Below are 70,844 nucleotides of genomic sequence, written 5' to 3' on the forward strand. Positions count from 1 at the left end.
GACACTGCAATCCCTGCGTTGCCCAACTCCCCTGCCTCCTGACACCTGTGCCCTGCTCCCTACCTGTCCAGTTTCCATGGAAAACCTGAATGGTTATCTCCTTGGGAGGATCTGTAATGGAAACATGACTGGAATGGCTAAATTTGGACCTTCTCTTTAGTTATTGGCTAGAAAGTAAGCATCCCCTCTGTACCATCTCTCCTCCTCTGGGTCCCAGCTCCTGCCCCCACAACTTACAGGTGACCCTGAGTTGGACAGTCTCCTCTGAGCTCACATACGGTTCCTTAAAGGTTACTTGACAAGTGAGGTTGGTGCCATGGTCCTGGGGTCTGGGAGTGAAGGTCAACTCTGAGGAGGCATGGGTCCTGGTGCCAGGACTCAAGGAGGAGAGGGCAGACCCTGTCCAGAGAAAGGTGGGGGAATTCTCTCCCTCACAGGCCCCTGGCATCTTGCAGGTCAGGGTCACTGGGTGCCCAGAGTCCAGGGTCTCTGGAATTTGGATTTCTGGCTTCTGTGTCATTTCTGGGGGAAGAGAGAAGTCGCGAATCACGCCCCAAGGTATCCATCTGATATAATCAATGGATTCTTTCCCTGTGTTCACCTCCCTCTCCTCAACTCTATCCCTCCTCCTCTGGGCACCCCCCAGGTTGGCCCCAGGCCTTGGCTCACTTACCCAACACCTTGACAGACACTTTATTTCCAAAGTCATGTATTAATTTCCCTTTCTTCACCTTGAGGGAGTATTTTCCTTTGTCTGTCTTCTGAGCATTCATGATGAACAGAGAGCAGTTATAGTTCTGCGGGTTCCCGATAATGCTGAAGCGGCCTTGAAATTTTGCAGGTATGGTCACATTGGGCTTATTGGTAGCCACGGTCTTGTTTTTTCCATCCAAGTGCCAAAAGAGAAAGATCTGACCTTGGGAGGCATTCTTTCTTCCGTAGGAGAAGGTACAGGGAATTTGGACACACAGGTTCTCTTGAACTGTCACATTTTCCAGAACCTTCAGACTGAATTCTGCCTTTTCTTGGGGAGATTCAATGGGGAGGGAGACCCTCAGGATTTCCTCAACCCCGAGATTCCTTCCATTATTCAGTCCTCAACCACCTTCCCCACCCCCCAATTTCAGCATTTCTCACTACTTACCCCCATAGACGATGGGCAGCAGGAGTCGGAATACCAGCATCCCCAAAGAGGCAAAATTAGAAGAGGGATCCAGGCTCCATCCTGGGGGCTCCTTCAGCCCCAGCATCTGTAATAATATCTGTCTGCCTGATCTGGAGAGGGTCAAAGAAGCTGCTTGTATGAAAACTAACCAGAAACATAAGAGATCTGAAAGTCCAAAAGGGAAGTTCTCAGTGACTGCAACACCAAGTTCAGTTGTGATGACTCAGTCCCAGGAGGAAAAATTCCCCCAAGGCAGCCACAATGGGGAAGCTCACAATGTTTTATTTCTAGGATGATGAACAAGCCAGAAGAAGTAGGAGGAAATTGCTGATCTAGGCAACCCTGGCCTCGATTGGTGAGGAAATTCCATCCCGCTCCCATTGCTAAGAGCTCCAAGTGTTCATCGTTCATCGACATGAACAAAATCCAAGTGTGTCTGAGGAGGAAGGGATCTCAGAGACCTCCAGACATTCTTTTTTTCTTTTTTTTTAGAAGAGGAAAGGGGTTCAGACAGAGGAAGGGACTCACTCAAAGTCACACAGAGCATCCGATGGCAGATCCTGACTTAAACAAAGGCCATCTGCCCAAAGGTCTGGAATTTTCCACGGTTCAGCACCAGCACCTCCTAGGAGAACCCCATGCCTTCCCAGAGCTTCTGATCTGATGGAATTGACTTGAAAAGGTTCTACAGAAAGTTTAAGAGACTAAGAGAGAAAGAATCTGAGAGCTAGAAGGGACCTCAGGGCCCAACTTGGTCCTCATCCATCCAGAATCCTTGACATCCCAATAGATCCAGCCAGTGGTCTCCAGACTTTGTCGGAAGCTCTCCAGTGAGAGTTTCCAATGAGGTCCATTACATTTGGCAACAACTACAGTTGTTAACTAGTTTTTCCATCCACTTGTATCTCCTTCCACAGGGTCATACCTTTTTTTTAAGTTATTTTTTAAAAGTTTATTTATTTAATTAATTAATTTAGAATATTTTCCCATGGTTACATGCATCGTGTTCTTTCCCTCCCCTCCTCCCACTCCCCTCCAGTAGCCAATGAGCAATTCCCCTGGGTTTTACATGTGTCACTGATGAAGACTTAGTTCCATATTATTAATATTTGCATTAGGGTGATTTTTTAGAGTCTATATCCCCAATCATATCCCATGTGATCAAGCAGTTGCTTTTCTTCTGTCTTTCTTCTCCCACAGTTCTTCCTTTGGATGTGGATAACATTCTTTCTCATAAGTCTCTCAGAATTGTCCTGGATCATTGCACTGTTGCTAGTTGAGAAGTTCATCACATTGGATTGTACCACAATGTATCAGCCTCTGTGTACTATGTTCTCCTGGTTCTGCTCCTTTCACTCTTCATCAGTTCCTGGAGGTCCTTCCAGTTCACATGGAATTCCTCCAGCTCATTGTTTTTTTTAGCACAATAGTATTCCATCACCAACAGATACCACAATTTGTTCAGCCATTCCCCAATTGATGGGCATCCCCTCATTTTCCAATTTTTGGCCACCACAAAGAGTGCAGCTATGAATATTTTTGTACAAGTCTTTTTCCTTATTATCTCTTTGGGGTACAAGCCCAACACTGCTATAGCTGGATCAAAGGGCAGATAGTATTTTAAAGCCCTGTGGGAAAATTCCAAATTGCCTTCCAGAATGGTTGGATCAATTCACAACTCCACCAGCAATTCATTAATATCCCAATTTTGCCATATCTCCTCTAATATTTATCACTTTCCTTTGCTGTCATATTAGTCAATCTGCTAAGAGTGAGGTGGTACCTCAGAGTTGTTTTGATTTGCATTTCTCTGATTGTTGATGGTTTTGATTTCTTTATCGGAAAATTGCCTATTTATTCCCCTTGCTCTTAATGTTACCTTCCATCTTAGAATCAATACTGGATATTGGTTCGAAGGCAGAAGAGTGCTAAGGACTAGGCAATGGGGGTCAAGTGACTTGCCCAGGGTCACACAGCTAGGAAGTGTCTGCTTTCAGATTTGAACCCAGGACCTCCCATCTCTAGGCCTGGCTTTCAATCCACTGAGTTGCCCAGCTGCCCCCTTAATGTTAATTTTTGAAAAGCCCTCCCTTCTGTTTTAGAATAAATACTAAGTATTAGGTCCAAGATAGAAGAGTGGGTAGGGCTAGGCAATGAGGGTCAAGTGACTTGCCCAGGATCACACAGCTAGGAAGTGTCTGAAGCCAGATTTGAATCCAGGATCTTTCATCTCTGGGCCTGGTTCTCAACCCACTGAGCCACCTAACTGCCCCAAAAGTGAGTCTTAGGTATATTTTCCTGTCTTGACTATGATGAATTTTTTTTATAAACAGGAAATTTGTTGATTTTTAGTAATTTATGTTTTTTCAGTTAAATGTAAAAAATTTTAACATTCATTTTTTAAAAAATTTGAGCTCCAAATTCTCTCCCTTTCTACCATCACTCCCCACAGCTGAAACTATTCTCTCAAAAATTACCAATGATTTCTTCCTTATCAATCTGAATTGAATCCTTTCTCAGCCTTATTCTGGATTTCTCTGTAGCTTTTGACTCTATTGACCACCCCTCTCTCGTGGATCCTCTCTCAAAGTTTTTGTGATGTTACGGTCTCCTTGTTCACCTCCTACCTATCTGACTACTTCTTAGTTTCCCTTCTTGAGTCTTTATCCAGGTTGTTAGCAACCTGCTAACCATGGGTACCCCCAAGGCTTTGTCCTGGATCCTTTTCTTTTCACCCTGTGTTAACCCTGTTTGCCTCAGTTTCCTCATCTATAAAATGAGCTGCAAAAAGAAATAGCAAACTACTCCAGTGGCTTTGGTGATCTCACTAGCTTCCATGGATTCATTTTAGCATCTCTATGCAGATCATCCTCACATCTGCTTTTCTAGGCTTACTTTCTTTCCTTATTTCCAGTCTCATATCTCCAACTTCTTGCTGAATACCTCCAACTGGATGTCCTATAGACATCTTTTCCTCAACGTGGCCAGAAATGAATTCACTCTATTTTCCCTCCTCCCCAAAACTTCCCCTCTTACTAACTTCCCCATTATTATTGAAACTAGCCTACCTACCACTCAGTAGTGGTATCTTCAGCTCCTGACTGGCTTGCCTCAAACTCCCTCACCACTCCATCCAATCAACTGTTGGCAAGTCCTCCCCATCCTACCTTTGATGTATCTCTTTTCGAATTCTACCACCACTCTAGTATAGGCTCTCAGACCACTGCAATAGCTGCTGGGGGTCCAGGGAGGTCTCCCTGCCTCCAATCTCTCTCCACTCTGGTCTGTTCTCCACCCTGCTGTCACATTGGTCTTCCTTAAGTGCAGGTTTGACCATGTCACCCCACAGACACACACAATAAACTCCAGGGGCTCCTTATGACTTCCAGGTTCAAATATATGTCAAATGAGGGTCTTCTGCATAATGAAGATCTCACCATCAATTTGCTAACAGGGTATTTGTCATGTGAAAGACCCTAGGAAGATTAGGAGAACCAGAACCTGTGTAGAAATTCTTAACTTGTTCTAGTTGGCCCTACTACTACTACTACTACCACCTCCACCTCCACCATTAGGATCTATAGTTGCTTTAAGGTTCTTAAAGTGCTTTGCACATATTATGGTATTTGATTTTCACAACAATCCTAGGAGATAGGTGCTATTATTCTACCCATTTTACAGATGGGGAAACTGAGGCTTAGAGGTGCATTACCTTGCTGAAGATCACACAGTTAGTAAGTGTCTGAAGCAAATCTTTGTGATTCCAGGACCAGAGCTCTGTCTGGTGATCCACCTAGCTGGTGTGGAATCTTTTCGCTCTTATCCAAGTCATTTGTTCCCTTTCTCCCCACCCCACCCCACCCCACCCCCAAATCCTCAAAATAAACATTGGTCTTTGGTTTCTTTGATCATTTGTTTCTGTTTTTGGCTCAGGGAATAGAGTCAGTTCTCTCTTAAGATTTTCAGTTCCTTTTCAGAGCAGGCTGATTTATTTTTTTTTAACATAAATTTAATATTTATTTTAATATCACCCACCTCATAGGGTGTTGTGAGGGTCAAATAAGAAAATAACTGTCAAGTGTTCAGCAGAGTGCCGGGCATATAGTAAGTGCTATTTATAAATATTAGTTGTTGCTCTATAATATTTGTTTCATACAGTGGCTCCACACTGCTCTTCAGTCACCATGGCTCCCTAAGATCCATCCCAGCTCATCTTTTACTCCTCCTAGCTTGGGTTTTCATGATAGTCCCAGCGAATGGTGAGCAGGAAGCAGCTGGTGGTGGCTGCCCATCTCACCAGATGGAAAGATTGGCCTTAATGGCAGCTCAGAAGAAGAGGAACCTTGGAGACACTGGGAAATGTCCACCTGGGTACCAAACTTCCCTATTGTCTCTTTCATCTATTTCCCCAAGTCAAATTCAATGAAGCATCGGGAACATCGTGCCTTTTGATCTTACGCTTGTGTATATTGTAATGAGAAGAGAAATAAATAAGTGATATCTAGTAATATTTATGGGATTCAGGAAGAGAATACATGTTGAATTTTATTTTGGGGGAACCATAAATTCTCCTCTACTTCCAAATACAATTAAGAAAATAATTATCTTAATAGTCTTTTTGGCAACTTTCTATAACAGGTTTCTTTTAGTCATAAACAATTCTTACCCTGCATCTTAAAATCAATACTAAGCATTGGTTCCAAGACAGAAGAACAATAAGGACTAGGGAATTAAAGTTAAATGACTTACCCAGGGTCACACAGCTAGGAAGTGTCTGAGACCAGATTTGACCCCAGGATCTCCTGTCTCTAGGTCTGTCTTTCAATTCACAAAGTCTCCTAGCTGCCCCTATATTAGTCATTTTTAGAAATAATTTTGCTGGTCCAGAAAGTGTTGTGATTCCCAGTCTAAGCTTAGATAAGTACATTTAGTTAAGAACATTGTATGCAACATGTTCTAAATTTTCCACATGTAGATTAACTTTTCTGTTTTGGGATGATGCTTCAAAAGAAGTCTAGATTGTTATGGCTAACTCCTATGCTCACGTTCAAAAACCAAGTGTAATGTGATTTCTTATAGAAAAAGAAAAATCTGGCTTATGGAAGGAATACTTCTCATAGACAAGTCCAGGGTCAAGCCGAATCCCTTGGATCCTTCTATACTGCACATCTATTGTACATTATAGAGTTCACCGTATCTTCAACTGTACTGTGGACAGACGAAGACCCTGTTTTGGATATACAGTGTTTGGGGATCTCCCAATAATGACTGACAATTATTTATGTATTGATGTATTGTAGAGTCAACCCAATTACCTTCCATCCCAATGTTGAAGTTGTCAGATTTATGCTTGATATTAGACTAACAAACACCATGTGGATTTTCTTTACCCCAAAGAGTCAAGTGTGTTATGTTAGAATGACCAAAACTAAAAATAAGGATTTTGAGAAAAAGCAATCTATAAGTAATGTAGATTTTGCCACAACTGTGTATTTATATGAATTCATCACTTTTGAAAAAGCAATGTGTAAAAGCTAAACAAAGAGAGAAAGAAGGAGAGCGTGAAGACAACACCTCTGCAGTCCTGAAGTCCTTGAGGGGCTCCTCTGGCAGAGAGACTGGGAGAGGACACTGAGCACAATACTTATAATCAAGACCTAGGGGTTGGCTGTTCTTCCTTTATATATTCCTTCTTAAAGGTTTAGCTGAAACCCTTTTATCTTCTTATTCAAATCTCCCTCATTTTGAACTATTTCCCACTAACTGGGTTTATGTAGGACCCAACTGTTATGACCAAATATTCTCAACCAATTCACACATTTTTCTCGTATAACATTCATTCAGTTAAGCATTAAACATTTACTAAGCACAAACTATGTGCCAGGGACTGGGTTAAGCATTGAGGATACAAGAAAAGGCAAAAGACAGTCCTTGCTTCAAAGGAACTCAGAATAGATGTGGAGAAAAGATGTGAACAATTACGCACAAATATGCTAAATACAGATAAATTTTCTTCAGTCATTTCAATTGTGTCCAACTCTCCATGATCCCATTTGGGTTTTCTTAGCAAAGATACTGGAGTGGTTTGCCATTTACTTCTCCAATTCATTTTACAGAAGAGGAAACTGAGGTTATTTAGTGCTCAGGGAGGAGTAATATCTTTGGTATGGAGGGCTTGTCGTGCCCTCCTAGGGCAGCTCTCCAGCTTCTGACCCTCACCTGACACCCAGCTCTCACTTGTGGCTCCCAGTAGCTGCTAGCATGCGGCAGTGGCCACACCCAGGGCAATGGCTTCGATAGGCAGGCTAAACCTTGTGAGGGTAGCCATCGGGTCGTCGACCCCTGGTGAACCAGGGCTTTGCTCACCCAGCATGTGAAGACTTCTGGCTGAACAGACAAGAAACCAATAAGAAGGTTCAACGGCTGAGATGGCGACGCAGCAAAGCACTGTGGAGTGCTTAGGGCGTGTTGGAGCACAAAGGACAACACGGCCATCCAATGCAGCTGAGGAAGTCTCCAGGTGTAACGACTTTTCATGCCAAAGGACCCAGGCTTCCAACGCCGAGAGAGTGGGACTGTCTCTGTGCATCAACTTTTCCACTTAAATCTTCACGCACAAGTGTCTTTGTGCACAAAAACGCACAAAGACAATAGTCATCCTCGGTTACCGAGAGACTACTACACAGCTCATCACATAAAAGAGGAAGATGGCTACAAGAAGCCACTTCAGTGACTGCCAGTATCATTCCATCTAAACTCCCTTCATTACCCTCTATTATCAAACCTGTTGTCCTCTTTCTTAGCAGCGTTTCTTTTCCTAACTCTTGTTTTTTTTACTATTTTATTTTTCCTTAATTTCATGGAAAAACAAACTTTAACTTTCAAATGTGAAATGGTTTTCCACATTACTCAGTTTGTGAAAGAGACAAGAAGGAAGAAGGAGGAGGGAGAGGAAGAAAGAGGGGGTAGGAAAAGAAGGAGGAGGAAGATGGGGGAAGAAAGGGAGAGGAAGGGGAGGGAAGGGGAAAGAAAGAAAGAGGAATGGAGAACAGGATAAGGAGGAGGAGAAGTAGAAAAAGGATGTGGGGGAAGAGGAGGATGAGGAAAAGAATTGGATTTCCTCCCCCAAAATCAGAGTTCTCACCATCCCCAGAGCTGTTCAAAAATAGAAGGTACCTCCCCACTGAACCCCTTGAAGGTGGGAAGGAGCCAGTTTGGGGAAGAGGACAGGGTTCTGTAAAAATAAATTGGCAAGCTATAAAAATAAAATATTTAGATAGAAAAACTGTTCAATATGGGTTCAAAACTATTCAGATACTTTTGATAGAGGTAATCAAAAGTATCCTCAGTGATGAAGTGAAGCCCAAGTATGAACTTCCTTTCATGGCCAGGTGCAAGGACACTAAAGAGACTCTTATTATAAAAATAAACCGTTTATTGAAATATATAAGGATAAAGAAGGATTTCTAATTCTAAGGGATTCTAAATACACCCAAACAAACTCCCTGGTTCTGCAAGGAACCGCTTCTCCTGTGTTTCACAGGCTACACTAATCCTCCCTGATCTGACTAACCCAAATTTATACTATCTAAATAAAAACTACCACTATTATCCTTATAAATCTTAACTTTGGCTTCAAATTATAAAAGAGGAAAGACACCTGGTTGAGTCTCAACAAGAATCAAGTTAGGACTCTGAGCCTTAACAGACTCAGAGTCCAAATCAAAGACCAGGTTTTTCTTTGGTTTTCTCAGAGTTAAACAATTTATAAAAACCACAATAGATAGTCAATAGTGTTTCCCAAGTTGGGGAAGGAAAACACTGAGCTCCTTCAGGTCTTTTCCTCAGACTGAGACGGAAAGATGTTACCGCCTCCAGCCCTGAGAGAGTCTCTGCCAACTGCCAGAGAGAGTACTTGACAAAACATATATAACTGTCAACATCTGAAATCAACAAGCTCTCTCAGATCTACTTCAAACTCCAGTTCTTTCTCAAGCCAGCTCTCTACTTTTTATCCCTAAACTAATAAAACAAGACGTATTTCCTAATATCATCATTATAGTTCCTCTTCTGATGAGCATCCTCCCTCTGTCCCCACCCAGGGCCTTCCTGTGTCAGCTTCCTCTTAGCCCTGAGCCTGACACAGATGGCCAGAGGGAGCCATGGTGGTGGAGGAGTGACCCAGTGCCCGAGCAGAACCTGCTTCTCTCCTGTCTCCTAGCTGCTGCTGCTGATGCTGCTGTGGCTGCTGCTGCTGCTGTCCCTGCTCTGGGAGGGTGAGTGGGGCTGGGCCAGAGGGAGCCTGGGCTGAGGGGCTGAGAAGAGTTTAGGTGCTCACCAGGCCTCTGTCTGCCCTCAGGCTCCCTGTCCCAGGTCCTGCAGGTGCCGCCCTCAGTGACTGTGCAGGAGGGGCTGTGTGCGCAGGTCCTCTGCACCTTCTATCCCAGGTACTCCATCGACAAATCCTACCCAGCCTATGGATCCTGGTTCAGAGAAGGGACTAACACTGACACTGGCAAACCTGTGGCCACAAATGCCCCAGGTCGTCAGGTGGAGAGGGGAGCCCAGGGGAGATTCCGTCTCCTCGGGGATCCCCAGAGGAATAACTGCTCCCTGAGCATCTCCGATGCCCGGGCCACAGACAGTGGGCGATACTTCTTCCGTTTTGAACAAGGAGAGACAAAATACAACATCTATCATCCCCAGCTGTCTGTGAGCGTGACAGGTGAGACTCTCCTCTCCTGGGAAGCTCAGTCTCTGGGTCAGGGATGGCCAATCCAAGGGGACCCCCCCGAGCTGCATGAAGGAGGGGTCAGAGAAAGGGCAAGACACGTGGGGAACCTTTAGGGTGGGGCAAGATCCAGGGGACAGTGTGGGGGTCACACCAAAGGCAGCAGAGCTGCAAAGGGGAGAGACCTTGGTGGGGTCAACTATGGGAGGAAATGGGCCCTCAGGCAAGTCTTAGAGGGGCTGAGTCTGAGCTGCAAACAGGTCTACACTCCAGCCCCAGATTTCCTCCTGACTCTTGAGGCACAGTTTGGGGCTGTCCTTTCCCCCTTCCCTCTCTGGGACTCAGTTTCTCCTCATGTAAAATGAAGAAGATGCTCCCTTCCTGTTGCCTTTCTGTTGAGTCTGTCTGAGAGGATGCTGGGGAACCCAGGAGGCTGGGAAGGAGCAGGAGCAGGGATGGAGTCATGGTGTGAGGGGAGCCTGGCAGGGCCCTGAGGGATGCTCAAGGTACCACATCTGGGGGGTTGTTGGAGGCCTGATTTCCCTCTGTGTCTCCTTGTCTCTCCCCTTTCCAGGCTTGAGCCAGAAGCCAGACATCTCTGTTCCAGAGGTGCTAGAGGCGGGCACCCCGGTGACTCTGAATTGTACATTTCCCTCGGCCTGCTGGGATAATAGCACCTACAGGTTCTCCTGGAGTGGGGCTGCCCTCCCCTCCCCACACGATGGCTCTGGGCCCCCCCCCTCCTCTGAGGTCTCCTTCACCCCTGGGCTCCAGCATCATGGCACCCCTGTGACCTGCCAGGTGACCTTGCCTGGAGGCCGTTTAACAGCCCAGAGAACCATCTTCCTCAACGTGTCCTGTGAGTGCTGGGCCAGGAGCCTGCTTGGCCCCAGGGAGGGCTGGCTGGCAGGAACAGCTGCATCTGGCCTTTCCCTGCTTTTCCCTCCCAGCTTCCTTGGGTCCAGCTGCCTCTCTCAGGCCGGCAGGGGTCAGTGCAGGGAGGCTCGCAGCCCCCTCCCAGCGGGATGCTCTGTGCTTCTGGGCCCCCCTCTGCTGCTGGCCTGGGGCTGGGCTGGGCAGAGAGCCCCAGGCCATGGCCAGCCTCATCCTTCTCTTACAGATGCTGCTCAGAACATGACCATCAGCCTCTCCCAGGGAAACAGGACCGCAGGTAGCAGAGAGCCCCGGGGGCAGGGCAGGTGGCGCCACTTGGTCCTGGGGGCCGGGATGTCAGGGAGGTGCAGGAGACAAGCAGGGTCAGGGACTCTCCCCCTTCAGGCCCAGCCTCTGTTTGCCATGGGCTGCCCCTCCCCTGGGAATTATAGGACCTTCCATGCACTCGTGTCCCCAAGGGTTAGAGAACATTCTCCTCCCAGGGGTTCCATGGGATTAGCAGTGGGAGTGTTCTTGTGCCCATTTCACAGGTAAGAAAGCTGAGGCTCAGAGAGGGGTGGAGGGTCTCATCTGGCTCACTTGGCTGCTCTGAACCTCTGTGTAGTAAACTCTCCTGAGCCAGCCTTGGTCTGAGGGGTGCCAAAGCCCCTGAGGTGTCCCCCTTCCCAGGCCAGCACTCTGTCCACTGAGCCTACCCCTTTCCCTGTTGGGCAAGCTGACCAGGGACTGCACCATCCAGGCCCAATGGGAGGCCTGGATCATGAGGCTCATTAATTTGCAGCTGATCATGGGAGCTGGAGGGGTTGAAGAGGAAGAGGCTGTGGGGAATGGGGTGTGGGAGCTGCTGTCAGGTCAGGGTAGGAGGTGGGCCAGCCAGGGACGACCCTTTCAGAGTGAGGCAGGCAGGCGCAGTTTGTGCCTTGGGGTGGCCGGACTCTTGGGTGTGGGCAATTGGCTGTTCCTGGTGATCTTGTTGGGCTCCTCAGATATAAGACACCCAGGCTGAGTGGGGGCACAATCCCGGTCTCTGAGAGGCTGCAGTTTTTTTTTTGGATTTGCTATTTTTGTGTTAAATCGTAGAGAAAGAGAAAGAGGAAGAAAGGAAGGAAAAAAGGAAGAAAAGAAGGAAGGAAAAAGGAAGGAAGGAATGGAGAGAGGGAGGGAGGACAAAAGGAATGAAGGAAATAAAGAAGGAAGGAAGAAATAAAGAAAGGAAGGAAGAGAGGGAAGGGAGAAGAAAGGAAGGAAATAAAGAAAGGAGGGAGGAAAGAAGGAATGAAGGGAGAGAGTGATGAAAAAAGGAAAGAAGAAAAAAGGAAGGAAGGAAGGGATTAAGGGAGGGAGGAAGGAAGAAAAGAAAGGAGGGAAGGAAATAAAGATGGAATGAAGAATGGAAGGAAGGAAATGAAGGAGGGAGGAAGAAAAGAAGGAAGGAAAGAAAGAAAGAAGGAAGGAAAGAAGGAAGAATGGACAGAAGCAAGGAAAGATAAAAGAAAAGAAGGAAGGAATGAAGGGATGGATGAAGAAAAGAAAGAAGGAAAAAGGAAGGAAGGGAGGGAGGAAGGAAGGAAGAAAATAAGAAAGGAAGGAAAGAAGGAAGGAAGGAGGAATGGAAGGAAGGAAAGGGAGAAGGAAGGAAGGAATGGAGGGAGGAGTGAAGAAAGTAAAGAAGGAAAAAGGAATAGAGGACACAAGGGGGAAGGGAGGGAGGAAGAAAGGAAGGAAGGAAAGAAGGAAGGACAAAAGGAAGGAACGAAAGACAGAAGGAAAGAGGGAAGGAAGGAAGGAAGGAAGGAAGGAAGGAAGGAAGGAAGGAAGGAAGGAAGGAAGGAAGGAAGGAAGGAAGGAAGGAAGGAAGGAAGGAACAAGGGAAGGAATAGAAAAGGAGAGAATCACCAAGGGAAAACTGGCCAGATGGAAAGGCAGGGAACATTGCCCAGCCTGGGCTCAGGCTTGCAGCAGAGGAGGAATCAGGGAAGACTCCTTTTTCTAGCTCTGGGCATCATCCAGGTAAGATGGGGGCAGTGAGAAGGGGGCAGCAAGTCCAGGGTGGGCACAGCCAGAGCATCTCCTCCCTGCGCTCTTATGCTCCTGGTGTGATGGTCACACCAGCTTTCTGGCCGGCCAGTCCCTGAGGGTCCAAAGGACATGCATGAGGTGGTCCCCAAGGTCCCTCCAGCTCTTCCTCCGGGGATGCCCTGATCTTTTGCAATTTGGGTCCCAGCAATTGGCTCCTCTGTGGTGGTCCAGGAAGGAGAGTCTCTCCACCTGCTCTGTGCTGCCAACAGCAGACCCCCAGCTACACTGAGCTGGATGCTGGGGGACCAGACCCTGGTGTCCTCCCAGCCCTCGGATGATGGAGTTCTGAGCCTGCAGCTGCCCCAACTGAGGCCAGCAGATGGAGGGAGATACACCTGCCTCGCCCAGCATCCTCTGGGCTCCAAGCAGGTCTCCTTGAATGTCTCTGTGCAGGGTGAGTGGGAGGGAGGGTGCCTAGGCCCTTGTTGGGAGAGGAGAGAGAAGGTCAGAGCTGAGGCATGGGGGCACAGAGAGGAGGGTGGCTCCCTGGCCTCCTGGGTCCCATGGGCCCCTCCCTCACCTGGGCATCCTGGCTGGACTCTGTTGGGATGGAGGACCCGATTGCTTTGAGGGTCAGACCCACTGGGGGCTCTTCTCCGTGTCCTCACTGACCTTACGCCCCCTCCAGGCAGTGAGCCTTCACGAAGCCCCTACTGGGTGCCAGGAAGGGGGCCAAGATGGGCAGGAGTCAGGCCAAGCTCTGGGGCAGCCCCCCTCAGACCGCCGGGTCCTCATCCAGGCTCTCCATGGAGATCCTGGGGGCCTGAGAGGAGGCGCTAGCATGCAGTCTGCCTCCAGCCCTTTGTCGTCCTTCCCTTCCTCCTGGACAGAACCCTGAGAAGTCAGGATGCTCGAGCTCAGGCGACTCCGCTGTGGGGGAACCCAAGAGCAGAGCAGAGGCAGGAGGGCCCCCGGACAGCGATCCTCAGGGCTGGCAGGCACCCCAGGGTGCAGGGTCCCTAGGGCTGAGCCCTGCTGGCCCCAGAGGGCCAATCCCTCCCTTGACTGTCCCCCAGCGGGCTGAGCTGGCCCACAGGCCTGGCCTCCTCCCAGGCCCCAAAGCTCGGCCCACACGGGCAGTAGATGGAGGGGCTCCCACCTGCCCAGCCCAACACATCCCCCCCATGTGCAGAAAGGACGGGAGGGGGCTGGCAGAGGGACCCTGGGGGCTGGGGGAGGGGAGGTCCTTGGTGGGGCTCCCTGGGGCAGAGGCCCCTGTCCTGGGCTGGACATGGGACACCCACTTGGAGGGAGCAGATGAATGGTCCCAGAGGGCAGCCAGGAGCCCGGGTCTGGGTGGGACCCAGAGGCAGAGCCTGGAGGAGAGGAGGAAGCTGGGGATGGCGATGGCCAGGGATGAGGCAAGAGAGGGAGCTCTGGGTGGGCAGACGTGGGGTGCTGGGGCTCCCCGAGGCTGGCCTGGACTCCCCCCGGAGGTCATCATGGCTGTGCTGGTGGGGGCTTCATGGTGGCCTGGGCATGGCGGGCGCCTGGCTTTCCCCTTCCTTGTCTGGTTCTAGATCACAGCACAGAGCAGGCCCTAGAGGTGGGCGGAACCATGCTGAGGGCAGCTAGCAGAGCCGGCTCTGTCTGGGGCCCCTGGAGCAGGGCCTGAGAGCCCAGGGGCCGGGGGAAGGCCAGGGGGCTGCCAGGGTCCTGAGGGGAGGGAGGCTGGGGGATGAGCCAGGCAGAGGGCTGTGGGTCACCCATCAGCTCCCTGCGGGCCTTTCTCTCCACAGGCTCCTCTCCTGGAGGCGGCTCTTGGCCTCTGCTCATCACCCTGCTCAGGGGGGCCCTCATGGGAGCTGGCTTTCTCTTCACCTATGGCCTCACGTGGCTCTATTATAGCCGCTGAGGGAGGCCCCTCCTGGGCCCTTCCCTGCCTGCCCAGGCCTCTCCTCTCCAGGGCCGCCCCACAGGAAGATTCCAGGCCAGGAACTCCCCCCTCCTGTGGAAGCCGCCCAGGCCTCGGTGTGACCCAGCAAGGCCTGCCTCTGCCCTTCCTCTCAGTGGGCTCCCCTCAGGGCCCAGCTCGTCCAGTGTAGACCACCAGCTCCGCGACCACCTTCAGCCCCCCAGGCCTGTGCACACGTCTGCAGCAAATCTTCTCTTCTCCCCTGACCAGCCCCAGGCCTTCCCCAGACTGTCCAGGCCTTTGCCCAGTCTAATTCCTCTCTGGGAGGCCGAAGCGTCCTTGTGCCCGGCAGAGAACAAGGCTCTAGGGGTGTGATGGAGCAGAGCCCTGGGTGCTGGGCCATCCCCTGCTCTATTCCCCCAGGCCCAAGGCCTCCTGTAGGACAGCCAGGAATCAGGGGAGCTCATGGGCGGCTGCCTGGGTCCCATCTCCTCCTCCAGGTTCCCAGCCTTCCCAGCCTCCTCCAGGCTCCTCATTGTGCCCAGTCCGGCCCTCTGGTCCCCCCACCGCCTTCTTGAAGCTCAACCCAGGCCTCCTGAGCTCTTGTCCTAAGCAGGGCACCTCGGCTGCTTTGGGCTGAGGGTGCTCGTGCCCAGGTGCAAGAGTCGGGGCTACACAGGCACACAGTGGAAGGCTGGACCTGCCCCCTGGCAATAAAGGGCTTCCTCATTCTGAGTCTCCTCTTCTTCCTCTCCACACCGGGGTAGAACCCCCTCTGGCCTCACTTGCAGAAGGCTCCCAGGTGATGATGCCAGTTTGGGGCCCTCTCAGCCTCACCTTGGGCAATGTGAGTCGTCCTGGTTTCAGATTAAGCCAAACCCCCTCTTTCAGGCAGCCTTTGGGGCCCCCCCAGGACACTCTGCCATCTCCCCCTCTCCCCATGATCTTCCCTTTGTGCTTTCCCAATAAATTGTCCTGGTGTGATTGGGCCTCCCAGGGGTTTGTGGGAGAGGCTGACCCCCTGCCAGACTGTGCGTTTCCCGAAGGCAGGAGCTGGCTCCCCTCTCAACCCTGAAGTGCCCCATGAGGCTCAGATGGGGGGGCACCCAGAGGAGCCTGTTCTATGAAGCTGAGCTGGGTAGCACCTGCTTCCTGGCCCCAGTTAGGCTCCAGCCCAGAGCCAAAGCTTCCTCCCAATCCCCAGGAGACAAGTCCAGTTCAAAGCCCTCTGCCTGGCCTCGAGAGGCTGGGCCTGTCTCCCCCCTGTGGGCACTTCCAAGGAGAAGCCCCAGAGATGAGGCCCAGGCTGGAGCCCTGCTGCCCAGCTCAGCTCAGCCTCCTCTCCTCTGGCTTCTCTCACCCCAGTCCTGCCCAGAGCACTGGGTGGAAGTGGGGAGCAGCCTTGCTAGGGAAGGTGGGAGGGCAAGTCTGCCTGGGATCTGGGTGCCCCCTCCTGGGCCTCATGATTCTCTGTCCATCCAATTCTGACTTGTGCTAAGGGCAGCAGGAACAAGAAGATGAGGGCAGAGCCCCAGGTGGTGACTGTGCCCAGAGAGGGAGCTCCTCTGCTCTTTCTGAAATCAAGGGGATCTCCCCATGGAGTCTGGTGCAAGGGGCACCCAGCACAGGAGAATAACAGCACCCATGGGTGGCCTTGCTCTAACAATCCCACCCCTGAAGGAAGGAGAAGACTGCCCTCAAGGAGAAGGCATGGATGGAGGGAGGGGGACAGATGGGGGAAGCCCTGCTCCCTCAAGGACTCCCCCTTCACTTCTCCTCCTTCTGCACTGGATAGAGGCAGGCCTCTCCTGCGGTGCAGGGGCCAGCTCTCCCACCTCCAGCATTCCCTGTGCAACACCACAGCTCCTTCTCCAGGTCACCCCCCAGAGGCACTCCTTGGGAAGGTCCCTGCCTCTTGCAATGTGTCCCACTCTCCTGGGAAGCATCGCTGGAGCCCCTGTGGTCTCCCCCAGGCTCGCCAGTACATTCCGGGAAGGTCATTGGAGGAGCATCCAGAGCAGGGCTGCACCTTCCATGCAGCTGAGCCAGGCAGGGTAGCAGGTGCTGAGGGGAAGGAGCTGATGGTGCAGTTTGTGGTCTCTCTAGAGGGAGCCCTGGGCAGCAGGATGGCTCTCTGCCCTGTAGCATCCCAGCTCTGCTTGCACCGAGGCCACATTCAGGCCCCAGAATCTGCTCCACAATCCCTGTCTCCAGGGTGTCTCTCCCTGAGGTGTTCACAAGGAAGCTCAGGATTAGCTTGCTTCTAGGTCATTGGGGATGGGAGTATCTGCTCAACAGCCCCTGTGCAGGCACCAAAGGGAGTAACTAGCAGATGTGATAGAGGATAGCCTTCCTCCTCCCTGTGACTCAGTGAAATCTGCCCAGGGACTCCAACAGCCCATTGCTATTGATGTGAATGTTCACTCCCTGAACAAGCAGTCCCAGGTTCCACACAAGGACAGTAACAGGCACACAGCCTCAGGGGACAGTCTAAAAACTAGGCTTGTCCAGGAGTCAGCCTGAGGTCCTCATCAGTCTCCCTCCCCCCAGCCGCCATTCCCAGGCTAGGGGCCAGGAAAGTCCTCCTGCCTTAGAGACATGTTGGAGACAAGAAGACACTGGGCTGGCCTCAAGTTCGAAGGAACTGGAGATTGGGAAAGAGTCAAGGTTCTTCCCAGCACCCCGGGGGGCCGTTGAGTGCTCCTTAGGCTCCTTTGCATCCACACTGTCCCTTGGTGTTTTCTGGGCTTGGTTTTGTGTCTCTACTGCATGCTTTCTTCTCAGTTTTATTCCTCCAACTGCATCATTCCTCATTTCCCAGTTTGAGATGGAGACTCGGCTCTGACATTCAGACCTTTCCTCATTGCGCTGTTCCTCACAAATCCAAGGAATGCTTTTCCCAGTCACCATCCCAGAGCATCTCAGATAGTGAACTCCATCCTAGCTGGCCAACAAAAACGGGCTCATGCCAGGTCTGCCTGTGGGCAACGGGACACAGTCCTTGGCTTCCCCCATTGAGAGGAGCTCTGCAGGGCAAGAAGTAATCAGAGACCCATCGGTCTGCCCATCTAGCTCGCCAAAGACTCTTCTGACCAGGCAAGACTCTCCCCACGACCATGAAGCTTGGGGAGAGACTGAAAAATGCGATGTCCTCCTCACTAGATGTTCCCCAATGAGACCAGCCTAGGCAAGGGCTCAGAAAGAAGGAGCTTCCACCATGGCGTCTAATGTCCTCGGATGCCCAATATCTTTGTCTTTGATCACAAAGAGGGAGGCCAATGAAGCTGTTGGTTATTGCTAGCCTCATCGATAAATGGAGTTCCTTACCCAGAACCCAATCCTTCAGGACTCGTCATGGACACAATTAGGATACAGGAAACAGGAAAAATCTAGAACCTGAAGGATTCCTTTGAAGACAGCACAAGGGCTGATTCACTTTACCAGCTCACTACTTTTAGCTTCTCACAAAGCTCCACAAAGCAATACCAAGTTAGAGATGAAGACCAGCTCCTCTTCCTCAAGCCCAGAGCCCCACACTCCACCCTCATGCCAGAGAGTCTTGGAAGATGTGCAGAAAGATGGGAATCCGGGACTTCTACTCCACCATATTGGGCTGCTGTCCATGGTTTCTTTCTCTCTGTAGACTCTACCCAAGCCTTAACCTGGCAGCTGAGTCCAAGGATGCCAGCAGAGGTTCCTGAGAGGGCCTTGCACCCAGCAGATTGCACTTCCTTGGAAACCCCTGTCTGCTCCCAGCTCTCTCATCTCTGATCCGGCCTCAGTTCTCCACAGAACTCACCCAATTTTGTCTTTAATGAATAGTGCTTGGAAATGATCAAATAAAATATTATTTAAAAAAAAGATTCATTGATGTTTGTTTGCTTTGATGTCTAGTGTTTGAATTTAATAAACATAAAGTCCTTTTTTGATATTGTGTGGGGTCATTTTGGGTGTTTTGTAATAAAACTCTGAATGACATTAAAAAAAAAAAAGAACTCACCCAATTAACTCTGGCAGACCTCTCTGGGTGTCTTGTGTAGGACCAGGATCAGGGGAACAACTGAGGATCTGAATCTCTATCCTCGCTCCATTGCTCCCCCAAGGGAGTCCAGCTCCATATTCCCTTCAATCGACTCTATTTCAGATTTTAATAAAGGAACGAGTGGGGTAGGCATTACAATTCCTGAGTGTTAAGTGCTAGAGAACCCTTTCCTCTGCAGGAGCTTGAAGGAGCTTGCTGTTCTCTGCCCTTTCTTTTTTTTTTAATATATTATTAAACTTTTATTCCAGTACTATAATGTAGCAAATGATATTACAACTAACATCATGCATATGGCACATCTGAAAATTGATGCCTGGAAGAGAAAGCCTGAGTATACTCGTCAAACGGAGTTTTATGAGTTGTAAAGAATAAAAATGGGGGGCAGCTGGGTAGCCCAGTGGATTGAGAGCTAGCCCTAGAGATGGGAGGTCCTAGGTTCAAATCTGGCCTCAGCCACTTCCTAGCTGTGTGACCCTGGGCAAGTCACTTGACCCCCATTGCCTAGCCCTTACCACTCTTCTGCCTTGGAGCCAATACACAGTACTGACTCCAAGACAGAAGGTAAGGGTTTTTATTTAAAAAAAAAAAAGAATAAAAAATGATATAACCTAGTTCTATCGAATAGACATACATAGCCATTATGTCAGCCAGAGAGCTGATAAGTTCAGAAAGTTGAAAGCAGACCGACTGTGTGTTACTTCCTTTTTTTTGCTAGATACTTTTGTCCAAATCTAGTGATTTGTCAGTGAGAAGAAGCAATGATCACATTCAGAAAAAAATTAAATCCCAAAGACTATAGCTTTGCTTTCTTTTTAGGCAATATTATCATGTATTTTTCATTGTTTAAAGGAAATTATCATTTAATAATGTTTTTATTTTTTATACAAAAACATTTCTCTTCACGGGTAGAGGTCTACAAGCCTATTTACTGGGATGATATTTTCAATTCAGAGCAATAGAATTCATTATCCTGAAATCCCAATAGGACAAAATGATGTGGACACATTGTTAAAACTCACAGTAATGACTCTGGCTTGTGGAATTAGAGCTGAGATAATGAACGGTTGGAAATTTTCTCCATTAAGAGCAGCTGTAGAGAAAACATGGGGTTGAGAGCACAGGAAGCCTATCGGGATTTCACAGAAGTCATATTTTGACCTTATTTTTCCTGTTAATGGAATTATGAACCTTAGGCTGTTCACTTTGGTACACTGAAGAGAACTAAACTCCCAAACAAATTTTTTGACAGCAAGAAGTGTCACGATCAATCCTATGTTATAGGACAGGAATCAGAAACGAGAAATAGGATGTCCCAACAAAGTCTCCCTGAAATGCCAACAACACTACATTCTGAAAGTTGATTGCTTTCAACTCTGGATATATATTGCCAAACTATTCTTGTACTCATCAATAAACTTTACATTGTTTACTGTTTTCTCAGTCAGCATACATCATTTGTCAGATGTTTGTTGATTCCATCATTTGAGGTTTTTTCCAAGAAAAACGGTATAACATAAGTATTAAAATTAGGTTATTTTTAAAATCTTCTTTTAAATTTTTCACAAAAGTAAAAAATAAATTTTATTTACTTCATAGTGCTTCATAATGAAGGAATCCTGATTCACTAAAGGTTCTAGATTATTTTACTATGGAGTTCACACTGAATTTTTCTTTAGTAATAACAAGTACACTGTAGATCAGGAATAGAAATACTTCAGTGAAATTAAAAACAAACTCTTTTCTACCTCTTCATTTCAACATTTGAGTTTAGGGCGAAGAGACAAAAACAAAGAAAATCAAAACAGCACTAGGCTTTGCATAAGAATGAGAAAGAGGCAATTACTGCCTCACTATCATTTCACAAAAGGTATGATTTAGTACAAAACTGAACACATTTGAAATTACATATATGATAGTATAGTATAGTAGTTGTGTCTCAGTAACCAAGGATGACTATTATCTTTGTGCGTTTTTGTGCACAAAGACACTTGTGCGTGAAGGAGATTTAAGTGTAAAAGTCAACGCACAGAGACAGTCCCACTCTCTCGGCATTGGAAGCCTGGGTCCAGTGGCACGAAAAGTTGTTACACCTGGAGACTTCCTCAGCTGCATTGGATGGCCATGTTGTCTTTTGTGCTCCAACATGCCCTAAGCACTCCACAGTGCCTTGCTGCGTCGCCATCTCAGCCGTTGAACCTTCTTGCTGGTTTCTTCCACCTGTTCAGCCAGAAGTCTTCACATGCTGGGTGAGCAAAGTCCTAGTTCACCAGGGGTCCATGAAGACCCGATGGCTACCCTCACAAGGTTTAGCCGGCCTGTCAAAGCCATTGCCTGGGGTGTGGCCACTGCCGCAGGCTAACAGCTACTAGGAGCCACAAGTGAGAGCTGGGTATCAGGTGAGGGTCAATGGCTGGAGAGCTGCCCTAGAAGGGCACGACAAGCCCTCCATACCAGAGATACTACCCCTCCCTGAGCACCCCATACACCCCTACATATATAATAGTCAAAGGTAAAAGAAATACATTTCTCAGTTAATGTCTTATTTTGGACAAGCAAGAATTTCTGAATTGCTCAACCTAGAAAAATTAGTGCTACTGGATTTCAGATAGCATGAGTTGTACTGATTTCCAACAAGGTATGAAGGTATGTCACTCCCCAGACAGTCATAGATATTACATATCACTTATGCTAATTGAGCTCTAGCCACTACACTGATTGTATTACAATGCTAGAAGTGGAAGGAATTTTGGAGGATCCAATATAAGGCGTCTTATATTACCCATGGAAAAGGAATAGTGATACACAGTGCAATTTAACCAGTTAAAAACAATATTTACGGTCAATAATCCTAGGTCTGCCAATGCTCTCTAGCTTTTCATGCTACCACTCCTGGCACCTTATCAATATTCTCAACTTGGCTTTTGTATTTTTGTGATTCCCCCCTCTTATCAATTAAATCTTTCCTCTTTAAAGAAATACGGCTTAAAATACTAACAACATGGCAATGGGTTCAAGTCAAGAACACATATGATACCAGTGGAATCACACGTCGGCCATGGGGGGTGGGAGGGAGGAAAAGAAAATGATCTTTGTCTTTAATGAAAAATGCATGGAAATGATCAAATAAAATACTATAACAAAAAAAAAAATAAAGAAATACGGCTTAGCTGGCACAAGCCACCATTTTTTTCCTGTCTTGGAGTTGTCTGGATGAGGTATATCATAGTGAAAAGCAAAGATATCTGAAGATGAGTATGGAAAAGATGTACGAGGCACACCTCTGTGCCTGTCTTCTGATATGTGAAGCACTAGGGACTTTCCTGGAGCAATCCAATCCAAATGCCTTAGACTTCAGTACTTGGGTGTTGGCTTCAGGATTACTAGTTGGGTTGTTCTTCCTAAATTGTTGAAATGTGGCTGTTGTTTCACGACTACAAGCTTACCAAAAAACAAGGGGTTCAAGAAGGCTCCCTTAACATGCCAAAGATTGATGCAGGCATTTGTGATGTTGTGGACAGGCCTGACCCGAAGCAGAGCTGTAGTAGTGAGAAGGAAATCTTGAGACTTTTGGCAAAACAGATGAAAAATTAATTGAAAAGCTGTGATTTGTTAGTGTAGCTGCTTCCTAAGAAGGAGCAACTTTGGCATAGTATCTGACAGAATGATCAGTATGTAAAGAATTAGGAGAAAGCGTGTCAGTGGGAATAATCTTATATATATATATATATATCACCAGCAGCATTTTGGGAAGTGGAGCTAGAATGACCTTTGTGTCATGACACTACTTGGGAGGAATGGCTGGCTGGCTACCGGTTGCCTTTTACAAAACCTCCTGTTGCTTTGAAGCACCGTTGTTACCTGAACCACCATAGCTGGAGGGATTCTCTCTAGGATACACTTCACATAATCAACTGTTGCCTCAAGAACTGAAGCAGCAGCATCCTTCCTCCCCTTTATATATGGCAAGAGTGTTCGCAGCTGCTCACAGCATTCTTTGATTCGTCCTCTCCTTAGCTTTTCTTTGCTTGAATGAAGAAGAGAAATCTTTCTGCTTTTCCTGGAATCAGATAATGAAGCTTTTTGTCCAACTCCAGAACTGTCTCCTAATGAAGTGGAACTGGGAGGATCTAGATCAGTGGAACCATCTCTTGGGGTTTCATTAAAGGATCTCGGTTGGGATGGTCTGAAGCCTTCTCTTCTGATTACATTTTCAATCTGAGCAGCTTTTGAGAAGAAGGCTTTCCAATACTCATTTTTTCCACTGTTAATGGTTCTGTTAAAATAATATCTGCTCCGTGGCCTGAAATGCAATCTTCAAAGTTTTCAGGGATTATAAAAACAAACAGCAAGTGTGTGTTTTTCTTTTTGCCAAATCTTGTCAAAGACGCGGTAGTGATCAGCGCTCGTAATTGAATCCGCCATAACTCTGCTCCCCACGTGCTGCTGAGAGCCCAGGAAGTGCCACTACCTCGAGGAAACCCAAGCAGAAGACCGTCTCTACCTCTGTCTCTCCCACCTTGACCACCCAACCTCCAGGGTGTGGCCGTTCTGCTGCTGCTGCTGCTGTTGCGCCAAAAATCTCTGCCCTTTCTTCTGGCCTTGGAGGTTCTCAACTGACGTGCACTCCATTGGGCATGGCTCTTCTCCAAGTCTTCATCTGGGAATCCCCTGTGAAAGGTTTGGGACTCTCTCCCTGCTCTGTCTCTATCTCTGACTCTCTTTCCTCCTTTCTCTGCTTTGTCTCTGTGCCTCTGTCTTCATGCCTGTGTCTCTGACAGGTCCTGAGAAAGGGGCTGGTCTGGTCCCAGCCCGAGGTGTCCCTGCAGGTCTCCAGGCTGTTGCTCCAGCAGCATCTTCTCTCCCCTCCTGGTGTCTCCTCTGAGAAGCTCAGGGCTTCTCCCTCAGTGCAGCAGAGGATGCCAGAATGCAGGCAGACACTTGGCTTCTACACAAGAGCCTCAGGAAAGTTGCCTACATAAGTGACACCGGCATGGAGAAACCTCGATAGAGGGGAGATGATGCTGAGGTCACAGGTGTAACTTCAAGGCAAACCCAGAGGCTCTTGGTAGTTGGAGGGAGGGGCTGGGGCTGGTGCCTGTTTCTCTCCCAAATTCTCCCTGAATTAGTGCCTGATTTAGTGGCAATCCAGCTCATGTGACAAGAGAGGAAGATGGCTACAAGAAGCCACTTCAGTGACTGCCAGCATCATTGCATCTGAACTCCCCTCATTCCCCTCCATGATCCGAGCCTGTAGATCCACCCCTTTCCCACCTCTTGTTTTTCTTGTTCTCTTCTCTAATAGCTTAGTTTTCCTTAATTTCATGTAAAAACAATGTTTAGCATCCATGTTTTTACATTTTGAGTCCCAAATTCCCTCCCTCCTTCTCTCCCTGCCACCCCCCCCACCCTCTTTCTTCCTCCCCCAGAGAGCCACGAATGTGATATGGATTTTAGATGTGCAATCAGTGCTGGGAAATGTTTTTCCTCATTATTTAATTTGTAGAAGAGATAAAAAGAAGGAAGAAGAGGAGGGTGGAGGGAGAAGAGGGGATGGAGGGATGAGAATGGAGAGAGGAGATTGGGGAAGGGGATATGAGGGAGGAGAAATAAAAGCAGGAGGTGGATGTGGAGGAAAAGACTTGGCTGTCCTTCCCCCAGCCCCTGAGTCCTGAAAAGTTCTGGAGATGTTCTAAGGCCACAGGCACCTCCTCACTGAGCCCCTTGAAGGTGGGAAGGAGCCAGTTTGGGGAAGAGGACAGGGTTCCCCTTCTGATGACCACCCTCCCTCTGTCCCCGCCCACGGCCTTCCTGTGTCAGCTTCCTCTTAGCCCTGAGCCTGACACAGATGGCCAGAGGGAGCCATGGAGGTGGAGGAGTGATCCAGTGCCCCAGCAGAACCTGCTTCTCTCCTGTCTCCTAGCTGCTGCTGCTGCTGCTGCTGATGCTGCTGTGGCTGCTGCTGCCCCTGCTCTGGGAGGGTGAGTGGGGCTGGGCCAGAGGGAGCCTGGGCTGAGGGGCTGAGAAGAGTTTAGGTTCTCACCAGGCCTCTGTCTGCCCTCAGGCTCCCTGTCCCAGGTCCTGCAGGTGCCGTCCTCAGTGACTGTGCAGGAGGGGCTGTGTGCGCAGGTCCTCTGCACCTTCTATCCCAGGTACGCCATCGACAAGTCCTACCCAGCCTATGGATCCTGGTTCAGAGAATGGACTAACACTGATTATGGCAAACCTGTGGCCACAAATGCCCGAGGTCGTCAGGTGGAGAGGGGAGCCCAGGGGAGATTCCGTCTCCTCGGGGATCCCCGGAGGAAAAACTGCTCTCTGAGCATCTCCGATGCCCGGACCACAGACAGTGGGCGATACTTCTTCCGTTTTGAACAAGGAGAGGAAAAATACAACATCTATCATTCCCTGCTGTCTGTGAGCGTGACAGGTGAGACTCTCCTCTCCTGGGAAGCTCAGTCTCCGGGTCAGGGAGGGCCAATCCAAGGGGACCCCCCGAGCTGCATGAAGGAGGGGTCAGAGAAAGGGCAAGACATATGGGGAACCCTTGGGGAGGGGCAAGTTCCAGGGGACAGTGTGGGGGCCACACCAAAGGCACCAGAGCTGCAAAGGGGAGAGACCTTGGTGGGGTCAACTATGGGAGGAAATGGGCCCTCAGGCAAGTCTGAGAGGGGCTGGGTCTGAGCTGCAAAGAGGTCTACACTCCAGCCCCAGATTTCCTCCTGACTCTTGAGGCACAGTTTGGGGCTTTCCTTTCCCCCTTCCCTCTCTGGGACTCAGTTTCTCCTCATGTAAAATGAAGAAGATGCTCCCTTCCTGTTGCCTTTCTGTTGAGTCTGTCTGAGAGGATGCTGGGGAACCCAGGAGGCTGGGAAGGAGCAGGAGCAGGGATGGGGTCATGGTGTGAGGGGAGCCTGGCAGGGCCCTGAGGGATGCTCAAGGTACCACATCTGGGGGGATGCTGGAGGCCTGATTTCCCTCCGTGTCTCCTTGTCTCTCCCCTTTCCAGGCTTGAGCCAGAAGCCAGACATCTCTGTTCCAGAGGTGCTAGAGGCGGGCACCCCGGTGACTCTGAATTGTACATTTCCCTCGGCCTGCTGGGATGATAGCACCTACAGGTTCTCCTGGAGTGGGGCTGCCCTCCCCTCCCCACACAATGGCTCTGGGCCCTCCCCCTCCTCAGAGGTCTCCTTCACCCCTGGGCTCCAGCATCATGGCACCCCTGTGACCTGCCAGGTGACCTTGCCTGGAGGCCGTTTAACAGCCCAGAGAACCATCTTCCTCAACGTGTCCTGTGAGTGCTGGGCCAGGAGCCTGCATGGCCCCAGGGAGGGCTGGCTGGCAGGAACAGCTGCATGTGGCCTTTCCCTGCTTTTCCCTCCCAGCTTCCTTGGGTCCAGCTGCCTCTCTCAGGCCGGCAGGGGTCAGTGCAGGGGGGCTCGCAGCCCCCTCCCAGCGGGATGCTCTGGGCTTCTGGGCCCCCCTCTGCTGCTGGCCTGGGGCTGGGCTGGGCAGAGAGCCCCAGGCCATGGCCAGCCTCATCCTTGTCTTACAGATGCTGCTCAGAACATGACCATCAGCCTCTCCCAGGGAAACAGGACCACAGGTAGCAGAGAGCCCCGGGGGCAGGGCAGGTGGCGCCACTTGGTCCTGGGGGCCGGGATGTCAGGGAGGTGCAGGAGACAAGCAGGGTCAGGGACTCTCCCCCTTCAGGCCCAGCCTCTGTTTGCCATGGGCTGCCCCTCCCCTGGGAATTATAGGACCTTCCATGCACTCGTGTCCCCAAGGGTTAGAGAACATTCTCCTCCCAGGAGTTCCATGGGATTAGCAGTGGGAGTGTTTTTGTGCCCATTTCACAGGTAAGAAAACTGAGACTCAGAGAGGGGTGGAGGGTCTCATCTGGCTCACTTGGCTGCTCTGAACCTCTGTGTAGTAAACTCTCCTGAGCCAGCCTTGGGCTGAGGGGTGCCAAAGACCCTGAGGTGTCCCCCTTCCCAGGCCAGCACTCTGTCCACTGAGCCTACCCCTTTCCCTGCTGGGCAAGCTGACCAGGGACTGCACCATCCAGGCCCAATGGGAGGCCTGGATCACGAGGCTCATTAATTTGCAGCTGATCATGGGAGCTGGAGGGGTTGAAGAGGAAGAGGCTGTGGGGAATGGGGTGTGGGAGCTGCTGTCAGGTCAGGGTAGGAGGTGGGCCAGCCAGGGACGACCCTTTCAGAGTGAGGCAGGCAGGCGCAGTTTGTGCCTTGGGGTGGCCGGACTCCTGGGTGCGGACAACTGTGTGTTCCTGGTGATCTTGTTGGGCTCCTCAGATATAAGACCCCCAGGCTGAGTGGGGGCACAATCCCGGTCTCTGAGAGGCTGCAGTTTTCTTTGGTTTTGCTATTTTTGTGTTAAATCGTAGAGAAAGTGAAAGAGGAAGAAAGAAAGGAAGGAAGGAAGGAAGGAAGGAAGGAAGGAAGGAAGGAAGGAAGGAAGGAAGGAAGGAAGGAAGGAAGGAAGGAAGGAAGGAAGGGAAGGCGGAAGGGAGGAAGGCAGGAAGGGAGGAAGACAGGAAGGAAAGGAGAGAGCACAAGAGGAATGGAGAGAAGGATGGTGGAAAAGAAGGAAGGAAAAGAAAATGAGAGAGCTACTAAGGAAAAACTGGCCAGATGGAAAGGCAGGAAGCATTGCCCTGCCTGGGTTGTGGCTGGCAGCAGAGGGAGAATCAGGGAAGACTCCTTTTTCTAGCTCTGGGGAGCAACCAGGTAAGGTGGCTGTAGGGAGAAGGGGACAACAAGTCCAGGGTGTGCACAGCCTGGGCATCTCCTCCCTGCCCTCTTATGCTCCTTGTGGGATGGTCACACCAACTTTCTGGCTGGCCAGTCCCTGAAGGTCCAAGGCAGGTGGGGCATGAGGTGGTCCCCGAGGTCCCTCCAGCTCTTCCTCCAGGGATGCCCTGATCTTTTTCAGTTTGGGTCCCAGGAATCGGCTCCTCCCCTGTGGTGGTCCAGGAAGGAGAGTCTCTCCACCTGCTCTGTGCTGCCAACAGCAGACCCCCAGCTACACTGAGCTGGATGCTGGGGAACCAGACCCTGGTGTCCTCCCAGCCCTCGGATGATGCAGTTCTGAGCCTGAAGCTGCCCCAGCTGAGACCAGCAGATGGAGGAAAATACACCTGCCTCGCCCAGCATCCTCTGGGCTCCAAAAATGTCTCCCTGATCATCTCTGTGCAGTGTGAGTGGGAGTGGGAGGTAGCTGGGTGTCCTGGTGTGCCTGGGTCCTTGTGGGGACAGAAGAATGTTATCTGCTAAATGAGGGGTCTTCTTTGTCTTCCTACAGATACCCCAATGATGCTCAACCTTTCTTGCTCCTGGGTCAATGATGTCTTGTTCTGCACCTGTTTTGTTCAAGCAGAGCCAATCCCCTCCCTGCACTGGTTTGTGGGGGAGAAGGTTGTAGAAGACAATAGCAGCGACAGCACTTTCTGTGTAACATCAAACAAGACTCAGTCTGGAGTTAATGGCAGCCTCAGTGTGAAGTTGGAACAGGTCCCCAACATCACTGTTACCTGTCAGGGGGAGAACCAACAAGGGATTCAGACTTCTGTATTCCAGCTAGTGACAGGTGAGAGACCTGGAGGGAGGCAGTGGGAGCAGATGGCCCCATGTGCCCACCCCCATGCTCATTCCAAACTCACTTTTGTCCAGATAGGACCCCTCTGACTCCCTTGTTTCGAAAAGGCATGATCATGGGCGTCCTCAGTGGAGCTGGTGTCACAGGTCTGCTGAGCCTCTGCCTCTTCATCCTTCTGTGAGTATTGAGGCTGGGAAGCGGAAGGCATTTGGGCAAAAGTGGGGGATCCAGGAAGCCACAATCTGTATTTACATCTAAGAAATCCTCAGATATTAATTTCTTTCTGAATTCAATCACAAATATCCCTGGATTAGAGGATTTAGAATGAGGATTTCCCTGTTGGGTTAGATGAGTTTCTACACCTCTGTGTGCGTGTGTGTGCGTGTGTGTGCGTGTGCGTGCGTGTGTGTGTGTGTGTGTGTGCGTGCGTGTGTGTGTGTGTGTGTATTTTCCCTCTTTGAGCCAGTTTAGATGAGAGTCAGGTTCAGGCAATGCCCACTCCTCCACTTCCCTCTCCATTGTAGAGTCTCTTCCTTGCACCCCTCTTTTATGTGAGATAATTTCCCCTCCTTTTCTTCCTTTCCTCTTCTCCCAGTGCATCCTTCTATCTTGCCCTTCCAAACCCTTTTAGACATCATCCCAACATACTAGGTTTCTACCCATGCCCTGTGTCTATGTACACTGCTTCTAACTGCCCTGATAATGATAAAGTTCTTAGCAGTTACATTTATCATCTTCCCTTCTAGGACTATAAATAATTTAGACATATTAAGTCCTTCATGATTTCTTCTTCATGTCTACCTTTCTATGCTTTTCTTGAGTTTTGTCCTTCAATGTCAGATTTTCTATTCAGCTCTGATCTTTTCATTAGGAATATTCAATCATATTCTATTCCTTAATGAAACATTTCCTCCCCTCATCCCCATAAGATTGCTGAGTAGGTTACTCTTGGTTGTAATTTTAGCTACTTTGCCTTCTGGAATATATTGCAATCTCTCTGATCCTTTACCGTAGTTGGTGCTAAATTTTCTGTGATCCTGATCATGGTTCCACAGTATTTGAGAAGTTTCTTTCTGGATGTTTGACATATTTTCTTATTGACCTCAGAACTCTAGAACTTGGCTATAACATTCTTGGGAGTTTTCATTTTGGCATCTCCTTCAGTAGGTGATTGGTGATTGTCATTGTATAAGGTTGGAAGCAACATGGAAACATTTTTGGTGGCAGAACAGAAATCAGTAAATAGGCAAAAATTCAAGACCAGAGAGAGTAGGTGAGGTAATAAAAACATCGGCTACCGAAGACAGGTAGAGATGGGGTCAAGGATGCAAGTAGAGCATTTAACCTTAGCAAAAAGAAGAATCTCTTCCTTCTCCAAGAGCAGAGTAAAGGAGGAGGTATGGAAGACATCTGGATTCTCAGCAAATGACCTCAATCTTTTTAGTGAAGTCTGAGGCACAGTTCTCAGATCAATAAGGTAAGGGATGAAGTGCTCTAAGAGGTTTGAGGAGAGATGAGAAAGTGAGATGAGAACAGCTGCTATGGTTAGTGGGAAAAAGAATCAGTGATGGAGGAATAGAATTGCCTTGCTCCAGTGAGGCCCCATATGTGAAGCATAATAGAACAAGTCTTCAAGCCCTGATGATTGGAAACAGTATCATCTTGTGGGATCATCAGACTTAGAACTGGAAGAGACCTCAGAGATAATGTAATCAAAGCCTCTTGTTTTTCTAGATAAAGAAACTGAGGTCTGGGGGGGGGGTACCTAAAGCTCCGGAGGGAAATGGTTTCAGGGCTGAGACTCAAGTCCAAGTCTCTTGATTCTAGGTCCTATGGTCTTTCCTCTGCATTCCTATGGGTCATAGGATCATGGAATTTGGAGCACGGAGATAATAGAACTGCCATAACTAAAAGGGATATCAGAGACCTTATAGGCATTACTTCATTTTATAAATTAGCAAACAGGAGGCCATGGAGGAAAAATAACACCCTCAGACTCGGGCAGTGAGTAAGAGGACTTTAGCTCTCTACATCCAAGTCCAAGGTTCTCTTCTATACACCACTCTGCTTTTTTACCTCCTCAGAGTAAAAGTACTCAGGAAGAAGTCAGTGGCAGCAGCAGCAGCAACAGCAGCATCCAGAGAGGGAGCTCAGGTAGAGTATTTCAGCCTCTGAGCAGATGCCTCCCCTCATCCCAGCCCCCATTTATTCACCTGATTCGCAGACCCCAGCCCTGTATGTGCCCACTTCTGTTCTTTCTTTCAGGATGCTGGGGACATGTTTGACTGAACTCTCCTTTGCCCTTACCACAGGATGCCAAGACTCCCTCTTGGATGGACCAGTCCCTGGATCCCATTCCACCAGCTGCACACACAGCCCCAACTCCATCAGCTCCAGAGGATGAACTAGATGAATTGCATTATGCCTGTCTCAGCTTCGAAGGAGTAAAAGCTAGAGAAGAGCATGGATCCACCAACCCCAACACTGAGTACTCAGAAATTAAGTTCCAATGAGGGACAAACTAATGGAGACTCAACCTAGGTGCCACATTGGATAGTTTGCAAGTCGGTTCCTCCTTTCTATTGTCATTAATTCCTCAAACAAACACTTGCTCCATTAAGCACTTGCTCCATATAGATTTGGATAAGACATATCCCATGTACTCATGGACTTTCAGTCTAGTAAAGGGCTAAAGCACAAGCCCTTGCCCACTCTTCTTCACAGATTGAGCTCTCCCAGAGGATTATCTGCTACCTTGGACTCTTTGGGTAAAGTTAATCAGTTGCTTCCTCTCTAACCCTATAGACCTTGAGCCCCCACCAGTGTGCTTCCCAATACCATTCAAATGACATAATGAGAACAATAATTACAAAACATCCTTCCCATAAACCTGGGACCCACAATCCCACCAATACACTCAGTGTATATCTTATACAGGTAGAGAGACTGAGCACCAACTTTTAGTTAAATGATAACGTACAGGGAATAGATGCAGCCACATCAACTCAGAGCTCTGGAACTACAGGGCCTCAATGTCTTTTCTCTCTGCTCAATGTCCTTGCAAAGTTCTCTACTGAGCATGGTTATCTGTGCTGGACCGGTGGCCCTGTTGCTATTCTAGTCCAATTCACTGCAAGGCTTGATCACTCTACTACTGACCTGAGTTAGCTCTGCAGAGGGCCTAGCATCTCAGCAAGATGGGTCAGTCCATCACACTCACTTGGCTGACTTCTGTACTACTGTTCCTTGCTAGGCAAAGTTGGCTTCATGTTTGGAGTTATAGCTATAGTCTCTGGAATTTCCAATTTCAGACTATGCAATGGGGGAGATGCAGGATTTGGATAAGCAAAAAACACAAGGAATGCTAATATGTCCAGATATTTAAGTGCATTAGAGAGAAAGAGAACAAAAAACTGGATGAGCCCCAACAGAAAGGTAATTTTATCAAGCATTTTAACTGTATATTTACTAAGTGACTACTATGAAAACCCTTTGTTTGGAGCTTGACTATTTTCAACCTCACTTTGCTCTTAAGGAAATTGAGGTTCAGAAAGAAATATATCATCACAGATTTAGATATAGAAGGACCTTTGAGGTTATTGAGCTCAACCCCCTTATTTTATAAAGAAGGGAATTGAGACCAAGAGAGATTAAGGGACTTGCTCAAGGTCATATAGTAAATATCTAATTAGTTAGTGGTAGTCTCTCGGTGACTGAGAATGACGATTGTCTTTGTGCATTATCATCTATTGATGTACCCTCATGTGGCTTTGGAGTCCAAAGGCTGAACCACAGAGTTTGTGGCACATGGGGCATGGGACGCCAGTTGTTACGGGAGGTGTGGTTGTGGCCTGGTGTCGCAGCGGCAAGATGTTGATATCTAAAAAGGTATCAAACCCAGATCTTCCTGACTGTGAGCCCAGAACTTTATCTTCTATACAATACTGCACAAAATACCCCAACCAGGAAAGGATAAGGCTAGCGCTCAAACCCTTGCTTACTAGTGTCTTCCTTCCTTCCTTCCTTCTTTCCTTCCTTCCTTCCTTCCTTCCTTCCTTCCTTCCTTCCTTCCTTCCTTCCTTTCTTCCTTCCTTCCTTTTTCCTTCCTTCCCTTCTCTCTTTCCCTCCCTCCCTTCCTTCCTTTCTTCCTTCCTTCTCTCTTTCCCTTCTTTCTTTCCTTTCTTCCTTCCTTCTTTCTTGTCTCCTCTCCTTTCCCTCCTTTTTTCCTTTTCTTTCCTCTCTCTCATTCTCTCTGTCTCTGTCTTTATTTCTATCTGTCCTCTTCTGTGATTTCATTGATATAGAGGATTCCATCTACCAATGCATTTTGGGACTTAAAGCCTTAGAGAGTTACCTGGATTACCTAGGGAGCCAAAAAGTTAATGATGTGCCCAGAGTCACAAAATTAACTGGTGCTGGAGACAGGATAGCAATAGCTCTGGAGCTATAGGATCTGGGTTCAAATTCCACCCTTGCCACTTATTACCCTTATGACCTTGTAAAAATATCTCTTGTCCTTCTTGGTTTGAAATTTCCTTGACCTCTAAAATAGAGGGATTGGACCAGATGATCTCAAAGGTAGATCTTTTACCTCTAAATTTATGATCCTATAACTTGAGCCTAATTTTTTTTTTCTGGTGGGGAGGCCAATTCTACACCAGATTTCCTCTTTTCTCTAGATTACTTTGCAGTGAATTAACTGTGTATATATTTTGTCTCCTCTTCCCCATATCATGGTAGAATGTAAGCTTCTTGAGGACAGGCCATGCCTTTCTCCTTTTGTAGCTCCATTCTCTTTGATAATTAATAAATCTTTGTTTAAGTGAATTCTATCTCCATGTCTGACATGCTTTCTGTTATACCATATTTTCTTTGAGGTGCCTAGGGAATGGAATGGACTTGGTGACCTAGTTTGAGGAGACATACAGAAACTGGAATGGGACTCCCTAATGGAATTCCCAATACTCCCAGCAGGGAAGGAACTAATCCCAGAAATGGAACTCAGATCCAGTTACACCTGAGCTCTACTCTCTCTTGATTTCCATACACTAGGAAGTTCCTAAGAACTTCCAAGGCACCAGAAACACAGGTTTTTTTGGGGGGTGTAGGGTGACTTCAAAATCACATTCTACAACTTGGTAGCTAAGTGGAAAGAATATGGGACTTGAAGTAAGAAAGACCTGAGTTTGAATCCTGCCACTTAAGCTCTGTCTTTCTCAGTCTCTTCAGATGTAGCATTGGGGGATTGGACCAGATGATCCCTCGGATCATTTTCAGATCAAATTTATAATTCCAAAATTCAATGTGAAATCTCTCATGGTAATAGTCTGTAGCATCTACATAGTACTTCAAGGTTGACCAAGTGTTGTACATTTGATGCTTACAACAACCCTGGGAGGCAGGTATTAATGCTATTTTCATTTTACAATATGGAAACTGAGGCAAACGAAGATTAAGTAGCTTGCTCAGGGTCACACAGCAAAGAAGTGCCTGAGGCAAGATTTGAACTCAGGCTTGGCACTCTATTCATTGTGCCACCTGGCTACCTACAGAAACCTAGAAATGTTAGCCATTCTTATTACCTGCATAACCTTGCTCATGTCCCTTCCTCAACTTCCCCATGAGCATGTGTAAAAGGTCTAGACGGCATGTCAAATCTTCTCCTCTTCTAAGACCTTGGATCACCTCTGGTCATCCCATATAATCACCCCTCAGAGCCAGGTCTGGGGGTTTAATCGATACCTCTTTTTTGGAAACCCTGAAAACAGCTCTCACGATGTACCGGACGCCTGTGCATTCATATCAGCTGAAGCTCCTTCTAGGTGCAGGGATGATGCCCTTTCAGAAGGCAAGCTATGGACAGACAGACAGACAGACAAATGGGGTAGTGGAGAGTGTGTGAAGGGCTTGGGCCAGAGAACTTCAAACTTGAAGTCTCTCCTCTGAACTTCACTCACTGTGTGCCTTACACAAGTTCCTTTTCCTTTCTGGGATAATCACACCTGTAGCACTTAGCTCACAGGTCTGGGGGGAGAGGGGGAGGGCAGGAATTAAATTCTATGCTACCTTCTTGCTTAACCAATGAGGAAACCGAAGGGCAGAAAGGAGAGGCAACTTCCCTGAGGTCACATGGCTGGGAAATGACAAGCCGGGTGTCAAAAGCAGCTCCCCTGCCCACAAAGCTGGATCTTGTTCTATGGCCCAATGCTGTGGCTTTTTAAACATACAGAGCACTGTACCGCTGGGTCAAAGAGCTAAACTGAGGTAAAGACAGAGAGGCAGATAGATGTAGAGACAGACAGACAGACAGACAGACAGCTATAGAAACAGAGACTGATATGGCCAAATTGTTTTATGAAACCTTCTAGCACCTCCTGAACCACCCTAGATAGGATTAGTAGGGTTGTGCTAGACTAAATAATAAACCTTCAAGTACTCCATGATCTCAGCCTAGATAGTAGTAATAGATGTAATCTAAAGGAAGCACCCTCCCAGGTAGTCCAGCCCCTGACTGGAACCCTCTTTCTCTAGTCTCCATGTAAGCCAGGGGTCCCCAAACTATGGCCCACAGGCCACGTGTGCCCCTCTTAGGTCATGTATCCAGCCCCCACCACACTTCTGGAAGGGGCACCTCTTTCATTGGTGGTCAGTGACAGGAGCTGTATGTGGCAGCACTCATGTACAGTACAACTTCCGGTGACATAATCCTTTGCGTGGCGCCTTGTTCTGAGAGTAACTGAATGAGAACGAGGCGCCACGCAAAAGGATTATGTGACTGCACAATGGAAGACTCAGCAAGGTGAGCGGCGATCTGGGGGAAGGGATTCTGCCCTGTGTGTACTGCTGCCCAGTATAGTGGTGGCAGTGATGGGTAGGCCCATCCCAGCCAGCATTGCAGCTTCCACTATCCCAGACAGCGGTATACAGATTTGTTCATAGTTTTGTTTTGTTTTTTATAGTCTGGCCCTCCAACAGTCTGAGGGACAGTGAACTGGCCCCCTGTGTAAAAGTTTGGGGACCCCTGATATTGTGAGCCAATCAGTTCTCCTTCCTTGCCTTTATTCCCCAAAGAGTATCTTAGACCCCAAGTTCTCCAGTTCCTTGGAAATTCCCATGAGAGAATTCCCATAGTGGAGATTCCCATCATGCTGTGTAGGTACATGACTCTGTGAGGTAGCCATAAGAATTGTCTCCCATAACCTGATTAAAGACTTGTTCTTTGTAACTGCCTTAGTGGTTCTGTTTTTCCAGGTTGACACCAAGAGACAGAGGTGGGTAGACAGACAGGAAGGCAGGCAGACAGACAGGCAGGCAGGCAGACAGACAGAAAGATAGACAAACAGATAGATAGACAGACAGGCAGACAGAGATATATAGACAGAAAGACAGATAGCTATAGAGACAGAGGTAAATAGACAGACAGGTAGGAAGACAGGCATACAGACAGACAGATAGATAGATAGATAGATAGATAGATAGATAGATAGATAGATAGATAGATAGATGGATGGATGGATAGATGGATGGATGGATAGATAGATAGATACATAGATAATAGATAGATAGATACATAGATATATAGATAGGTACATAGATAGAGAGATAGATACATAGACACATAGATTGATATATAGACACATAGATAGATACATAGACACAAAGATACACAGATACATAGATAGATACATAGATAGAGAGATAGATACATAGAGTGATACATAGACACATAGATAGATACATAGATAGATACATAGACACAAAGATACATAGATAGGTACATAGATAGATACATAGATACACAGATACATAGATAGATACATAGATAGAGAGATAGATACATAGAGTGATACATAGACACATAGATAGATACATAGATAGATACATAGACACAAAGATACATAGATAGGTACATAGATAGATACATAGATACACAGATACATAGATAGATACATAGATAGAGAGATAGATACATAGAGTGATACATAGACACATAGATAGATACATAGATAGATACATAGACACAAAGATACATAGATAGGTACATAGATAGATACATAGATACACAGATACATAGATAGATACATAGACACATAGATACATAGATAGATACATAGATAGATACATAGACACAAAGATACATAGATAGGTACATAGATAGATACATAGATACACAGATACATAGATAGATACATAGACACATAGATACATAGATAGATACATAGATAGATACATAGATACACAGATACATAGATATGTAGATAGATACATAGATATATAGATAGATACATAGATATATAGATAGATACAGAGATATATAGATAGATACAGAGATAGATAGATACAGAGATACATAGATAGATGCACAGATACATAGACAGATAGATAGATACGTAGATAGACACATAGATACATACATAGACAGACAGACAGACAGGTAGACAGACAAATAGATAGAGAAATAGATAGATAGATAGATAGATAGATAGATAGATAGATAGATAGATAGATAGATAGATAGATAGATAGATAGTCAGATAGCTCTAGAAACAGAGGTAGACAAACAGTTCCAGAGGCAGAGATTGATGGAGATACAGAAATAGATCAAGAGACAGACAAATAAGAGAGAGACAAATGGGTATAGATAAACAAATAGAGAGATAAGAGAGATAGTATGGGCTGAGATAGATAAATCAAACACAGATATCAGACAAGACCTTAGAGGAGCAAGGGTTCCCAACCATTTCTGTTTTTCACATCTCTTTGGCAAATCTACAAACCCTTCAGATTCAAGTGTTTAAATAATTGAGGGAAATGCTGAATTTAGATGGAGGTTAGTGATAATGAAGATGTAATTTTCCCTCCATTTAAGTTCATGAATTCCTTCAAGTCTCTCCAAGGACCCCATGGGAGGTCCATAGACTCATAGTTAAAAATCCCTGCCTTAAACTGTAATTATTGAATTGAATTGACAGGGGGGTCTTATTTGGGAGATCCCCATGCAGAGCTGATAGATACCACATCCTCATACGTATATATACATTTTTCCCCTCAAAGGGTAGTTTGTGTCTGGTTTTATGGACTTGCTAGAGTAGCAATTAAATATAAAATGTATATTTTACACAAACTTAGCTAAAATTTAAATTGGGAGGATGTGTCAGTGGAATAATCCATTGGTCTTGGAGTGGACAGAGCAGAGTAGACTCCTAATGCTGCCAATAACTCTGAGTGAACTAATGCAGGAAGAATGTTGCAATAGAGACACTTGATTCTCACTAGAGAAAGAAAGAACTCATCCTTAAAGGCATCTGCTAGCCCTGCATGTAGGAGCTCCCAAATATGACCCCCCCTTCAATTCAATTCAATTAACACACTTTAAGGCAGGGATTTTTAACTACAAGTCTATGGACCTCCCATGGGGTCCTTGGAGAGACTTGAGGGAATCCATGAACTTAAATGGGGAAAAAAATCACATCTTCATTATCACTAACCTCCATCTAAATTCAGCATTTCCCTCAATTATTTAAAAACTTGAATCTGAAGGGTCTGTAGATTTGCCAAGGAGATGTGAGAAACAGAAATGGTTGGGAACCCTTGCTCCTCTAAGGTCTTGTCTGAAAGCTTTCCTCTACTGTCTCATCTTGGTATGGAGGGGAGTCCAGAATTTCATAGGGTCTATCTGTGGAATGCAAACTCTATCAGGTCCCACCAAATCAAATTGATGTATCTCTCATGCCTGGAATACTCTCTCTCCTCACATCTCCCTTCAGGCTTTGCTGACTTCCTTGAAGACTCAATTCAAGCTCCACCTTCTGCAGGAAGCCTTTCAATGGTGTTCCTTCCACGAATATCCTGCTATTAGGGCCTTCCACTCTGAGATTTCCTTCTGTTTTCCCTTTTTACATATATTGGAAGTGCCTGGTTTTTTACCCATTGCCTACCCCATTAGACTGTAAACTTGTCCAGGGAAAGGATTTTGTTTTTACTTCTCTTAGTGTCTCCAGTGTTTTATCCCAGTGCCTGGTACACAGTAGGCACTTAATAAATGTTTATTGATTGACATGGACTGATTGAAGTACAGACCTGGGAATGACCAGTGTGTCTATTTCTGAGATTTCTGACTGAATGTCCTATAGGAATCTCAAACTCAACTTGTCCAAAACTGAACTCATTATCTCCTCCCCCCAAAGCTTCTAGACTTTTCAAACTTCCAAAACGTCCCCACTTCCCCTCTCTCTTATTTCTGTTGAGGGTGCCAGCATCTTCCCAGTGCCCCACATTTATCATGGTGTTCTCCTCAACTCCTCCATTCTTCTTCACTTCACATATCCAGTCACTTTCCAGCTCTTGTCATTTTGACCGTCACAATATCTGTCTCCCTATCCCTGCACACTCAGCCACTACCCTAATTTGAGCTTTTATCACTGATCTCTGGACTAGTGCAACAATCTGCTAATTGCTTTTCCTTCCTTTCAAGGAATCTTTGATCTTTCATCTTTGAATTGATTGATCATCATCAATCATCTTTGATATTGTCGCCATAGTGATCAATTCTGACAAAAGCTCCCTTAGGTCCCAATCTCCACATGGAAGTTCAATAACCTCTTCAATATGGGTCTCAGGGAGAGCTTTGAAGTCAATCAAGCTATCATTCCATTTTTTTTACTGAGGAGGAATAGGTAAACCCCCTCATTTTCCAATTTTTTTGCCCCCACAAAGAGAGCAGCTATGCTGTTTCTTTCATCAATATAATCAGTCAGTGTTTTCAGCTTTGTAGAAAGGTGCTTGTAAGGGGTGGGAGGTGGTAACCCCCCTTGAAAGAGAACAGCTACTGAAGCTCCCAATTTACCACCTGTATAAGGGCAATGAATCAGACCAGTGGGAGGTTCCCAGTGCTTACCAGGACACTGAGCCAGGACAGAGTCTTTCAAAAGAACTGGGGGAGATGTTCCACAATTGGTAAATGTCTGAATAAACAACGACATAATGAAATTCTTTGACATTGGTCAACAAACATGAGGAACATGAAGAAATTTGGAAATACTCATATGAAGAAATGAGAATGGGAAAAGGGGAACCCAAACATTAAAAATACTAACCGAAAATACATTTGCAAAAATAGAAATGAATGAAGAAAAAGTTAGTGGAAACAAACACAGAGGCAATGACTAGTCAGATTTATGGATATTTTGTACATATAAATACATTCATTCTTAAGTGTAAAAAGTTGCAAATATTTGTTTCTTTTGTTTTTATTAAGTACATAATGAATTATACATTTAAAAATCCATTCAAGGAATAGCTTAGATGTACAATATGTAGAAATATGGCATTTGATAAACACAAAGACCTCAGTTGCTGGGGGAATAACTCAGTATGTGACAAAATCATTAGGGAAAATTGGACATCCATCTGACAGAAACTAGGTTTGCACTAACACCTTAATGGATACTTCTGGATAGACTCTGTAAGGTTCTAAGTATACTTAAGATAAGAATAGATGACTTGCATAACAGTAGGTCATATTGGAGGGACAAGGAAGAAATCGGGGAAAGGAAGAAAGGGGAAGACCTTCAGGACTAAATGAGTGACAGGATGAATCACACAAGATAAAACAACTCATTTTGGTTTCTGTACATTTAGAAAGGTTTTCTACAAACATAGTCAAACTTAGAAGGGAAAGGGGTAAGTGGGGAAAATGAACTGAATGTATAAACTTGAAAGCCAATCCTTAGTAAATCAGTGGTCAAGGATAGGAGCAGGGAGTTTTCAATGGAAGAATTCCAAGCTATCCACCATCACCAGATAAAATGTTCTAAGTCACGAATCAGTAGAGAAATACAAGTTAAAGCAATTTGGGGGTTCCTCTACACTTAGATTGGCAAATACAGCAGAAAAGGAAAATGACAAATTTTGGAGGGTTCTGGGGAAATAGGTGTATTAGTCACACATAAGTCAACAGACATCTATGGGTCCCATACTATATTCCAGACACTGTGCTTAATGCTGAGAATACAAATACAGGCAGAAATGAAAGCAATCTCTACCCTCAGTGAACTTACATTCTAATGAAAGAAGATATCAGGTAAAAAGAAATTGGAAACGGGTGGGGGAGATAGAGAATCAGGGATATGATGGAGAAAACTTAAAGGGGAATGGGGTAAGGCAGCTAGGTGGCTCAGTAGATTGAGAGCCAGGGCTAGAAATTGGAGATCCTGGGTTCAAATTTGACCTCAGACACTTCCTAGCTGGATGACCCTGAATAAGTCACTTAATCCCCATTGCCTAGCCCTTACTGCTCTTCTCTGCCTTGGAACCAACACACAGTATTGATTTTAAGATGGAAAGTAAGGGTTGTTTTTTTTAAGGGGTGGGGTGGGAGAATGGGGCCCAAGAGAAAAGACAAGACTGGTGCACTATTGGTGGGACTATGATTTGGTCCAACCATTCTGAAAAACAATCTGGAACTATTTCCAGATAGTAATAGACCCAGACTCCCCCAAAAAAATCCAAGAGGAAAGGGATCTAGATGTACATTATTATTTAGAGCAGTTCTTTTCATGGTAATCAGAAATAGGAAGCTAAGGGGGTATCTTCCTATTGGTGAATGGCTAAATAAATTGTGGCTGATGGGTATAGTGGGATATTGTGCCATTAGAAATGATGAACTGAGGGGCAGCTGGGTAGCTCAGTGGATGGAGAGTCAAGTGTAGAGATGGGAGGTCCTGGGTTCAAATGTGGCCTCAGACCCTTCCCAGCTGTGTGACCCTGGGCAAGTCACTTAATCCCCATTGCCTAGTCTTTACCACTCTTCTGCCTTGGAACCAATACACAGTATGGATTCCAAGACAAAAGATAAGGGTTTAAAAAAAAAGAAATGATGACCTGGATAATTTCAGAGGAAACAGGAATGATCTCTATGGACTGATACAGAGCAAAGTGAGCAGAAATGGACTAATTTATGCAGTGATAACAACAATATAAAGGAAACAACTTTGAAAGGCTTGAGCACTTTAGTCAACACAACCACGAGTCCCCAAGAATGCAGATGAATGTCTCCTGATGGAGAAGTGATGACTTTAGAATGCAGAAAGAGCATACATTCTCAGACATTACCTCCATTCATGATTCTAGCCTGGCCTTCAGTGCCATAATCTCAGGCATTAATCCCCATGGAGAAGTAAGCTGGCAACCACTTCTACCAGTGCTAAAGTCTAAGTTACCTAAGATTCCCAAAAGAAAACTCCCAACATCAAAATCTGTACTATTGTCAGAAGATTCAACATTTGAAATAAATGTGGCTTTATTAATGGAGATCACGTTAAAGAAGAGGCCTTTTCATCAGCTTTGCTATGCTACCCCAAGAACGCTGTGGCCTTTCCCTCTGACTTAAAGCTAGATGTGTTGTTTCCCACTAATAAAATGTGAGTTTCTTGAGAGCAGGGACTGTCTCAGTTTCTGTGTTGATATTCCTAGGGCTTAGCATGGTGTGTTGAACATTGTTAGCAATTAATAAATGTTTTCATTTACTCATTCTTTCAATCATTCATTTAAAAAAATTTTTAAACCCCTACCTTCCATCTCAAAATCAATACTGTGTATTGGGTTCTAAGGTAGAAGAACAGTAAGGATGTTTAAGTGACTTGCCCAGGGTCACACAACTAGGAAGTATGTCAGAGATCAGATTTGAACACAGAACCTCTAGTTTGCAGGTCTGGTGCTATATCCACTGAACCACCTGTTATCCTGTCTTCTCTCCTTTCAACTAACCCTCATAAGACATTATCTGTCTTGTTGATGTTTTGATTTGGCTTTCAACTAATCCTTTCATGACAGGATTTACCTGTTGATTTGCTAACCAACTAATCCTCAAAAGATATGATTTATTGGTTGACAAGCCTTGTTGATGTCTTTCAATTAATTCACATGGGCTATAATCTTAAAGGTTCTTCATCACCCAAGTTACCCTCCTTTTGGAACTCTCCAGGGTACTACTGTCCTTCCTAAACCCCAAGGTAATAATGTCATTTTGGTACACTGCAAGGAATAAGAACAACTACCACCATCACCACCATCACCACCACCACCACCACCACCATGTCCTTCATAAACCAGGACGCCCAGAAAGGAGCACGATTTTTCATGTGTGGCCCGAGACAAGAAGTACCATCCTCTTGAGCCCACAAAGACATTAAAATCGTGCTTCCAACCCCCTGAAAACATCTATAGGAGGGAAACAGTCAGGGAGCTAATATTGTCATTTCCTTTGTACTGGAAACCAAACTAAACTAAAGCAGTAGTTTGTAGGGTTGACACACCTTGGGCCGGGCTTCTGATTCAGAGAATAAAGAGTGAAGGGAAAGAATTCTTCTTGGTCTTGGTTAAAAAAAAAGTGTGGGAGCAAGTGTAAGTATTTTAAACAACAATTGAGTCAAGAAATGGAGAGAATGGTGGCAAATGGTATTTGTTCTCTTAGACAACCTGTTCTATTGGGTAGATATTGTTTATGTGTAGCTCTCTTAATAAGGAAGTGCATTTCTGATTCTGGGGAGAAAAGCCTTAAATTTCTACGTGACATTGGATAAATCATTTCCCTTCTCTGGATCTTGGTCTCTCCATCTGTAAAATGAGGAGTTTAGACTAGTTACTCTCTAAGCTCTGACATTCTATGTTCTGTATCCTAATGGTACGTTGGACTCTGGTTCTGAGAATTGGCTTTGCAATCAGAGGGTTTGTATTCAAATCTGTGGTCAAGTCACAACTTATCTAAACCTGAGTGTTCCCATCTGTGGAATGAAAGAGTTGGATTAAATGACCTTTAAGGTCCTTTCCAGTTCTAGGGCTACAACCCTGTGAACCTGTGATCCCATGATTCTGTGTGGATAAAGCCTTAAAAAGCCAGCTCTAGCCCCTTGGGGATGAGGTTTTAGGGGCAGGAATATGGAGCCTCTTACTTAGAGAAGAGGGAAAGGCAATCTTGGGTCTTCTACTGTCACTGTGCCTTTTGCTACATCTTCCCTTTCTGAGAGGGAAGAAGTTGAGTGTTGGGGCTGACAAGAAGGAAGGAGGAAGATGGATGTTGAAACAGGATGCTGTTGGAGTCTGCAGTGATCTCATTTGCTAAAAGAGACACTTTTGCTTATGCCCCAAAAAAGAACAGGGTGTAGGGGAAGCACACTGGACGTGGAGTCAGGAGCCACAAGTTCACTTTTGCTTCCAGTGTAACAAAAGCGAAGTGACATCACCTCGCTAGACATTTTTTAATATTTTTATCAGTAATTTTATTTTCTTTATTTTCTTATCAGTAATAGGAGGCTAATAATACCTTTCTGGTTGCTTCACTGATGAGGTAAAATAGGTAATAGGTAAGATTCTTTGCAAAACTTAAAGCTCTTTCATTGTGTCCATTGCTATTATTCTCCCTAGCAGATGAACGGTCACCTCATTTTCTGCCTAGAACTCAGATGGACAGGACTCAATATTTTATTGCGTTTAATGTAGCCACTACAAAGGTGATTTCTAATAGATTGAATACTTTGCAATTCTGAGTGGCTCAGTTCATTTGCTCTCTCAGAATCATGCCTCGGACTCCGATAAATTTCCATGAGACGTTGGCATTGGAACAGACTTGTCTTCATTGTGCCTCCTGGGTCTAATTAACTGGAGTTAAGAGAACCTAATTTAGATCTCTACAGAGTTTTTCAGAGATGATTTTCCATATCAGCCAGAATTTGCTCAAAGAGGCCAGTTTTGCTTACATTGGAGCTGTTAGAATCGGTATATGTGTGTGTGTACATTTTTATGTGCATATTTATATATGAAGCTTATGTATCTATACATGGAATTTACATGTCTACATATGGAATCTATATATAGATGTCTATCTATCTGTATTGAGAGAAAGAGAGAAGAGGAGAGACAGAGACAGACAGACAGAGAAAGAGAAAGAGAAAGAGACAGAGAGAGGAAGAGAGAGAAAAAGGGAGGAGTGGAGGGAGGGGGGAGAGAGGGGGGAGACAGACAGAGTCAGAGAAAGAGACAGAGACAAAGAGAGAAAGAGAGACAGAGAGAGAGGGGGGGTAGAGAGAGACAGACAGAGAGACAGAGAGAGGAAGAGAGAGAAAAAGGGAGGGGTGGAGGGAGGGAGGAGAGAGGGGGGGAGACAGACAGAGACAGAGAAAGAGACAGAGACAAAGAGAGAAAGAGACAGAGAGAGAAAGAGAGAGAGAGAAAGGGTAGAGAGACAGAGACAGACAGAGAGAGAGAGAGAGAGAGAGAGAGATTAGGAACTTTCTTATTTTAACAAGGCATTTATATTAGTGCTGAAAGTCAGATGAGAAGTTTTTTCTACAGCAGGGCATGGAGATTAGCTTGATTTCCTTCAGGAGGAGTCAGTGGATGCTCCTCCAATTGAACTGTTTCCCTCAAAAGGAAAGATGTGGCAAAGGTTCTGGGCTTACTGCTCCAAATCCACTTTGCTCTGGAAGGCTGGGTCCCCAGAGTGCTGCTGTCCATCTCCACCTCAGGGTTCTACAGGTATCCCTGAGGTGTTAGTGGATGTCTTCCTAATTCTATTGCTTGCTGGTACTTTTCCTTCATTGACTACCAATTTATTTCTCTTAATCGGCTAGACTTAGTTTTTCAAAATGAATATTTGTTATGGTACTTTAGTTGATAGAAAATTCTCCTTTCTTCTGCATGAAAAAGGTCTGAAACATACTCTACCACAAATATAAATAGAAGTCCAGGGAAAAGTAGGTTCCAGGCTAGAGAACATGTATGACCAATGTGGTGACACTAAACTTCTGGACATCCTTTAGCTGGAGTTCCTGAGTTCTTCCCCTCTGGTAAAGTATAGAGTTCCTGTTGGACTCCTTGGTAGCATCTGGAACTAACCTTGCCTTGGTGTATCTATTTCATTCCTGACTTCCTATATAGACATTATTGCTGCTGTCCCAATGGTACCAGTGAAAAAGGGCCCATCCTCCTCGTCATCTAACATCTAACATCTAACATCAACAAGGTTCTCAGGCCAAGATGCTCTCCTGCCCTTCCTCCTCCCACCAAATGATTCCTCCTTAGAGCCATCACTAAGTAACTTCTTTCTGGATCCTTTATTCTAAATTCTCTTCCTTGTTTTTATGCTGTTTTTATGACTATATTCATTTTTCAGTCATATCTGACTCTTTGTGACCCCATTGGATTGTTTGGACTTTTTTTTAAGATGCTGGAGTGGTTAGCCATTTCATTTTATAGATGAGAAACTGAGGCAAACAGGATGAAGGAGTCTTGGCCAAGGTCACATAGTTAGGAAGTGTCTGAGACCAAATTTGAACTCAGGTCTTTTTGTTTCCAGGCCCGCTCTTCCATCCACTTCACTACCCAACTGCCCCTAAAAGTTATGACCAATCTGATGAGACTTCTCACATTTAGTTGGAATGCAGTGATTGAACCAATGTGTCTGTTCATACTTTGAATGGACAGATCAAATTGAGATCCAATGGCTTCATTCTATAGAGTAGGAGGCCCAGAGAGAGGAAATTGTTGCTCTTGTTCAGTTTTTTAGCCATGTTCAACTCTTCATGACACCATTTGGGGTTTTCTTAGCAAAGATACTGGACTAGTTCATCATGTCCTTCTTAAGCTTCTTTTACAGATGAGGAACCTGAAGCAAACAGGGTTTAGTGACTTAGCCAGGATCACACAGCTACTGTCTGGGGATGAACTTGAACTCAGAAAGATGAGTCTTCCTGATTCTAGGCCCAGGACTGTATTTACTGTGCCACCTAGTTACCCCCAGAAAGAGGAAGGGACTTGTGCAATGGAGACAGACAAGATTGAGACTGGAACCAGTACCCTTTCCCCTAGCAGAAGTCACTGACTAGAACAGCTGTGACCTGGTGGGCTACAGCTTTTAATTGACAAATGTCCTCTTTGCTGACCCTCTTTCAGATTGTTGAGTCATCTAGTGTTTTGGTGGGGTAGGCAGATTAAACCTAAAGAGAAATGTGTACTCATTAACCAGGCCACAATCAAAGAATTCTCAAGACCTAAAGACAGTTTCTTTCTTTCTTTTCCTTCCTTCCTTCCTTCCTTCCTTCCTTCCTTCCTTCCTTCCTTCCTTCCTTCCTTCCTTCCTTCCTTCCTTCCTTCCTTCCTTCCTTCCTTCCTTCCTTCCTTCCTTCCTTCCTTCCTTCCTTCCTTCCTTTCTTTCTTTCTTTCTTTCTTTCTTTCTTTCTTTCTTTCTTTCTTTCTTTCTTTCTTTCTTTCTTTCTTTCTTTCTTTCTTTCTTTCTTTCTTTCTTTCTTTCTTTCTTTCTTTCTTTCTTTCTTTCCTGCCACCATGCTGTTCCCATTACTAGGATACCCACAACTTCATTAGCTACTGCTACTTCCCCAGCTTTCAATGCTCCATCATCATTTTCAACAGCAGCAGAATTTAGACAGTGCTTTAAGATTAAATAATTCTATATGTATTATTATCTGATATATTATTTCATTCAGTCCTCACCACAATTCCATGAGATAGATGCAATTGTTTTCCCCATTGAAGATCCTGAGACATACAGGGATTAAGTGACCTGTCCAGGGTCACACATCTAACAAGTATCTAATGCCAGATCTGAACTAAAACTTCTTGACTCCAAATCCAACACAAGCAGACCAGTTGTTGTTGAAGAAAGGAATCAAGAGAGACAGAGACAGTTAAAGAGTCCCAATTCTGGCAAGTTAAGCTCAGTCCCCGATCCATTTGGTCAGTCATTGGAAATCTCCTGTTTGTTTTTTTAGACCCAGGGGCTATGCTCTGCCACCAGCTTTCAGACTTAGTAGCCAAATAGAGGAATTCAACCTCCTCCCTCCAAAAGTCATAAATTGCTGGAAGGAAGCAGAGGATGTCTGGATATGTTCCCATTTCTATGGATTCTCTCCCCTATCTCCCAGAATATCTTAAGGTTGCAGAGAGCTATTTAAAGGTCCATCTGTGGCCCCAACTCACCCCAGCCTCAATAACCTGGAGATTGTTCCACAACAGGACAATAGGGACTAATGGAAGCCCAGTCCATTTGCCAAACCAGGGATTCACTGTCAGAGGCAAGGGACCTCTACTTCATGAGTTAACATTCTCAACCTTGAAATGGATTGTTGACCAAAGTTCCCAAGGCATGAAGAAGCTAATTTTCTAGCTTCTTCTTTCTAGCTGAGTTGTAGATATGGCAGGGAGCAGCTCCTAGGGTGCCTAAAGAGTGAAAAGATGACCTGGAGAAGAAAGTCACTGGGCAACCAGAAGACTTTTCCCTTTCTGGCTGACAGATCACAGTCAAACAGAGAGTGGCTGGACTCCATCTCCTGGAAAAAATCTGAACTGCAGAGAGCCTGAAGAGAAGCTGAGCTTAGAGTTTCCTTCTAATATATTTAATTGCCTCGGAGACAATTTAATCTCTAGGATGGGTTCAATACCATTTAAGGAAAAATGAATCCAGTCTACCTGGAAGATAGCATCCCTCTAAGTGAGGGGGAGAGAGAGGAGCAGCAACAATAAAGGTGGAGAAATAGACAGGAATGGCGATGGAGATGGGACCAGCTACCGCCATCTTCTAGTTATACAGGAAGTCTTTGAGGAGCCAGTATGAAGGCGTAAAGGCAGAAAGATTGCAAAGGGAAACCCAGAAGTCATGTGCAGGCTGTCCCAAAGGTCAGAGGGGCATATATTGCTAACTAGATCACATATCAACCAAAATGCCCGGGCTAAACATCTGGGCTAAGTCAGAGGAAGCCACCTCAGCAGTACCGTCAGAGCCTTTTGGTCCTAAGATCTGTATTTTAAGCCTCAGACACGGTCAGACATCTGCAGTAAGATCAGCAGGACCCCCATATTCTGAAGCTTTGAGATGATGTAGCAGACCTGTCAAGTTTTACTGACCGCTTGGAGATGACTTGGCTATATGTCACTTCAATGGACCCCAATAAAATGGGACTGTAGAAATGAGACCCCCAACTCCTGCCCACTCTCTTTGGGCCCTCTTCCATCCCTGTTGGGGCCGTGCTGCTGAGAGCTCCCAGATCCTGCAATGTCAGAGCTGAGAATGTCAGACCAGGGAAGGACATTACAGCAAAGTTGCAGATTCAGGTCTGAAATGTACTCTGGAAATCAGCTAGTCTGACACCCTCATTTGATTTAATTAAGTCAATTTAGTAATACTTATTATTTATCACTTTATCTGTTTTCTATTAATTTATTCACAAATATAAATTAATTTTACAAATGAGAGAATCAAGGCCTAGAGGGGGTGGCTTGCCTGAGGTCATATGGGTAATAGGGGACATTGTTTTCATGACCATCTTTGGTCATAGAGAAACAGGAATAGGACACTGGGAACATCTTGGGGACACAGGCATCATTGCAGAGACCTTAGGAGAAAAGATCAGGCAGTGGGAAGAACCGGAAAGAGAAGGAATGGACTGATTGGGGCATTAAGGAGGGACAGGGACAGTGGGACAGGAAAGGGTCTTCTTGTCCTGAGGAGTATCAAAGCCCCTTGGAAAGGAGTTCCTCAGTCAAAAGGTCAAAAGATCATTGACTACAAGGACCAAGAAAGGAGGAACTTCAACCTGCATGCCTCCCTCTCCCCCTGGCCCAGGGTCCCATTCTCACACGCTTACCTTCCCTTATATGGGGCTGGGGCTTCCTCTGAGACCAAAGCTCTGGGGCCCTTGACTGCACTCATGAGAACCACTCTCCTCCCCACCCCATCCTCTTTCTTATCACTCTTGTTCCTAGTCTTCTCTTCTCATTTCCCTGGGCTCTCTCCACCCTGATGGCAGTGTGATCAGTTCTAGGCTGCTCTCAGGACAAAGCTCTGGACTCCTGTGATTCTTCCATCTTACCATGCACTTGCTGCTGCTGCTGCTGCTGCTGTGCCAGATCTGGCAGGGTGGGTAGACCAGAGCCAGAGCCAAAATTCGGGGTTCTTGGATGGAGATTGGATGGGAGAGCATGGAAGAGTGTGGAATCACAGGCTGACTCTGCCTCTGTCTCTGTCTCTTTTTTTCTCTCTCTCTGTCTCTCTCTCCTCCTGCACCCCACAGAATCTTCCTCTGAAAAGGATCCAGAGTTTTGGATTAATGTAGAGGAGATGGTGACCCTGCAGGAGGGGCTGTGTGTTTCCATCCCCTGTTCCTTCCATTACTCCCAGCAACATAAGAATAACAACACAGCTCATGGATATTGGTTCCAGAGGACAAAGCAAGATAAACTGGTGGCCACCAGTGATACCCAACAAGATGTCCAGTCCTGGGCCCAGAGCAGATTCCACCTCATTGGAGACCCACAGATGGGCAACTGCTCCTTGAGCATTACTGGGGTCCAGAAACAGGATCATGGGAATTACTGGTTCCAGGTGGAGAAGGGGGATCTGAGATACAATTACACCTCTAAAATGCTGTTTGTCCGTGTGGAAGGTGAGCACAGTGTCCCAGGGAAGTCCTTGGGAGTGATGGGAAGCCCAGAACAATACAGTTATCAAGTAAGTGTTGATACATGAAGGATAGTTGACCGGGAGGTCCTTTCCCACATGATCCCAGGCAGAGGTGAGCACTTCAGGGCCTGGGGACAGAGGGACACATCTGAGGATGCTCATGGAGACATCAAGAAGAGAGATACAGTAGTGGGATATCCCAGAGGTGACCTGGAGGCTGGAGAGACACACTTCATAGTCCTCTGCTTAAGCAAACAGGAACTGGGTTGGGAAGAGCAGCTCAGGCCCTAGGGATGGAGAGACACATTCAAGGCATCCAAGATGCATCCAGGGAAAGGGCTCGTCAGGGAAAGAAGAGAGACATTACAAAGGCTGTCACCTGGCTACACATATTTTGGGGACCCTTTCTCCTGCCACTTGGTTCACTTACTCTCTCCTGCTCCAGATCTGATCCAGAAGCCAGAGCTCCAAATACCAGACAATCTGGAGTCTGGGGTCCAGGTGAATCTGACCTGCAGAGTTCCTGGAGATTGCAGAGAGAAGACTCCCTTCACCTTCTCCTGGACCCACTCTGCTTTCCCCTCTCAAGAATTCCCAGGTCTCTCCTCCTCCAAACTCCTCATCACACCCCAGGCGCAGGACCATGGCACTAGCCTCACCTGTAAGGTGACATTCCCAGACACTGGAGTAATCACAGAGAAAATTGTTCAACTCCAAGTTGCCTGTGAGTGCTGGGAGGGGGTGAGGCAAGATGCCCAAGTACCCCAGGGGAAGGAGGGCTGGAGGGAAGGAAGATCCAGGATCTGACATGTGTGAGGTGCTTGGCTTATGGGAAGGTGAGGGGAAGTGGGGCTTTATGGAGGGATGGTAACTGGGGCTCTACTGTTTCCTGTCCTGCATTCTGCTGTTGAAGTTCCCAATTTCATCAGATCCCTGAGTTTAAAGCCTGGCCCCAAAGCTAAAAATCAGCCACATTTCCTATTTATTGCAGACTCTCCTCAAAATATAAGCATCTCTGTTTTCCAGAGAAATGGGACAGGTAGGTTGACTAGAAGGAGACAGGGAGAGAGGAAGAGAATGTAAAGATTGGTTGGGAGCAAATAGAGACCTGGTCAACACCCCTAACTTCTCTGTTCTCTCTTTCTCTCCCACCCTCCCTCTCCTTCTCCCTCTCCCCCTCCCTCTCTCCTTCTCCCTTCCTTTTCCCCTCCCTCCCTCCCTCCCTCCCTCTTTCTTCTTCCCTCCCTCCCTCCCTCCTCTTTCTCTCCCTCCCTCTCCCCTTCTTTCCCTCCCTGTCCCCCTCTCTTTCTCTCTCTCTCCCTCCCCTCTTTTTTTCTCTCTTTCACCCCCCCCCCCCACTCACACATCCCAGAGTATAAAGAAGGCACACCTTTGCTGATCCTGGAGGGTGAATCCCTGAAACTTGACTGTGCCGCTGCCAGTAACCCTCCAGCTACCCTGAGCTGGTCCTTGGGAGACCGAAACCTGACCTCCTTGCAGACCTCCTACCCTGGGGTCTTGAGCCTGGAAATGACATCATTGAGAGAAGAAGATGGAGGAGAATACATGTGCCAAGCCCACAACCGACTGGGGGCCCAGAATCTCTCTCTCTATCTCTCTGTGCAGTGTGAGTGAGACATGGCTGAAAGGCTACCTGGGTCCCTGGAGTTGAGGGAGAGGACACCAAATGGATTCTTCTCCCCTCTTTTCCCACAGACCCACCAAGGATGCTCAATCTCTCTTGCTCCAAGACCAATGGGAGTATTTTCTGTACCTGCTCTGCCCAGGCAGTACCAGCCCCCTCCCTGGACTGGTGGATTGGAGAAAGCGCTCTGGAAAAGAATAGCTCTGAGGATACTCTCCGGGAGGTATCCATCACTTCTGGGACCTGGACCAATAGCAGACTCAGCATGAAAAAGGAGCTTAACCAGAACCTCAAGATCCGATGTGAGGGGAAGAACCAGTATGGTGTACACAATCTTAGCATCCTACTGACACCAGGTGAGTAGAGATGCCCCGGAAGAAGAGAGAACTGAGATGGGGCTGAGTTTAGGAAAGATTCTGCAGGACAGAAGACCGAGGTGGGAGGGTAGAGTGGATGAAGTAGGGGAACAAAGACAGGCAATTGGAGGGGGGAAAGTGCACTGGCTTTTGGGTCTTGAGATCTGGAGTGAGATCATGCCCTTTGGAACTGAAGGCAAATCAAGTAACTTCTCTGGGCAACAATTTACCTGCAAGGAGAAAGAAAGGAAGTAGGGAGGGAGGGAGGGAGGGAGGAAGGAAGGGAGTCCCCTAATAACACTATGAGCTTGCTCTCTCTCTCTCTTTCTCTCTCTCTCTCTCTCTCTCTCTCTCTCTCTCTCTCTCTCTCTCAAAACCCTTACCTTTCACCTTAGAATCAATACTTTTTATTGGTTCCAAGGCAGAAGAGTGGTAAGGGCTAAGTAATGGGGGTTAAATGACTTTTCCAGGGTCACACAGCTAGGAAGTATCTGAGGCCATATTTGAACCCAGGACCTTGCATCTCTAGACCTGGTTCTCAATCCACTGAGTCACCCAACTGCCTTCTACACTATAAGCTCTTTGAGGACAAGAATTGTCCCATTTTGTTTTTATTTCCCATCTCCTAATACAAAGAAAGTTCTTTAAAAAAAACACCTTATCTTCTATCTTAGAATCAATCAATTCTAATGCAGAAGAGCTGTAAGGGCTAGGTAATGAGGGTTAAGTGACTTGCCTGGGTTCACACAGTCTTGAATTCTGTCCAACTCTACATGACCCTATTTGTGATTTTCTTGGCAGACACTGGAGTAGAGTGGTTTACCATTTCCTTCTCCAACTCATTTTACAAATGAGGAAACTGAGGCAAACAAGGTGAAGTGACTTGCCCAGGGACATACAGCTAGTGTCTGAGGCAGGTCTTAAACTCATAAAGATGAGCCTTCCTGATTCCAAGCCCAGTTCTTTGTTTATTGGTCCACCCAGTTGGTTTTCTTCAAAACTCAGCTTATGTCACTTTCCAAAGGAAGTTGGCTTTTCAAAGTCTTCCCCACTTTGCCTCCCCAGAACCTTCCCCTTTAAACTCTATTTCTATTTGATGGGCTTATGTATTTATATGTTGTCTCCCTCATTAGACTGTCAATCCCTTGTGGGCAGAGACTATTTTTGCCTTTCTCAGGATACTGAAGCCCAACACTTGCCATATGATATGGGCTAAAGAAATGCTTGTGGTTTGACCTCAACTCTACCTCCTTCCTGGCTTTCTTGGCTTCCTGAAATATTCAGCTCAAATCCAGCTTCTGCCTCAGACCTTGTTGAGCTCCCCAGTTACTAATGACTTCCCTTTTCTGATTGCCTTTATCTACACTGCAGCTATCTTTTTTAAAACATTTAATTTAATGCTATTTAATTAGGTGACTTAGAATAATTTTCTCTGGTTACAAGACTCATGTTCCTTCCCTCCCCTTCCCCCACCCCCACCCCCACCCCCATATCTTGTGCACAATTCCACTGGGTTTAACACATGTCATCACTCAAGGCCCATTTCCTTATTATTAATATTTGCACTAGGATGATCTTTTAGAGTCCACTTTCCCAGACATAGTCCCACCAACCCATGTGATCAAGCAGTTGTCTTTCTTCTGTGTTTCTTTCCCCATAGTTCTTCCTCTGGATGTGGATAGTGTTCTTTCTCATATGTCTCTCCGAATAGTTCTGGATCATTGCATTGCTGCTAGTTGAGAAGTCCATTACATTTGATTATACCACAGTGTATTAGTCTCTGTGTACAATGTTCTCCTGGTTCTGCTCCTCTCCCTCTGCATCACTTCCTGGAGGTTGTTCCAGTCTCCATGGAATTCCTCCACTTTATTTTTCCCTAGATTACAATAGTATTACATCACCAACATATGCCACAGTTTGTTCAGCCATTCCCCAATTGATGGGCATCCCCTCATTTTCCAATTTTTGGCCACCACAAAGAGCGCAGCTATGAATATTTTTGTACAAGTCTTTTTGTCCATTATCTCTTTGGGGTACAAGCCCAGCAGTGCTATGGCTGGATCAAAGGGCAGACAGTCTTCTATCAACCTTTGGGGATAGTTCCAAATTGCCCTCCAGAATGGTTGGATCAATTCACAACCCTACCAGCAATGCAGTAATGTCCCAATTTTGCCATATTCCCTCTAACATTTATTACTTTCCTTTGCTGTCATATTATCCAATCTGCTAGGTGTCAGGTGGTACCTCAGAGTAATTTTGATTTGCATTTCTGTAATTATAAGAGATTTAGAACATTTTTTCATGTGCTTGTTAATAGTTTTGATTTCTTTATCTGAAAACTGCCTATCCATGTCCCTTGCCCATTTATCAACTGGGGAATGGCTTAATTTTTGTACAATTGATTTAGTCCCTTATTAATTTGAGTGATTAGATCTTTGTCAGAGGTTTTTGGTATAAAGATTGCTTCCCAATTTGCTGCTTCCCTTCTAATTTTTATTTCATTGGTTTTATTTGTACAAAACCTTTTTAATTTAATGTAATCAAAATTATTTATTTTGCATTTTGTAATTTTTTTCTAATTCTTGCTTGGTCTTAAAATCTTTCCTTTCCCAAAGATCTGACATGTATACTATTCTGTGTTCACCTACTTTACTTATTGTTTCCTTCTTTATGTTTAAGTCATTCACCCATTTTGAATTTATCTTGGTGTAGGGTGTGAGGTGTTGATCTATTCCTAATCTCTCCCATACTGTCTTCCTATTTTCCCAGCAGTTTTTGTCAAATAGTGGATTTTGGTCCCAAAAGCTGGGATCTTTGGGTTTGTCATATACTGTCTTGCTGAGGTCACTTACCCCAAGTCTATTCCACTGATCCTCCCTTCTGTCTCTTAGCCAGAGCCAAATTGTTTTGATGTCCACTGTTTTATAGTATAGTTTGAGATCTGGTACTGCAAGGCCACCTTCCTTTGTATTTTTTTCATCATTTCCCTGGATATCCTTGATCTTTTGTTCTAAATAAATTTTGTTATTTTTTTTCTAATTCTGTAAAAAAGTTTGTTGATAGTTCAATGGGTATGGTTCCAAATAAGTAAATTAGTTTGGGTAGGATGGTCATTTTTATTATGTTGGCTCATCCTAGCCATGATCAATTAATGTTTTTCCAATTATTTAGATCTACCAGATAGAGTGGCAGATAGATTCCTAAGTATTTTATTTTGTCTAGGGTGATTTTAAATGGAATTTCTCTTTCTAATTCTTGCTGCTGGAATGAGTTGGAAATATATAAAAATGCTGATGATTTATGTGGGTTTATTTTGTATCCTGCAACTTTGCTAAAGTTGTTGATTATTTCCACTAGCTTTTTAGTTGATTCTCTAGGATTCCTTAAGTAGATCATCAGATCATCTGCAAAGAGTGATAGCTTGGTCTCCTCATTGCCCATTTTAATGCCTTCAATTTCTTTTTCTTCTTGAATTGCTACTGCTAGCATTTCTAGTACAATGTTAAATAATAGAGGTGATAATGTGCATCCTTGTTTCACTCCTGATCTTATTGGGAATGCATCTAGTTTATCCCCATTGCAGATGATGTTTGCTGATGGTTTTAGATATATACTGTTTATTATTTTTAGGAAAGGCCCTTCAATTCCTATGCTTTCTAGTGTTTTCAATAGGAATGAGTGTTGTGTTTTGTCAACGTTTTTTTTTTTGCATCTATTGAGATAATTATGTGATTTTTGTCAGGTTGCTTGTTAATATGGTCAGTTATGTGGATGGTTTTCCTGATATTGAACCAGCCCTGCATCCCTGGTATAAATCCCACCTGATCATAGTGAATATCTTCGTGATCACTTGCTGGAATCTTTTTGCTAGTATCCTATTTAGGATTTTTGCATCTATGTTCATTAGGGAGATTGGTCTATAGTTTTCTTTCTCTGCTTTTGACCTGCCTGGCTTTGGAACCAGCACTACACATGGATATGCATGTAGGCAAGTGTTTTTGGTGAGCTAGTTACATATAAATATATGCATACACATGATATATATATATGTGCCTGCATATTCAAAAATACATTTTCACACATGGATTATATATGTGTATATATGTGCATATATTTATTTGTACACTAAATGGCATTAAAAGATCCTAAACAATATATTTGACATACCTTTTTTAAAAAATAAACATCTTTTCCTTTAGAACCTATTCTAAGTATTTGTTCCAAGCAGAAGAATAGTCAGGGCTAGGCAATGGGGGTTAAGTGACTTGTCCAGGGTCACCCAGCTGGGAAGTGTCTGAGGATAGATTTCATTGAACCCAGATCCTCCCTACTCCCAGCCTGGCTCTCTAACCACAGAGCACCCCAGCTGCTCCCATTTGGTATCCCTTTGCTAGTGTCCAGTCTTGCTTCAGCTGCTGGCTCTGGACATCACATTTGCCCCCCAATACAAAAACATATAAGTGAGACAAGCTGAGGCCATTTTCCAGAGTTCTCCTAGGTTATCACTTCTGGCCTGGCCCAGCTCAAATTGCTTAGCACAGAACAAAACTGAAATTAAACTTCTGTACTTTACTCACTGTCTGGGGACAGTCATGCTGGTATTGCCCACCTCAGTGGCTTGTTCTGAGGAGTCCAGGAAGCACCTGCCTCTCCAGGGAGGCTGTCCTTATTCCTGGGACCCCAGAGCTGAGGAAGGGGGAGGGGAGGAGAAGGGAGGAGGATGGAGAAGGGAATGGCTCTTCTCAAGGCTGCATCTTTCCTCAGATAAAGCCTCCTCCAGTCGACAGAACTTCTTGACGTGGCTGATTAAGGGAGCCCTGTGTGGAATGCTTGTGTCTGCTCTGCTCTTCATATGCCTCACAGTCTGCTTGTGAGTTTCAAGATTGGGCCCATGAATGGAGGACCTTAGAAGATGGAATATAGAATGTCCAGGATGGGAGGGAACTTGGAACAAAGTGTGTGAGGGCCAGGGGTGAGGAAGGAGGCCCTTAAGGCACAGAATAACAGATCTTGGGGAGACTTGAAGAGAGCGTGGCAAAGCTTAGAGGGATGTTGGAGCAGAGAATGTCAGGGGCCTTAGAATGGGGAATGGCAGAGCTGGGAGGGCCCTTCGAGCAATGACTAGCTGAAATAGATCTTGGAAGACGGAATATTGGCTACTGGAGCAGTACGTGGAGGATTCCCCTGCAGCTGGGCAATTGAGGTCCAGGTATCTAAGGCACCATTCTAACAGGGCAGATAACAAGTCTGTATATAAGTGTACACAGAATAAACATAAAGAAGACTAATAGACACAAACATAAAAGAGACCCAAATATAAAAAAGACCCAAATATAAAACAGACCCAAATATAAAACAGACCCAAATATAAGATAGATGCAAATATAAGATAGATGCAAATATTAGATAGACACAAGTATAAGATAGAAACAAGTATAAGATAGACACAAGTATAAGATAGACACAAATATAGGAGACACAAATAGAAGATAGACACAAATAGATGCAAATATTAGATACACACGAGTATAAGATAGACACAAATATAGGATAGATGGAAATATAAGATAGATGCAAATATTAGATAGACACAAGTATAAGATAGAAACAAGTATAAGATAGACACAAGTATAAGATAGACACAAATATAGGAGACACAAATAGAAGATAGACACAAATAGATGCAAATATTAGATACACACGAGTATAAGATAGACACAAATATAGGATAGATGGAAATATAAGATAGATGCAAATATTAGATAGACACAAGTATAAGATAGACACAAGTATAAGATAGACACAAGTATAAGATAGACACAAATATAGGAGACACAAATATAAGATAGACACAAATAGATGCAAATATAAGATAGATGCAAATATTAGATACACACGAGTATAAGATAGACACAAATATAGGATAGATGGAAATATAAGATAGATGCAAATATTAGATAGACACAAGTATAAGATAGACACAAGTATAAGATAGACACAAATATAGGAGACACAAATATAAGATAGACACAAATAGATGCAAATATAAGATAGATGCAAATATTAGATACACACGAGTATAAGATAGACACAAATATAGGATAGATGGAAATATAAGATAGATGCAAATATTAGATAGACACAAGTATAAGATAGACACAAGTATAAGATAGACACAAGTATAAGATAGACACAAATATAGGAGACACAAATATAAGATAGACACAAATAGATGCAAATATAAGATAGATGCAAATATTAGATACACACGAGTATAAGATAGACACAAATATAGGATAGACACAAATATAAGATAGACACAAATAGAAGATAGATGCAAATATAAGATAGATGCAAATATTAGATACACACGAGTATAAGATAGACACAAATACAGGATACATGGAAATATAAGATAGATGGAAAATAAGATAGATGCAAATATAAGATAGATGCACATATTAGATAGACACAAGTATAAGATAGACACAAGTATAAGATAGACACAAGTATAAGATAGACACAAATATAGGAGACACAAATATAAGATAGACACAAATAGAAGATAGATGCAAATATAAGATAGATGCAAATATTAGATACACACGAGTATAAGATAGACACAAATATAGGATAGATGGAAATATAAGATAGATGCAAATATAAGATAGATGCAAATATTAGATAGACACAAGTATAAGATAGACACAAATATAGGATAGATGGAAATATAAGATAGATGCAAATATGAGATAGATGCAAATAGAAGATAGACACAAATATAGGATAGATGCAAATATAAAATAGACATAAAATAGACACAAATATAATATAGACACAAATATAGGATAGATGCAAATATAAGATAGACACAAATGTAAGATAGATACAAATGTAAGATAGACACAAATATAAAACAGACAGACACAAACATAAAGAAGACTAATAGACACAAAGTCATTGACTGCTTGGTAGCTTGGGAGAGAGAGCAGCAGAGGAGGTAAGGAAAGGCTTCATAGAGCTAGAAAAAAATTTAGGTCTTGGAAAATAGAATGGTATAACTAGCTATAAGGGTCTTTAAAAATTAAGTGGCAGAACTCCCAACCAATCATGGCTGTCCTTGTCTTAGAGTGAAGATGCATTGGAGAAAAAAGCCTAAGAAAGACTTGCAGGCTTCCAGGTGTACAGCCAACACCAAGACAGTCTCCACTGATATTCCATTGGTGAGTAAAGCAATCATCCTGACCCCCCAACCCTCAGTGGCCATCACTTTATTGCACATTAGAGTTCAATAGATATTAGAGCAAATCCCTTCCCCACAGAAAGGGCCCAGAATGACTGGAAACATGAAGTCTCTGAACTCAGAAAGTCTCCAGTCTAGTTGATGAGCTAGAATGCCTCAATCTTAGCTTAACTATATAAGAATGTGTATAGTGTGAATGTATTGAGAATGAGTTGGATAAGAAGCCATTCCTGTCTCATCCTGGAGATTGTATATGAAAACCCTAATGGCCCCATTTGGTCTTTGGAGTCTGAGTGAAAGGTATGTATTGCTAGGGAAGGAATAGCTTGTCAAAAGCACGAAGGCAGGTCATAAGGAGATGAATGTGTCAGGAGCAGATCCTTTCCATCCCATTCAATTTGCTAACTATTTACTGAGCATTGTTGCCTACCTGGAAAGTAGTCTTCCAGATTGTCCTTGAAGACCTCTCCTAATGAGGGTGAAGCCTCTACCTTGGACAGCACTCATGGTTGGGAGAGTCCTCTTGACCTCCAGCATACATTGGCCCCTAAGTCATTCCCACCCATCACACCTGATTATGAGCTCTGGAGTCCCCCAGAAAACATATCTATACCCTCTTCCACATGATGATCCTTGAATGTAGCTATCATTTCCCAATCCACCAACAATCTTCTCTTCTCCAGGCTAAGTATGCCCAGTTCCTTCACTCAGTCTTCATATGCTATTATCTTAAGGCCCTTTGCCAACCTGGTTCCCCTTCTTTGGATGCCTTCCAGCAGCACATCAATGTTCTAACTAAAACTGGACACATTAGGATAAACTAACCTATACAACACAATAGACTAACCCAAACTGGGCACAATTGAATCATCACTTCCCTATTTCCAGAAGCCAGTTCATAACACATCCTTAATGTAACCCAATATGCATCAGCTTTGTTGACTACCCATACTCCTCCTCACTTCTGTTAAGCTTACATCCCACCAAAAAAAGCCTAGTCTTCCATCTTCCCAGGAGGTAGAACTGATCCAGTCTGGCCCGCTTCTACTATATACCAGGCTCTACAACAAAAGGCAAAACAGAATTCCTTCTGTCAAGAAGCTCCATAGTCTAATGGATTGTGGATTGCTAACACAGATATCAAATGGGCAAAGTCAGGATTCAATCATAGCTTTTCTGACTACATATCCAATAGGTTGCCCCACTCCTTCGGAGCTGCCCATACACAAGAGAAGTGTGATAGTGTAACATGTAGCCAGAAAGGAAGTTTAGAGATGTTATAGAGAACATTGAATGCCAGGATAAAAAGCTTATCTAGAAATCCCTCACACAATAGGATCAGAGGGTATAGAACTAGAAGAGATCTTTGAAATCTCTTGGTTCAACCCATTCTTTTGGAGGCAAATTCAGTCACAGAGAAGGAAAGTGACTGGCCCAAGATCTCATAGCTAGGAAGTAGTAGACCCAAGATTTGATCCCAGGGCCTCTCAGTCCAAATCCCACATTCTTTTATAGAATGAAAGAACTTACTACAGTGTCACAGAATCTTGGGATTTAAAGCCAGCATCAACCTTACAGACAATATTGGCCAAGTCACAGCCCTACTTTGTATGAGATAACTAAGGCCCAGAAAGTACCAAGGTGACAAAAGAGCTATAATATGATCCCATACCCTGAGACAACAGATTCACTTCTCTCACCTTTATTGATTGAGGCAGTGGCTCCTTTATTCACCCATTTATCTATTCAACCATTATTAAATATCCAATTCTCTCCCACTAAACTTTCAGAAAGAAAACTTCCTACTCCAAGAAGTAGCAAAGGCCAAATCAGGCTTGGCCTACTATGAAAATGGACTCTGGAGTCAGTTCCACAGATTACCTAGCTTCAGGTTCTGCCTCACCAACAGCCTCTAGGGTTACCTTCAGTCCTGTGGTACTTAGTATATTACTGACCAGTTTCAGCATCAGGGTCAGATTCTGCATTCTCATCTTTACAGTCAGCTAGGTGGTACAGTGCAAGTCAGGAAGACCTGAGATCAAATCCAGTCTCAGATATTTGTGTGATCCTGGGAAAGTTACTTAACTATTTGTCTCAGTTTTCTCATCTGTAAAATGGGGATAATAAAAACACCTACCTCCCAGGTTCTTATGAGGATAAATTAGATAATATTTGTAAAGCATTCAGCACAGTCCTTGGCACATAGTAGGCACTATAAAACTACCTCTTTTCTTTATTCCCTTTATCTCTTCAACCAAAGGATTCCTCCTATTCCACACTCACAGAAATTCAGTTAGAATAAACAGCAGAGATACCCCAGCTTCAACCAGGCCAGAACAGAATCCCCTGAGAGATCATCCAGGCTCCTTTTGAAGACCTCCAGGGATGGAAAAGACAGAAGCAAAGAAGGCAGAGCTGGAAGGGTCTTAAACCTTAGACCACAGAATGTCAGACTGAAAGAGTAGCATTCTATTCTAGCATCAAGGGTTCAGTATTCTCATATGTATTTCAACTTGGATACTCCATTTGCTGTGTTGACATACCCCAGAATGACACAGCAACTGGGATGCCCAAGTTGAAATACATAGAAGAATATTGAACCCTTGATGCTAGCATGGAATGGAATCTTAGAGCACAGAATACCCAATGTTAGAAGTAAAAATCCCTTTGTGGAGTGAAAGACATGGAAAAGCCATTGCAACATAGACTGTTAGTGGAGAAATGAGACTGGCAGAATTGGGAGGGCTCTTAGAGACCAGTTCTGTTCTCAGAGTTTTTTCCCCTCTGAGTTCCTGTAGACACTTTCCACCTCTAAGACCCCATGGATCTTTATATGTCTGACAGGCTGAACATGAGAATCCTGGGAAGCACAGCTCCTTGAAGCACCCTCCTTCACCTTTCCCGAGCTTTTGCTCAAAGGAAGAAAAGGATGAGATTCAATATGCCTCCATCTCTTTCCAAGCTCGGAAGCTTCAAGACATTCCCAAGTCAGAAGAAGACACCCACACTGAGTATTCAGAGCTCAAGTTTTTATGAAGAGTTTTGATAAGGGAATTAGGGAGGGTGGGGACTCCTTGGGATTAGAGAGAATCTGGGAGTCCTGATTTGAGAAAGAAGGAGGGGGGAATATTGTCAGAAGTTAATATGGTAATCAGAAATACCAAAAACCTAGAGAACAAAGAATGTAGAATGTCAAAGTTGGAAGGCTCTGGGACATGGTTCATATATATACCCAACTCTCTCTCTGTCTCTCTCCCCACCCTCTCCCTCTCTTCCTCCTTCTCCTCTTCTCCCCACCTCCATCCCCTGAATTCCAATCCTATATTATCAATTTCTTCCTGGATGTTTCCATCTAAATGTCCCACAGTCACTGAGTTCATCATATCCAAATCATACTTCCTCCACCAAACTACATCCTCCCTCAAAACTTCCCTGCTTCCTTTAAGTGCACCACCCTTCCACACCACCAGGATCTAAACCTTGGAGTCACCTTCAATTCTTTCCTCTCCTTCCAGACCCCTACCACCCTTCCTCTAATATTACCACCATATATCCAGTGAGGTGCTCAATCTGGTCAATTGTGTGTACCCAACGTGGCTCATAGTTACCCCTTTCTTTTCACTTATGCACAGCTAGTTCAGATCCTCATCATCTCATACCCAGACTATTACGATGTCTCTCCCCTTCCTGTGTCTCTTCTCTGATACATTCTCCACATCACTGATAAATTAATACATAGTCTGAAAACAATGATATGATCCTTTTGTTGTCTTTCAAGGCTTCCTATTACAACTGGGAGAAAATCCTCATTCTGAAATCTAAAGCCTGCCAGTCTGGTCTTACCTATCTTTTTAGTCTGAGTCTCTCACATATTTTGTGAGATTAATCTGATGGCTGTGCTCTTTGCCTTTGTACAAGGACTCTCAACTGTTGGGAATCACTCCCTGCCTCATTGCATTCACTCCTAAGCATTTTTTAGAAAAAAACTCCTTCCTTCCTTCCTTTCTTTCTTCCTTTCTTTCTTCCTTCCTTCCTTCCTTCCTTCCTTCCTTCCTTCCTTCCTTCCTTCCTTCCTTCCTTCCTTCCTTCCTTCCTTCCTTCCTTCCTTCCTTCCTTCCTTCCTTCCTTCCTTCTTTCTTTCTTTCTTTCTTTCTTTCTTTCTTTCTTTCTTTCTTTCTTTCTTTCTTTCTTTCTTTCTTTCTTTCTTTCTTTCTTTCTTTCTTTCTTTCTTTCTTTCTTTCTTTCTTTCTTTCTTTCTTTCTTTCTTTCTTTCTTTCTTCTTCTTCCTTCCTTCCTTCCTTTCTTTCTTTCTTTCTTTCTTTCTTTCTTTCTTTCTTTCTTTCTTTCTTTCTTTCTTTCTTTCTTTCTTTCTTTCTTTCTTTCTTTCTTTCTTTCTTTCTTTCTTTCTTTCTTTCTTTCTTTCTTCCTTCCTTTCTTCCTTCCTTCCTTCCTTCCTTCCTTCCCTCCTTCCTTCCTTCCTTCCTTCTTTCCTTCCTTCCTTCCTTATTTTTTCATTCTTTCATTTCCTTCATAAGGCATTCCTGGAGCTCTCCCAGTTACTAGTAATCTCTCCTTCTTGCATTATTTTATATATGTGTATCTATATATCTTGTACTTATTTATATGTGTACCTCTTGTGTCCCCTAATTAAACTATAAGCTCTTTGAGGGTGGGAATTGTATCCCCATCTTCTGGCATATTCTTCTTTAAATAAAAAAATACCTTTACATTCTGTCTTAGAATCAATACTAAGTATGAGTTCCAAGGCAGAAGAGCAGTAAGAGCTAGGCAATTGAGGTTAAGTGACTTGTTCAGAGCCAAACAGCTAGAAAGTGTCTGAAGCCAGATTTGAACCCAGGTTCTCTCAACTTTAGGTCTTGTTCTGTATCCACTGAGTCACCTAGCTTCTCCAAAGAAGATTCTTAATAAATGCTTATAAATGGAATTGAATAGTATTTATCAGCAGAAAGGCCTTCTGGTGTACCTGCTAAATACAGCCCCTTGCAGGTCTTGACTATTGAACTTGATGACTCTTTGGTTTATAAAGAATATGAAGACATGTTGGCAGCAGAATGTACTTGTCCAGAGCAGGTTGCCTTGGGGGAAATAAAAGCCAAAAGTCTGGGACTTCAGGACAACCTTCCTGCTGAATAGAGCTATGTCTTCAGGGGGGCTTCATATAGAAATTCTTTGGCTACCCTGATATCTGGTTCTATACAGAATACACTGGAGAGCCGTAGCATGTTCTCATAAATACTGCAATAAGTAGGTTTGGTGTACTGCTGAATCTTTTTTTTTTTAAATAAAAAAGGTTTAATGTGTATTTTGGAGCCCTTAAAATGGAGCCTTGAGGAGGAAGTGAGTTTTTGTTTAAATAAGAAATGGATTGCTTCTGTTGGAGTAAGAAAATTCAATTAGTACAAATGTTAGCTGGAAGTGAAGATAAACATTCAATAAGACAAAATGTTATAGTCTTGATGAAAGAATAAATGCATAGCAAATATAGCAAAAAACAAATTGAGAGATTATCTAACCCAACTATTTTACTGGCACTAAGGCCAGAGAAGCCAATTCATTTACTCAAGGGCACACAGCTTCTGAATGGTAGAGTCACAAGCCAAGCTCAGCTCTGCTGACTAGACCCACCATTCTTTCCAAATATTATCCTATTAGCTTTATGTGTGTGCCTGGCAGACCACAGTGACTTGGAGACCCCTATATGCAAGTGTCCTGGCTGGGAGGGTCATTAGAGCATCAAAGGCTGGAGTGAAATAACCTCTCTAGGAAAAAAGAGATGGTGAGGTCCAGAGCTGGAGCCACATCTGAGAGACATCAGAGAAGATGCTGCAGCAGACAGAGCAAAGGCTACAGCTTGCGGACTTCATGAGAACACTAACCCACAGAGAGGGGAAGAGGGAAGGGTCTCTTGGTGAAAGGAGAAGTATTTCCTCTGGAGAACTGACCACATGAGTTAAGTGATATCTAGTTCCTCAACTACAAAGTGAGCTAGAGAAGGAAGTGGCAAAACCCCAATGGGGTCATGAAGAGATGGACATGACTGAAATGCCTGAACAACAAACCAACTGGTCCCTCTCAATGATGCCAAACGATGATCATTGCACCCCAAATATGGGACATCTTGGGTGACAAGGACCTTAGAACATGGAATATGAGGGCTGGAAGGGCATTTGAAATCAAGAGCCAGAAGGAAGTGGGAGCTAAATTCAAGGATGTTGTCACAGAGCTATTCTGTGGGGTGACAAAGAATGGAACTGCTTTTAATGGATGCTCAAAGCCAATGGAAACCACCATTTCCCATTTCATGAAATTTAATTCTCACCATGAGGATTTGCAAAAAAGACTACCATGTAAATAGATGAAGGAAATCACAACCAAGATGGCTGCCTGAAGTGGGTGGGAGTGGGATCAGCAGTACTCAGCTACCACTTTGAAGCAGATTGAATAATGACCAAGAATTCCAACTAGCATTGCCAACACATGAGTTCTACCCCCAAAGTCAGGAAAGAGCCCCAGGGCAATTGAAAAGGAGACAGAGTCATCCCAGGGAAGAATCACACATTGCCTGTAAGGCTCAGTGTCCAGAGCCCAAAGATCAGCTCTTTCCCCTAAGTCACAGGGTACTGAATACCAAGGGCGTTACAAAGCTCCAAGACAGGGACCATGGAAGTTCAGGGGCCCAGCTGCCTCCAGCAAGCAGCTGATTATGGGAGAACTCAGAACAGGCTCAAGACATTTGAAGTCTCTGAGAAGACAGAACAGGTTCTGAAGACCCAGCACTTCAAACGCAGATGTACAGAGGACTGGAACCCTGGGAGGTGGAGGTAAATGTAAGAATCCAGCACACCCAGACTGAGATCAGCAGAGCCAACTCATCTAACAAAAGTATGGCCAAAGTTGGAACATGGCCCCTGCACAAAGTTCCAATTCAACAAATCAAAGCTCAAAGGGGTGCAGCTGGGTAGCTCAGTGGATTGAGAGCCAGGCCTAGGAGGTCCTGGGTTCAAATCTGGCCTCACACACTTCCCAGCTGGGTGACCCTGGGCAAGTCACTTAACTCCCATTGCCTAGCCCTTGCCACTCTTCTGCCTTGGAACCAATACATAGTATTGAGTCCAAGATGGAAGGTAAAGGTTTAAAAAAAAAAAAAGCTTAAGGGATGAGAAAACCAAGGAAAACAAAGGCTAGTTTCCAAAACCTGTAGGAGATCTAGAGGTTCCCCTCCCCCCACCAAATAAGAAAGGAGTGATTATAAAAACTGTAAGCATAGACTTAAAGGGAATATGGACATTAGACGAGGAGTGTGAAATTTTAGAAAAAATGAAAGAAAGATGGAAAAAGAAAGGCCTTTTAGCTGCTTCCTTTCATGTGGAGAAGAGGAGGGGAGAAGAGGGAAGGCAGGGAGAGAGAGGAAGTGGAGGGGAGTCTTCCATTTGATTTTTTTTTAAACATTGGTGTTCTGTCCAACTCTTTGTGATTCCATTTGAGGTTTTCTTTTCTTTTTTTTTAAACCCTTACCTTCTGTCTTAGAGTCAATACTGTGTATTGGCTCCAAGGCAGAAGAGCTAGGCAATGGGGGTTAAGTGATTTGCCCAGGGTCACACAGATGGGAAGTGTCTGAGGCCACATTTGAACCTAGGACCTCCCATCTTTAGGCTTGACTCTCAGTACACTGAGCTACCCAGCTTCCCCCTGGGGTTTTCTTAATAAAGCTGCTGGAGTTGCATGCCATTTCCTTTTCCAGCTCATTTTACAGATGAGGAAACTGAGGTAAACAAGGTTTAATGACTTACCCAGGGTCACACAGTTAGGAAGTATCTAAAGCCAGATTTCAAATCAGAAAGATAAATCTTCCTAATTCCAGTCACACTGCTCTATTCACTCTAGCTGCCCCCCTTTTTTAGCATAACAAACACCAAATAAAATAGGGCATTTTCTGAATACAAAGTAGAACAAAAAAAAAGAGAGTTGTCCATGAAACTTCAGATCTCTAAGTATTTTGCCATTTTAAGTTACTAAAGCTTGAATTATTTGAATCTAAGAGACCTTTGCCCACTAAGACTTTTGGGACATCTCATCTGGGATATATTGAACCTGCCCTTTCAAAGCTCTCCCTACCAGAGAAAGATTTCCTATCCAATCTGTGAGGTTTCTTTATTGGCTTCAAGAGTGCAAGACAAAGAAAATCTTGTTTGTCTTTTGATTAGCCTTGCAGGAGAAGTGGGATGGAGGAGATCAAAAGAAAGTGGGTAGGCATGACTACCCAAACACTGGAATAGAGGCTTATTCTAAAAGAGAATGACTCATGTTGGGAAAAGAAAAATAAAGGACCCCCCTGCCACCCCCCACCATCAGTGCCCAAACACTACATCCCTGACACTTGGAGATTTCCTTGGGTAAGTGGGGGGGGGAAGTCAGCATCAGGAGAAATATAAAGGAAAGCAGAATGAAGAACAACAAAAACAAAAGTGAATAAGCATGTCTAATTCTTGGGTAGCAAGGAGAATTCCAACTACCCTCAGTAGTGAGTATAAGGGAAAATGAAATCAGTATTGAAAAAAGTGGCCAAGAGACACAGTCATCAGGAGGGAGCTATGGCTCAGTGAGGATCAAAAGATGGAAGAAGCAAAAAGAACAAAAAGCTCTAAGGTTAAGGGCATTTGTTCTCTATGGGGCAGGTATTCCAGAGATCACCAAAGAGCCAACAGGAAGATATGAAATGGGATACTATATGAGGGAAAGATGAGAATTGAGGAAGATGAGGGTGAGTGGGTTGTTGGGGACGGAGAACTTTTGTATTTCAGCAGTTGAGCGTTCAGCAACACTGAGATGGGGACAGTAGTGTAAAGATGAATTTAGAGTTGTGAATAAACTAATCCTTTAAGAATAATTGGTCAAGGCATGGAATAGAAGCATGGAAAGCTGGAATCACTATGAGAATCCTTTCCAACCAACCTTAAAATAATGCCTCAAAATGAATATTGCAGTGAAAGAACTAACAAGGAAATGGAGTGAAGCAGCTTTCATGCAGAGAACAATTTGAAAGGTAGGCAAAGAGAGTCTGGTTCACTGGAGTGAGAGGGGAACACATCCTGGAGGAGTCCACACAAATAAGTACTTGGGAAAGCCAAAGGCAAGCACCCCACCCAGCATCTAATATTCCAGGCTCTGAATCTGGGCCAAGTCAATGTCCATATCCTGAGCTCCTGCTTAAGCCAACCGCAGTGCAACTCCATGGATACCCTGTAAAATTCCAAGTCTGAGGCAGTCTGCCCAGTTTGCCTAATCTGTGTAAGTCTAGGGATAATCCCCAAGCACCAGTGCAAGACAGTCTACAGCATGGTGGCCTGTGTAAGCCCAGACTAAATCCCAGAGTTAGGCCCTACCAAAGGTCAAGGAGAAGTTACAAGCCCTAGGGCAAGGCAATCCACAGTGTGCCTGACCTGATCAAGGCCAGAGAGACACCAAAAGCTCCCATTCAAGCCTGAGGCTAAACTCTGAGCCCAGCACAGGGTATCCCACAGTGCTCTGAGTTCTGCAAACCATGGGCAGTCTTAGGGGGTGATTGAATCAGTAGCCAGAGGTAGTGGTCAGAGCTCCCAGCTCATTATTGATCATCATACCACCTTGGGAGAACTGAAACTTGCAGAAGTCCAGAAATAGAGCAAAGAGTAGCAGCAAGGAAGAACTGAAGTTTAAGAATGCTCTTTCTAACCTGTGAACAGTGAGAATCTTTAAAATAAAATTAAGAGTCAAGAAAAAAGCTGGGAACATGAGCAAACATAAAAAAAAACCTAACCACAAAAAATTTTATGGAGACAAAGAACAAGGCAAGACACAAGAGAGGACAGCGAAATGAAAACCAACACATATAAAACTTCAAAGAAAATATGAATTTGTATCAGGCTCTGGAAAAGCTCAAAAAAGATTTTAAAAATCAATTAAGAGAGTCAAAGGACAAATGGGGAAGAGAAATGAAAATCATGTAAGAAAAAATAACAGAAAAATTGGCCAAATGAAAAAGGAGATTCAAAAGTTCACAGAAGAAAAAAAAATCAGTCCATAAAAATTAGAATTGGGCAAGTAGAAGCTAATGGCTTCATGAGACATCAAAAAGTAATACAATAAAACAAAATATTAAAAAACTTTTAATAGAAGAAAATATGAAATATCTCATTGAAACAAATATCCTGAAAAATAGATCCAAGAGAGACAATTTAAGAATTATATCAACTCCCTGAAAGCCACAATTAAAAAAAAAAGAGCCTGGGACTTATAATACAAGAAAACTGTCCTGAAATTCTTGAACAAGAGAGTAAAATAAATTTAAAGAATACACAGATCAAGGAGGTGGAGTCAAGATGGCGGCCTAGAAAGAGCAGGAGTTCAGACCTCTGAATAAATTGAATGCTCCCAGGGGACTGAAAAACAAACTTAACACCAAGACAGAGCCAAGAAACCCTCCTGCTGGACTTAATTCAAAAGGTACACTCCCCTAAAAGCCAGAATCCGAGAACACTCGGGTTTAAGGGGAAGACATAAGGAAGGTCCCAGGACCCATCCCCCCTCCCACCCAGAGCTCAGAGACTCCAGTGGCAGCAGGAACTTCTGGGTGGGCAAAGGTGCTAGTCTTGAGGGCACACCTTGCAAGCAGGGCTGTGCCAAGTTCAGAGCATCCCACACAGATGGTGGGGAAGGAGCTAGAGAGGGAGCATAGACCTGGAAGCCTAGCCAGAGCTGTGGAGATCCTCCATATTTGCTCCAGCCTTCCAGGAAGTTTTGGACTCAGAGCACACCCAGCCCAACTAAGCTGAACTTAATCCCATCAAAAGTCTCCAGAACTCAGGGAAGCCCAGGCTCCACACCCATCCTCATTGACTGCTGGACTTTAATCCAACTGAAATCCTCCAGAGGACAGGGAAACTCAAACCCCAATAAACCTCCACCAGAGACTACATCAAGAGGTCTCCTGTTAAAGCTCCAAGAGGGGAGACTGACAGAAGCCCCCAAAACCAAAAAAGAAATGAGAGAAGCAAGAGCACAGACACATACGAGGAGTAAAGAAGGAGTGAATTTGAGCAAACAACAGAAAAAGAAGAAAGAAACTACAATAGACAGCTTCTATGCAGCAAACAGAACAGAGGGGGAGAGATCAGCAAATGATAAATCAGAAATCCCAGCGAATTGGATACAGGCTGTGGAAGAACTCAAAACACAATTAAGAGAGGCTGAAGACAATTGGGAAAAGAACTTAAAAATTAAGATAAGTCATCTGGAAACAGAGGCACTTTAACTAAAACGAGAAAATAGTGTCTTGAAAGCCAAAATCAACCAGCTGGAAAATGAGGCAAAGAAGATGAAAGATGGGATGACGAAGATGAAAGATGAGGCAAAGGAGATGAAAGATGAGGTAAAGAGTATGAAAGACGACCTCCAAAGAAAATCAGACCAGAATAAAAAGGATGACCAAAAAGCCAGGGATGAAATCCAGTCTTTAAGAACCAGAATACAACAACTGGAATAAAGGGACCTCCCAAGGCAGCAGAACACTATAAAACAAAATGAAAAGAATGAAAAAATTGAGGAAAATATGAAGCATCTCATTCACAAAACAGACAATTTAGAAAATTGTTCAAGAAGAGACAATTGAAGAATCATTGGTCTACCAGAAGAACATGACAAAAGAAAAAGCCTGGACATAATTCTACAGGAAAATATTCAGGAAAACT

At 44.9% G+C, this 70,844-nt stretch overlaps 3 protein-coding genes across 3 annotated transcripts in view; 2 read left to right on the top strand and 1 right to left on the bottom strand.

Moving 5' to 3' along the window:
• Positions 1-1,329, bottom strand: part of LOC103098161 (sialic acid-binding Ig-like lectin 14) — a 19,629-nt gene extending 18,300 nt beyond the window's left edge. The window contains exons 1-4 of the mRNA XM_007491699.3: positions 1,145-1,329; positions 674-1,024; positions 238-522; positions 64-111 (exon numbers count right to left, since the gene is read on the bottom strand). Of these exons, the coding sequence (XP_007491761.2) occupies positions 64-111; positions 238-522; positions 674-1,024; positions 1,145-1,250 (790 nt within the window). The 5' untranslated portion in view covers positions 1,251-1,329. The remainder of the gene's footprint in view (positions 1-63; positions 112-237; positions 523-673; positions 1,025-1,144) is intronic.
• A 7,966-nt stretch (positions 1,330-9,295) lies between these two features.
• LOC103098717 (sialic acid-binding Ig-like lectin 5) lies at positions 9,296-33,208 on the top strand. The gene is made up of 16 exons (XM_056826325.1): positions 9,296-9,441; positions 9,525-9,890; positions 10,471-10,755; positions 11,017-11,067; positions 13,015-13,263; positions 14,894-14,967; positions 23,545-23,592; positions 24,687-24,744; positions 24,828-25,193; positions 25,773-26,057; positions 26,319-26,369; positions 27,719-27,982; positions 28,088-28,372; positions 28,456-28,558; positions 30,466-30,535; positions 30,694-33,208. Exons 1-16 carry the CDS (start codon positions 9,399-9,401, stop codon positions 30,892-30,894), a joined length of 2,799 nt encoding a protein of 932 aa, XP_056682303.1. The 5' UTR covers positions 9,296-9,398; the 3' UTR covers positions 30,895-33,208.
• Positions 33,209-49,264: 16,056 nt separating this feature from the next.
• LOC100028318 (sialic acid-binding Ig-like lectin 10) lies at positions 49,265-51,862 on the top strand. Its single transcript, XM_056826326.1, has 5 exons — positions 49,265-49,310; positions 49,465-49,901; positions 50,880-50,892; positions 51,226-51,480; positions 51,570-51,862. The coding sequence occupies exons 1-5, from the start codon at positions 49,265-49,267 to the stop codon at positions 51,860-51,862; spliced, it is 1,044 nt and encodes a 347-aa protein (XP_056682304.1).
• The last annotated feature ends 18,982 nt before the right edge of the window (positions 51,863-70,844 follow it).

Source organism: Monodelphis domestica, chromosome 4 (assembly GCF_027887165.1).
Source record: "Monodelphis domestica isolate mMonDom1 chromosome 4, mMonDom1.pri, whole genome shotgun sequence".
Taxonomy (NCBI): Eukaryota; Metazoa; Chordata; class Mammalia; order Didelphimorphia; family Didelphidae; genus Monodelphis; species Monodelphis domestica.

Coding starts and splice junctions, on each gene's coding strand:
- LOC100028318 (XM_056826326.1), top strand. CDS start 49,265: ATGCACTTGCTGCTGCTGCTGCTGCTGCTGTGCCAGATCTGGCAGG. Junction 49,311..49,464: donor GCTGTGCCAGATCTGGCAGG/GTGGGTAGACCA, acceptor TGCACCCCACAG/AATCTTCCTCTGAAAAGGAT. Junction 51,481..51,569: donor TCTCTATCTCTCTGTGCAGT/GTGAGTGAGACA, acceptor CTTTTCCCACAG/ACCCACCAAGGATGCTCAAT.
- LOC103098717 (XM_056826325.1), top strand. CDS start 9,399: ATGCTGCTGTGGCTGCTGCTGCTGCTGTCCCTGCTCTGGGAGG. Junction 27,983..28,087: donor CCTGATCATCTCTGTGCAGT/GTGAGTGGGAGT, acceptor GTCTTCCTACAG/ATACCCCAATGATGCTCAAC. Junction 30,536..30,693: donor CATCCAGAGAGGGAGCTCAG/GTAGAGTATTTC, acceptor CCCTTACCACAG/GATGCCAAGACTCCCTCTTG.